Source organism: Garra rufa, chromosome 18 (assembly GCF_049309525.1).
Source record: "Garra rufa chromosome 18, GarRuf1.0, whole genome shotgun sequence".
NCBI lineage: Eukaryota > Metazoa > Chordata > Actinopteri > Cypriniformes > Cyprinidae > Garra > Garra rufa.
Window position 1 is genome coordinate 40,498,604 of NC_133378.1, and position 72,089 is coordinate 40,570,692.

Consider the following 72,089-nt stretch of genomic DNA (forward strand, 5'->3'; position numbering starts at 1 on the left):
GAAATAGAATGTTTAAATTGTAAACGTGTTAAATGAAATGAGAATATGTTTGTCCATGTTGGATATGGTTGTTTTCCTTAGAGAAATGTGTCAGATGAAGACAGGTGTGGCTGATGGAGGGAAATAAAAACCGAATGGAGAGGTTTGTCTTGTTTCCTTGTTACCTTCTAATGAAATTCTCAAATTGATTAATTGATTCGATTTCAATATCTTCCTCAGTTTTCAGACTGATTCAGATCAATAGGATCTGAATTTATATCTAGTGAATAACACGGTACCAAACTTGTTTAAGGCGAGACACTGCAGGTGAATAGGGTAAAAAATTAACTAATAGTTATCACCTTACTTACCCAGTTGACTGATTACCTTTGATAATTGCTAAAAAAAAATTGTGTATTAAAAGTTTTTATAAAATGTTAGGTCCTAATATGCAAATGTGCCTTTATTAAATATGCGCTAATTTGCATGCACATCTAGTATAAAAATCTAAACACTGGATGAAGTCAGTTTCAAAATTTTTGTTTAATTTTTTTTTTTTTTTTTTTTGACATATTAGAGTCAAATGTTTTTGTCTCATTTTTTCACTCCATTATTCAGAAAAAACTTAGAACATTTAGGAAAAACTATGTTTATTACCATTTTTGGGGAATAAAATGTTGTATAAAATCAAGCAAATCATATGACTCCCTCTGTAAAAACCTTCAGGATATAGACAGGAATAAAAATGTAAAGTTTGGTGGTGTGTGTAAGTGCTACTGAAGAAGAGATTTATGGCTCAGTGTAGGAAAAAAAATATTTTGACAAAAAGAGCCTTTAAAAATATACATTGATTAAAAAAATCTGAGATAAAGGAAAACCATTCAAATAAAAAAAATATGGGGGGGGGGGGGGGGGTTTGCATTGTAATTGAAATCTATTGACAAAAATAGATACAGTGCTATAAAAGAAACACTGAACACTGTTTTCTGGATGTTTTCTTAACCACTAGTCTGAAAAAGCAAAAAGCCTTAAATCTCGAACTTGATTGGTGCATGAAAAACAGCGTTTTTGCCCGCAGTCTTTCCCCTTAATTGATTTGATTCAAATATCTTTCTCAGTTTTCAGACTGGTTCAGGTCAGCATGATCTGAATTATATCCAGTGAATAACACAGTACCAAACTTGTTTAATAAATTAAAAATGGACAGACATATCTGTAAAATCAAACATTGGCAAATGCGCAAATATGTTTCAATCTGAATAAATATAATCTGATTTGAAAATGATTCTTTCTGTTGTGTTTGTATGTACATTTAACAGTTTTACCAGAGCAATTAAAAGGTTCCAAGGCACCATTGCTATTTTGACATCTAAAAATTGTTTCTTTATTTTCATCCAGTTTTTTATTCTGTCATATAGTCTCCTTTAGAGGAACACTTATTATATACAAATTAAAATTCACTGTAATTCTGTGTTTTTCTCAGGAGCTGGAAAAGGTTTGGTTGTGTGCGACTGATGGGAAGGATTCAGTCTGGAGTGTCAGAGAACAACACAGAGATCCAGAGACACACAGGACACTCAGGAGAGGATCCAGTGATCAAACCTCCACAAGTGTCTCTGGGTTCAGCGCTGGAGAACAGCAGTTGCTGCAGATGCCACTGAAGATGTGCTCAGATGATAAACTGAGGAGCAACAGAGCAATGATGATGATGTTTCTATTCCATCAGGTATTTTTTTTTTATTTATTTATTTTTTATGTTTTTACCTTTTCATGACATTTGTCTGCCGTGTCAGTACCTGATACTTGGAAGACACTTTCAAATCACTCAAGAGTTGCTTTAAAGTCACTTGCTTGTTTTGTTGTGCTATATCCAGGGATTGAAATGAACTTTTTCACTCAACAGCCAGTTTGGCTACTAATTTTTTTAACTACCTTTAATCCCCAAAAAAAGCTTGAGGCTGTCTACACCGGACGTGACAAAGCGACCGTTGCAAATCATTTGGTGTCAGTACTAAAGGTGTGTGACATTGACAAAAAATAATATCTCAATATTTTCTGGGATTGTATTGATAACAGTATTAAGATAATTAGACAATATTAAGCACAATATACACAACATACAAGAGCATGTAAAAGTTGCTTTTATTATGATAGCAACAGTAAACTCTGATGGACTGTGTTTCAGAAAAAAAAGAAACAACTTTTGTTGTTAAAATCAAAAGAAAATTAAATTGCTATAATGAGAAAACAAGGAATAAAAATAACAATAATCCATGGACTCTAAACCCTTTGTAGAGTCAGCATATGAAGTTAAAAATTAATGTCAGTATTTATAGAATTAAGTTTACATTTTTTAAATTAAATTCCCATTTAGGCTTTTCAGGTCCAGTGTTTTTATCACATTACCTGAATACATATGTGATTAAAATCTAAGTGGTTTTAAAAGCACTACCTAGGCAGTGTGGTGGACATAACTGGAGGGACGGATGCAGATATTAGAAGCAGAATTAACAAAGCAAGAGTGGTATTCAACATGCTCAGAAATATCTGGAGCTCAAAGAACATCTCTACAACCACTAAGATACGCATCTTCAACTCCAATGTGAAACAGGTGATGCTTTATGGGTCTGAAACATGGAGAACAACAAAACACACAACACACAGGCTGCAAACATTCACCAATACCTGTCACAGAAGAATACTAAACATCTGGTGGAAAGACAAAGTGAGCAATGTGGACTTGTGGAGAAGAACAAATCAGGATCCCATAGATGTACAAATACAGAAAAGAAAATGGAGTTGGGTTGGTCACACTCTTAGAAAACCTGCCACAGACATCACACGTCAAGCCCTGAGATGGAACCCTCAGGGGAAAAGGAAACGAGGTCGCCCCAGGAACAGCTGGAGAAGAAGTATAGAGGCAGAAATGTCTGAAAGTGGGCTGAACTGGGGAGAGATCGAACAGAAAGCCACCAACAGAGTGAAATGGAGGTTGTTCGTCAGCGGCCTATGCACCCAAGAGGAGCAAATGGCTTAAAGAAAGAAGAAGAAGAGGTTTTAAAAGCAACAGAAATCATATAGATAATCTTTTAGAATGTATTTTTTCGTATTCTGTAGGAATTGATTCTTTTTTTATTGACAGCTGAGATGATCAGTGGGTTTGAGTTTTTACCTTCATCATAAAGGCCTGGACTAAAGTATGGGTAAAGTTTGTCAGTGAAAGTCTGGCCAGTGAAAGAGTAGATATGCAATCTGTGGCCTACATCATAAAAAGAGACCAGACCCTCCTCATAATCCACAAACACCCCCACAGTCTTCGGTTTCCCTTTCTGAGGGAACATGACAACTGGATTATCAAAAACTGTATACTGATTCTCATTCTTCACAATCACAGTCCAGTATCCATCTTCAGGAGTCAGTGTGATCATCCCTGTCCTGTTAATGGATTTTCTGGCCACTCCTAAACTCCACTCAGTTTTTCCCTTCACCTGCACCTCATAGTAAAATCTCCCTGAACTGAATCCCTCCTTTGCCAGAACACACAAACCGGCATCAAATCTCTTTTCTGGCTCAATGTCTCCATGACTGACTTGCTTTCCATCATCAGACAGAATGAGACAGGGATGTGCTGTATCTGGATCCAGAGTCACATCCACTAGATAAGAGATTAGACATTATCAATCAGCTTCACAACAAACATCTTTATGTGTATATATATATAATAAGGAATATAAAGGGAATGGTGTCAGTCACTCTGTACTGTACCTGCAAACTTATGTACACATTTCAACACTGTGGACACAGATGACAATAAAATATGATGAATTATTATGAGTAAATATAATTAAGTCTATAAGACAGAAACAATCATATTGAGGGTTTTAATATAGGATATTCTTTGAAAAATAGATTTTCGTACGGTTACTGACAAAAAAATTAATTCTCTCATACCAGTTTGACTGAGTATTTTATTTAGTGTCTCATGAGCTTTCTTCACTAGAGTCAGAGCTCTATTCATAGGAAGCACATTCACATCAGAGTCGAGACTGATCTCAGTCCAGTTCTTGTGTGGATGACTGTATAGGGAAGAGAAAACCTACAGCAGGAGAGAAAAAAGTTTTACTTATTTTAATATGAATTTATTAATGTTTCATTCTGTTTTGTATTATTTCTGAGGACTGGGAAGAAAAATTGTCAATCAAACTTTACAGTGGTGTATCTATTTGCAAGAATACACTTGAGTCGGAGCATCAGTATTGAGCCACAGCTTTACTTTTTCCTGCTTTTGCAAACTGCGCCAGAACAACAAATATTACTCAGTACTCCAAGCTAAGGAGTCCCCATTGTTTCAAATACAAAAATTTAAAACTTAAATATATTACATTACCCCCCCCCCCCCCTTTTGAAACAAAGTACATTCACTGCCCTCCTAAAGAAAAGCTGCACATGGCAGCAAACATTACTGTCAAAACTAACAGCAGCTGTTACATGTTTTTTTTCTTTTCTTTGTATTAACACCAGAAAGAAAAAAATAAACCTTGTGTAATATATGACCATAGCAGTTTTATTTTAGGTGTGTTTGCACAGTTGTAATTTATTACCCATAATAAGTTGTAAGTATTGCAGGTCATAACATTTTGGTGGTTTTCTAATTCTGAATGAATGACGTAGACCCTGTGCCATGCTTGCTTACATCTCCTACACTGTCCTCTTGAGAAGTCTCGGAACTTGCTTGTTTCTTCTCTTCTGATGCACATTGTTTAACATAAGTCTCAGTCCCAGAGCAGTCTGTCTGTTCAACAGGATCATTCACTACAACCCGCAGTCTCAACTAATTGCCATGTCTCCTGAAAGTGACATCTGCGTCTGGTCCCTGAACATTGTAAGACACTGGACCTGTTTGCTTTTACTATCACTCCAGGAACCGGTTTGTTCTGTATACTGTGGTATTACAGAGGTACACTGCATCCATCTCAGAGAATGACCTCTCCACAGCACTATTGTCATAATGGAACTTTTGCAGGTATTGCTTCCTGCGAACAGCAACAGTGACATCTGGAGGAACAAAGTCTAGCCGGGTGCGTACTGTGTCTGTTAAGAAAAGGATCAGCTGGTGATTGGCCTGTGGTGCAGTTCAGACAAGTGCGAAACTGCATTAGGAAAAGAGAGATCTTATCCTCCAAGTCCATTGTCAAGTGTGCAAGTTTCTTAATTCCCTCTTTAAATCTCTGCACAAGCCTTTCTGCAAGGCCACTGGCAGCAGGATGACCTGGGGTGCTCGGTGAATGAAGAATGCCATTTTGCCGCATGAAGTTTTTAAACTCCTGTGACAATGTGCTCCGAGAGTCTGTATGCTGCAAACAGCCTCCTCAGCCTTGCAATGTTAGATTGTGAAGTACGGTTAGGCATTCTAAATACCTTCAACCACTTTGAATATGCATCCACAATTATCATAAGGGACCAGCAAAGTCTATGAGTAGTCTCTTCCAGCTTTGACCAGGGAATTCCCAAGGGTGTAAAACAGGGGTGTCAAACTCCAATCCTGGAGGGCCGCAGCCCTGCAGAGCTTAGATGGAATTAAACACACCTGATCCAACTAATCAAGTCCTTCAGGCTTAATTGAAAACTGCAAAGTATGTGTATTGGAGCAGGGTTGGAACAAAACTCTGCAGGGCTGCGGCCCTCCAGGAACTGAGTTTGAAACCCCTCGTGTAAAGGAACCTGACGTCATGCTGATCTATATACTAATGATACTAATCTGCTCAGGCTCTGCATCCATTTTAGGCCACCACACATATTTGCGGGCAAACGCCTTCATCTTTACCATCCTTTGATGGCCGACATGCAGCTCTTTCAGCACAATTTTTTCTCAGTTCATCAGGAATTATTACTCTGGTGCCCCAAAGTACACATCCTCTCTCTGCCGACAATTCCAATCTACGCAAGTGGTAGCCTTTCATCCACATCCATTGACCAACCTTCCATGACATACTTAAGCACCTTTGACAACACCTTGTCTCTGAGTGTTATATGAGACACCTGGTCTGCATTCAAGGGAGCTTGCCCGAAGTGCTCCGCTATTAGTGCATGGATATTCTTTGATAAGGCAGCCGTGCCCCCATTAGTAATTTCTGGTAGGGGAAAGCATGAAAGCCATCTGATTACTGTCTTTCTCTGAGGGACAGTACTCAATGTGGTAGTCATAAGCTAAAAGGATGATTGCCCATTTCTGAATTCCGTCTGCTGCCATGGTGGTTAGACTTTTATGCAATCAACAAAGGTTTTTGGTTAGTTACCGTCTTGAATTTCCTTCCCCAAAGGTACTGGTGGATTTTTTTCAGTATGGTGATGTGATCCGAAGGTGATGTTCATACGGTATAATAAATTCTAAATAGAAGAACAATGGGCACTTTACAGCACCAAAGAAGCAATTTGAGGACGCCCAAGAGATTTGCGTTGTGCGTTGTGATTGGCTAAATGTTACAAATAACAAATCAGAGAACACAGGCAGAAATATTGGCGCCAGGTCAAAAAAAAGTGTGGGGGACATAATCACCTGTTTCTAAAAGTGAGGGGAACGTGCCCCCCCCCCCCCCCCCCAGGTTGCTATGCCCTTGTAGACAGATAATCCTTGGTGCGTTTTTGACACCACTAAAAATGGCTGTCCCCTCAAAAAGTGCCCTATTTCACGAAATAGGGAGCAATTTCGGATACAACCCTAGTTGTCTTCGTATTCCTGTATTCCATCTTTGTGTCAACTCTCCCCACACACACTGTGACAGAAGGCTAACCCAAAACAAACTATGAAGGATGGAACATGCAATGCCACCTTCGCCGCCATAAACATGCCACCACCCAACCCGGAACAGCAAGGGGAACACCGCCTTCATCTTTCAAGGTGGTCAGCGTTTGGAGGACTACATAGAGTAGTTTCTTGATGCCTGCCATCTTGCCCACTGCGATGAGCTCTGCTTGATGAAGGGATTTCATTGTGGGCTGGATGACAACATTCACTTTGTCATGCTCCACAGAGATCCGTGCTGGACTATAAAGAGTTACATCAACTTCGACATATGGATGAAAGGATCCGCATTCACGGTCAACGAAGTGGATGTTGAGGATTACATCAGAGTCCAGCCCCAACACGCAAACATCTCTCGGTGTGGCCAAGAGCCCAGCCAGCCGTCATCCCTGCACAAAACAGATCATAAGCCTGAGCCCTCCGTAGACACGGAGGCAAGCAGATCGCATTTCAAAAGCCAGATAAGGAGACTGAGCTAGACAACACCACAGAGTCCTAGCCCGGCGTGAAGTATGACTAGGTGTGTGAGCCGGTTACATGAATTCGTGCCTGTGGGAATCTTAGTGAAGTACAAGGGCATGGATGATGGCCCCACCCACATTCCATACCGCTGAGGGAGAGCTGTCACAGGCCTCTGGAAATTGCTGGAATTATTCAATCTCTCTACCTTGGCCTGTCATCCCAAGGCTCCACCTTGGTCAGTTGTCGACCATCAGCCGGCTAAGGATTTCACTCCTCCGGCTTCACCTCATCCCTCGAATCCCTAGTTCCACCTTCTAGGCCTCAACCATTTACTCCATTCTCCATCCCTTCACTCCTGTCTTCTGTCTGCCCTACTCTTCTGCCATCCCTTCACCCACTCCTCAGACTCCATATGTTCACCATCCCTTCGCCCACTCCTGCCTCCTTTTTGGACTCTCTAATTGTGCAAGGTTGCGCCTTTACTACTTACACAATTATTGTAAGTATATATTATATTATTTACAATACACCGCATTGTTTTTAATGATATTTTTAGGGGTAAAAAACCCTCAGATGGGGTAGGTCCTGATTCCCGAATGAGGCAGATGTTGACAGACCTGTAGGAAGTGCAGGTGATCGTCAGTGTGTGAGAGCTGCTCCATCTCAGTGTTTCTCCTCTTCATATCAGAGATTTCCTGCTGCAGCTCTTTAATGAGATCTTCAGCCTGTTTCTCTGCTGCTTTCTGCTGTTCCTCCATCATCTTCAGCAGCTCTGACTGACATTTCTCAAATGAGTGGATCAGATCAGTGAGGAGCCTAATACTGGTGGATTTCTTTTTCTCTGTGTTCCTCTGATGAATGAGAACAATTATCAGGCTCATCTATTATATGTTTACATGTATATTTAAAGGGTGCACTAAAAATGCTCTCATCGTCTGCAGACATCATGTTATGTGAAATGTTTTATCCATTTATTTCTGAAACTTTATTAAGCAGATGGAAATGCACTTCTGAAAAAAATAAATTAAAAAATTAAGGGAACACTTTATCATCAAAGTATAACTGTTATTACAGGCAGCTAATATATATTCTACAGGAATTACAGGCAGCTAATATATATGCTATATTAATTATGTTTAATCAATAAATTATGTTTTACTGCCCGAGTGGTCCTGACTGAACTACAGTGGTCAACATTTGAAGTGAATCAAATCCGTTCATCAAAGTTGTCCTAAGACAAGAACGGGTATTGTTTTGGTTTTAGAGCAACTTTGATGAAAGTTTTGATCCACTTCAAATGTTGACTACTATATTTGAAAATCTGGAATCTGAGGGAAAAATCATAAAATTGAGAAAATTGCAAAATGAAGTTCTTGGCAATGCATATTACTAATCAAAAATAAGTTTTGATATATTTATGGTAGGATGTTTACAACATGTCTTCATTGAATATGATCTTTACTTAATTTTTGGGATAAAAGGAAAATGTATCATTTTGACCTATACAATGTATTGTTGCCTGTTGCTACAAATATACCCATACTACTTAGGACTGGTTTTGTGGTCCAGGGTCACAAATTACATTTTAGTTAAAATGGCATTTAGTCATCAGTTCTCTTCACATATGAGAGCAGTTTCCCACTGAGCAAATGCGACAGACGTGGAAGAGTCTGAAGATGGTGTGAAGAGAGCCTTATACTGCCTGCAACAGCATCCAGCATGACTGGTTTAGGTAGTGGGTTAATGATCGTCTAGGGAGGATTATTCCTGGAGGCTCAATTAGACCTCCACATGCTAGTTAATGGTACCCTCACTGCTGTTATGTACTGGGATGAAACCCTCAGGGCCGATGTCAGACCTTACGCTGGTACAGTGGGCCCTGGGCTCCTCTGACTGTAAGACGGTGCCCAGCCTCATGTGGCCAAAGTATATAGGCAGTTTTTGGACAACAAAGGCATTGATGCCATTGATTGGCCCTCATATTCCCCAGACCTGGATCCAGTTGAGATCCTTTGGGATAATATGTATCAGAGCATTTGAAACCACCAGGTAGCAGACAGAATGTCCAGGAGCTCACTGATGCCTTCATCCAGTTCTAAGACATCCCCCTGAATATCATCCACCATCTCATCAGGAGCATGCCTAGACATTGTCAGTAGTGAATACAGGCATGTGTGGGCCGTACACACAACTGACCTATGTCATGAGTGGCTTTGATGAAATAAATCAAGTTCGATCAGCCTGTATTACTTAGATTTTCAGTGCAGTTTTGAATCCAGCCCTCATTGGGTTGATGATTTTGATTTCCATTAACCATTGGCATATAATTTTGTTTTCAATGAATTACACAATGTGTATAAAATTATTATTTCATTCATTTGATCCAATGTGTCGTTTTAGTGTCCCCTTAATTTTTTTGAGCAGTGTATTAAAATGCACAATCAATTTTACCTTTTTTAACTTGCACTTACTTTTCTCAGTTCTACTGAATGCTGAATCTCTTCAATCTTGTTCATTCTGTCCTGGATCATCTGCTGCACATCTATCTTTGTCTTAACCAGCTTATTCTGCAAATACAGAAGAACACATTTATGATTGAATTTACCTTTCCATCTTCTGACAACTTTTTATTTTTATACTGATTTTGAAAACTATTTAAAGACCCCAGTGTTTTGTTTTATGACCTTCTGCTGACTCTCCTCCTCTATAGGAACAGTGTTGTGAGTCCTGTGGTCTCCTTCAGTGCAGGAAAGACACACACACGTCTGATCATCTCTGCAGAACAGCTCCAGAGGTCTCTGGTGTTTCTGGCATACAGATCTGGCCATTAAAAATGCGTCTATTTTCACGCGGCAGCCTGCAATTCGGCACGCGTGGGCACGCGTCCTGCCGCAGCGGCTTTTTTAGATTTTTTTACAACGTTGTTGCACTTCATATAATATCCACCAGGTGGCGCAAGGAACAACATTCTGTAGCCAAACACCATGTACAGCTCTAGGGGGCGTTGGTCACAAATACCAGTACAATAGTTCAATGGTTCCTCTTTCCTGAAATTATGGTTCAAACCAATAGCAAAAAGATAGCCTATTCATAAGCAGGTGCAGTTGTATTGTTATTTTGTTTTCTTTCTTTGTTTTCCTGACGAACATTTATTAGACTGCATCGGAAACAGAAATGTTAATTTCGGTTATTTTATTTCTCCAACCGACAACTGACGTAAACCGCTAAATTCGTTTTCAGGGATTAATTATACACAAGCAAGAAGCAGCATAAACATCAGAACCTCACGTGCAGAGCTTATGCACAGAGAAAAACCCAACAAACCTATATATAATAATAAATAAAATAGGCCCACATAAGAAATATATGTTTTTCTTTTCTGAATGAATAATAATTTAACAAATTAATAAGTAGCAAGCCTATATGCAGAATTTTAGGCAATTTCTGTGATGCGCCCTTAAACCAGCATCTTGTTTCCATTTTTTTTTTTTACAAATAGCCTACACGTTTTTTTTTTATTTATTTTTTTTTTTTATTGTGATTGTACACAAATAACAGAAATATGTAAAATATCATAGTTTTAAGCAATGCCGTACTCTTGAACGAGTATTGTAAGCTGTATCCACTTTATTAAGGGGAAAAAAAATCAAGTGATCCTGACGGCGCCGCGGGCAGTTAAATTACTCGACCTCTTTCACCTTCAGAATAAAATACATTATATATTTCAGCGTTTTAAAGCAACATCAAATTAAGATATGCATGTTTAAGAGGAAGTTCGTCTTTTTCTTTTTCTAAGATACACAATTTTAGATACACTGACAATTAATTTGAGTAGAGACAGATAGAAATGGGAAGGATAAATATAAACTACAGTATTTTTGCGATTTTGGCGCTTAGAAATTTATTCTAAGCGGGCCGCGGGCGAATAATATATAGTTAATATAGCGCGGAGCGGGTGGATGCGGAATAAAACCTCGTGGAAGCGGGACTGGAAAAGCACTTTGTTATATCCTATAGACTATTTAGATACTTCATCATCAAGCAAAAATTTATTCATAAGCAGGAGCAGTTTTATTATTATTTTCTTTTATTTTTTTCCTGTTGAACTTTTATTAGACTGCATTGAAAATAGAAATGTTAATTTCTGTTTTTTTTTTTTCCAAACGACAACCGACACGTTTAGTTATTATTAACGACACGATTGTGTTAAATTACATTTAAATTGAAACGTGGCTGTGACACATTAATAACAGTTAAATTCGTTTTGAGGGGTTAATTGTACACAAGCAAAAAGCAGCATAAACATCAGAACATCACGCGCAGATCTTATGCACAGAGAAAACCCAAAAAAGCTGTATGTAAAATAAATAAAAATGCCCATATGCGAAATATAAATTTCTTAATGAATAATAATTTAACAAAACGAAATAAAATAAAATTAATAAGTAGCAAGCCTATATGCAGACTTGTAGGCAATTTCTGTGACGCGCCCTTGAACCAGCATCTTGTTTACATTTTTTTTTTTTTTACAAATAGCATACACATCTGTTTTTTCGTTGTGATTGTACACAAATAACAGAAATATGTAAAATAGCATAGTTTTGAGCAATCCCTTACTCTTGAACGAGTATTGTAAGCTGTATCCACTTAATTAAAAGGGGAAAAAAACGTGATCCTGACGGCGCCGCAGGCAGTTAAATAACTGGACCACTTTCACCTTCAGAATAAAATACATTATATATTTCAGCGTTTTAAAGCAACATCAAATTAAGATATGCATGTTTAAGAGGTAGTTCCTCTTTTTCTTTTTCTAAGATACACAATTTTAGATACACTGACAATTAATTTGAGTAGAGAGGAATAGAAATGGAGAGGATAAATATAAACTACAGTTTTTATAGAGTTAAAAATTAATTAATTTATTTATTAGTATTATTACTATTATTATTTTGATTTGTTTTTGCGATTTTGGTGCTTAGAAATTTATTCTAAGCGGGCAGCGGGCGAATAATATAGTTAATATAGCGGGAGCGGGTGGATGCGGAATAAAACCTTGTGGAATCGGGACTGGAAAAGCACTTTATTGTTATATCCTGTAGACTTTACTTCATCATCAAGCATGGGCGTCGGAAGCAAAATAAATGTGGGTGGGTCCTCCCCCAGAAAAATAAATTCTTTAGTATATGCCATTTTCTGTAGTCTGGTGCCTTTTATTTAATGCTTTTACACAATGCAAATACTCCATATTTACAAATATTACAAAAGACGGCTATACTGCAACATTTTCCGTGGCGTAAGTGATAATACGAGTAACATATCGTTTTTGACGCGGGAGACCCGAGTTCGCATCCGCCTTTTGGTGAAATCATTTTCGAAATCGTCTCCCTTTTCACTTATATCATATCGGAAAGGCATTTGTTTATTTGTTAATTAATGAAATAATTGAAAAGTTGAAACGAAGTATCAACTAGGGTTAGGTCACCTACCGTAAGTGTATCTGAGCACTATACCTACTTTTAGGAGTGTTAATAATTAATTTTATTATTATTATTGTTATTATTATTATTATTATTATTATTATTATTATTATTATTATTGTCTTTAGATTTGTTCTTAGATTTTGATGCCGTACATTATTATGACGCACTGCCCATGCAGTTTTTTTTTTTCTTTTTTCTTAAAAACTAATTGAAGTGAAAGGGAAGAAACCCATGTAGATTTGGCCTAATGTCCATAAATACTATAGCCTAGTATTATATCCTAATATAGAAAATAATTTAGACAAATAAACAGAAGGCTCACTTTTCAAAGCAATAAAGCTTAGCCTATATGACTGACAATGAATACAACAATTGTTAAGTATCAAAAGTGCTCCAGTGAGTTATGCAATTTTTTTCCACCTTTTTTTCTTTTTCTTTTTTTTTAAGTGGAAAAGTAGTTCTTCTATTTCGGAGAAGTTCATTAAGTCTGTCTCTTAACAGCTTCCAGTCACGAACTGCGGGTACTCCGACCAACGATCAGTAAAAGTTTTTTTTTTTTTTTTTTTTTTTTTTTTTCATCTTTAAACAGCTCCGATTTACATCATTTTAGCCTGGAACTAGGCTTAAGTCTGTTCTGGGAAACCAAAGGGAAGTGTATTTTTTTTTTTTTTAATTTTTTTTTTATCAGTTTTCTGAAAAGTAGCCGTTAATGAGGCATCAGAGTTAAGCGGCATGCAGTATAAAGAGAGAAATGTTTATGAATGGCAGAGTGGGGGTGGGGTGGGGTGTTGAATGCTGTCTGTTGCCTTGTTGTAATCAACATTTGGAGACTTGGGGGTGCTGGGGGCGGATTCCGACTGCATTCAGTTGCATTTCGAATTCAGCATTCAAATGCATGCCAGGGAGAAGGGGAAAGCTTTCCTCACACGCTCCACTTTTTTCAAAACATTAGTGTCCAACCTGACACGCGGGTCAGTGGATAAACAACCCGAACCCGACCGTTTTCAAATAACCCACACGCAACTCGGACCGCAGAATAAAAAAAATAAATATTGTACCCGACCCGCCTCCTGACCCGTATGTTTAATACTAAAGTGATTAAGCTGTGGAGATGCAGTCTGAAATATCCCGACATCAGAAATCCATTGGTGTACAAGCTAAAAAATAAAATTAAAATAAAACAATGTGTCCTGTTGTAAAGTCGTTGCCGTATTGTTGTGTATGAAGTTCAGATGTTATTATTTTAAGAAATATATATGTTTTAGGATTCTCCTTATTTTTGTTTTAGACATCCATCAATTACGGTGAATAAAAAAATTCCGCGCTGGTGGAAACAAGACTTTCGCTTCTACTTTTGAGACCGGTGTTCTGACGTTTTTCTAAAAAAAAAAAAAAAATAAGAATTCAAAATTCAAAATTTATTGTCATAAAAACAGAAGGTGAATATAATTCAAAAATGTTAAGTATTTGCTGATTAAAGAAAACATGAAGGATGCCGCTTAATATTTGGCTTTTACGTGAACTTTAAAGCTTATCCCTCATTCCATTTGTTTTCTTTGTTTTGTAATCTTTATATTATTTTCGTGAAATGTATTTTTGCTCAACATGCATTTCTCGTGGCCACGAGTTTAATGAATAAACCAACCTGCGTGACATTAGTAACCCAGAATTATTTGAGATATTTCGTTTTGAGTTAAGAAATTGTTTGCCTATATTAATTGTTATAGAAATTAATACAATATTAAATAATTATACATGCGATGCTGTATATGCTAATGCTGTCTGTGCGCAATGTAGACAGCTTTCACAAGTGTTTACATGTATTACATGTTGGCCTACTTCAAATTAAATAGCCCTGCAAGAAACATTTCATGCATCCCACAATCTTGTCCATTGACTGACCTTCTTTTTTTCCCATTATATTTGTATTATTCGTTTGTATTCGTTATTTTTTCCTTCATTTTGATCTCGTTACATAACATTCTGAATGTAAATGATACTGTAAAGGTGCTATGACTGGTGTTTTTACTGGAATGCAGTTTAAAGGTTAAATTTAACATATATTGTATTTTTTTTAGTCTAACTAATAGACAAATAACTGAAGAGTGAATCATTCACATAGTTTCATTTGGAAATAATTTATCGTCACACAGTAAAATAGGCCTACATTCCTTCTCTTAACTAAAGAATTGAACATATAAAATATGAATTGAACATATTTTATTTTGTTTAGTCCAATTAACAGACTAGACTATATAAATATTAAACTGTTTTACTGAGAAATGAATCATTCACGTAGTTTCATTTGTAAATGAAAACATCATGTATCGTCACACACGGGGATAAATACAATCAAAAAGTCAAAACGTAATTGGCATAATTGTCAGGCGTTAAAAATAAATAGCCCTAACCAGGTATTGAAATAATAATAACCTATAATAAGAATAAATAATAAGTGATTTAGAGCTATCTACTTTTTTCTTTATTTGTGAATCGCTTAACCTAAATAACTTTATATATGCTATTTGGCATATATTTAGCAAATATTGTGAACTACAATTATGCCAATAAAGTTTTGACTTTATGATTGTATTAATGCCCGTGTGTGACCATACGATTTACAAATGGAACGTGAATGATTCACTCGACAATGAAACACTATATAGGTTATAATTAGACTAAAAATGAATATATGCCATATAGTATAATCAAAGCTTTCATGGCATGTCAGCATTTATCATTTAGATTCGGAATGTTAAGAGATCGAAATTAAGGGGGACATACTGAATATAAACGAATAATACATTTATTACAGAAAAAAAGGATCAATTAATGGATAAGACTTAAGGATGCATAAAATGTTTCTTGCAGGGCTATTTAATTTGAAGTACTTATATGTAATAAATTCTTGATAAACTTTTGAATGCTGTCTACATCGCGCACAGACATTCGCATATACAGCATTGCCTATTGTTAATATATAACTTAATATTGCATTAATTTCTATAACAATTAATAAAAACATTTCTTAACTCAAAATAAAAAATATTAATAAACCTATCTCTGATCCTGGGTTATGGTTACGCAGGTTTGTTTATGCATTAAACATAAGGATGTCGTTACCTCGACAAAATAATCTTGTGGCCACGACATAATATGACATTCCCAGGAATTAATATCTCGTGGCAATGACAAAAAGTAATATGACGTTCCTACGAATTCATTTGTGTGGCCACGACAAACATAAGTGAACCGAAGATGTCCCCTCCAGGTTACCATACCTTTTAGTTTGCAGCAATGTTTTCAGCCTGCTCCAGTCCAGTGCGTTACATGACTGCCCCCTACTGATCATGTCTTTCCTATGTCATTGTATTTTCCGTGTTCCTTTGGAATACACCGGCGTCACGCGAGACCACTTTACTTCCCGCGCGCATTTTAAATGGCCAGATCTGTATATAATCCAGATTTTCCACAGCGTTGATCAGTCTGTGTTTATTTAGACGTGGGACGCTGTAATGAGGCTCCAGGTGAGTCTCACAGTAAGAGCTGAGCAACTCAGATTTTCCTAGATTGAGCTTCTGTTGTTGTTGCACAACACTTTCAGCTTTGTATTCAGGAGTGCCAGTATAGTTTGTATTGACTTGGGCCCTCGGTAGAGATCGCCTTCGGGGAAGTGGGAGCGGGCGTTGGTTTGTCTCCCTCAGTAGAGATTGCGTTTGGGGGAGTGGGTGTTGGTTTGTCTCCCTCCGTAGAGATTGCGTTCGGGGGAGTGGGAGTGGGTGTTGGTTTGTCTCCCTCAGTAGAGATTGCGTTCGGGAGAGTGGGTGTTGGTTTGTCTCCCTCAGTAGAGATTGCGTTTGGGGGAGTGGGTGTTGGTTTGTCTCCCTCAGTAGAGATTGCGTTTGGGAGAGTGGGTGTTGGTTTGTCTCCCTCAGTAGAGATTGCGTTTGGGGGAGTGGGTGTTGGTTTGTCTCCCTCCGTAGAGATTGCGTTCGGGAGAGTGGGTGCGGGTGTTGGTTTGTCTCCCTCAGTAGAGATTGCGTTCGGGAGAGTGGGAGCGGGCGTTGGTTTGTCCCCTTCAGTAGAGATTGCGTTCGGGGGAGTGGGAGCGGGTGTTGATTTGTCCCCTTCAGTAGAGATTGCGTTCGGGAGAGTGGGTGTTGGTTTGTCTCCCTCAGTAGAGATTGTGTTTGGGGGAGTGGGTGTTGGTTTGTCTCCCTCCGTAGAGATTGCGTTCGGGAGAGTGGGTGCGGGTGTTGGTTTGTCTCCCTCAGTAGAGATTGCGTTCGGGAGAGTGGGAGCGGGCGTTGGTTTGTCCCCTTCAGTAGAGATTGCGTTCGGGGGAGTGGGTGCGGGTGATGGTTTGTCCCACTCAGTAGAGATTGTGTTTGGGGGAGTGGGTGTTGGTTTGTCTCCCTCCGTAGAGATTGCGTTCGGGAGAGTGGGTGCGGGTGTTGGTTTGTCTCCCTCAGTAGAGATTGCGTTCGGGAGAGTGGGAGCGGGCGTTGGTTTGTCCCCTTCAGTAGAGATTGCGTTCGGGGGAGTGGGTGCGGGTGATGGTTTGTCCCACTCAGTAGAGATTGTGTTTGGGGGAGTGGGTGTTGGTTTGTCTCCCTCCGTAGAGATTGCGTTCGGGAGAGTGGGTGCGGGTGTTGGTTTGTCTCCCTCAGTAGAGATTGCGTTCGGGAGAGTGGGAGCGGGCGTTGGTTTGTCCCCTTCAGTAGAGATTGCGTTCGGGGGAGTGGGTGCGGGTGATGGTTTGTCCCACTCAGTAGAGATTGATTTCTGGGGACCTCCTCTTTGAACATGGCCCTTTGAATCATCCTAACCTCCCCCCCCATTACGGTCCCCCTGGTTGTATTAATCTTGAGTTCAGGTCTTTTGCTAAATGTTTCTTTACAGAATGGACAGCAATAGGTCTGTGTGTTTGTCCAGCACTTGTTGAGGCAGGTTCTGCAGAAGTTGTGTCCACATGGAGTGGTGACTGGATCAGTGAACACATCCAGACAGATCGAGCACTTGAGCTCCTCATTTAGTGCACCACTGGAGGATGCCATGACTGAAAAGGTAAGTTATGACAATATATATTATCTACATTTCTGGATAATTCCAATAAGTCTACTATTTTCATGCACAGGGTGAAAGTTTAGTTGGTCAGCACGTAGCCCCTGCTGGTTGATTCTATGGCCAAACACTATCAAACAGTAATTCACAAGTAGCCCTGTATACTGAAAAATATATATTTTTCCATGCTACCTATAAAGTGTTATGTAATTATAGATGTATAGTGCTCACGAAAAAAGATGACAACATGTAGTTTGTGTATTTATAGTTGTCTTGCATAAGTCAAGCAACTGCCACTGAGATGAATGTGAATGCAACAAATAGCTTTTTTCAGGATTTATAGACTTTGTCTTTTGATAATGATTAACTTGTTAATCATTGTTAATCAGTGTTTTCCCCTGGATATTCTGTTTTATAGGCTACATGAGTAGGTACAAATTCATTAAAATGTTATATAAATAATTTGTAACTAAATGCTCTTGCATCAGTTATTCCAAATCTGTAACTGCAAGGCTACTCCACCACAGGCAGAGCAGCACATCAGAAGGTTATTCATAGAAAACATCACAGAATATATGTATCCCATACAGCAGGAGTGTCCAAACTACGGTCCACAAGGGATTTTTAAAAATTATACGAATTTGCAGAGGTGGGAAAACTATGGGCATTTTCATATGGCCCGTGAGGCAGTTGGTCCAAAATGGCTAGTTTGATGCAATATTAGTAAAATTCAATAGATGGCACTGCAGTATGTAGTGTGGTATATAACCCCAGATTTCGCACTGTTCTGACGCAGCCACACTAGTCATGCCACGGCGATATTACTGCGCCTGCTTCGGCCATGTTATGGCAGCAAACTTTTCCGCCGGTCTTAGTACACGATATAACTGCAGAAGAGTCAAGTTTTAAAAAGGACAAATACCGAAAATCGTTGGTCATTTTTGAACGCGATGCTATTGGTCTAATAGGATTCAATGATCTATGCTAAGCCTAAAAGTGAGGGAGAACGGCTAAATGGATTTCAAAATGGTAAAAATCATCTTATTAACTCTGGGGAAGTTGGAGAATGAGCCTATTTCCAAAAAAGTGGATGAATGAATGGAATTGCATTCGTGATTGCAAAGATGCTTCCAGAAACAAATTATTACACCTAAAGTGGGCAAATGAATAAAACTGTGAAAATACTTGTAAGATATTATGTTGAATAAGTGATTCTTACGTTTTATTAATTCTTATGATTCTTGACTTTTTTAAATCAGACAGTCTGATTCAGACCCTCTCTTCTGAAAAACTCCAACATGAACAACGATGTGCAAGTGCAACTTCTCAATTCAAACTAAACTGAAGCATCGGGAAACACTGAATACCTTATAAAGCGTAAACACAGCCTGTACTACACAAAGCACAGCAGAAAGACATTTTGGCAATCAACTTGTAATGTTTCTGCTGGCGTGTATGTTCAAATGAACCTTTTAAACAGTCTTCCTGCTGTGCATACAACATATCTTACGGTACCACCGTATGGACGATACTACTGTTAAAAAATGCAATTGCACCGCTGGTATTTTTTTACTTTAGTATCGCAGTGCTACCGTAGTACCGGTATATCGTGCAACCCTAGTAGGAGAACAAATGGCTTCTGACGGGCACTGTAATTTCGTGGGGACAAATTTCTTGTTTTATCTTGCAAATATATGCTTGCTTTCTTCTTCACATTTTTATGAAAATGGATGCAGTATTTATTTTCTAGATTATAACTTGTGTTTTTTATCATCTGAAACAAGTTGCAATTTCCAAGGCGACTTAAAGCAATCAAGCACAAATCACGCACATTAGACTTTGTGATGAATGAGGAAGGGCAAGTGAGTTGTGCATTTTCCTGTAACACTGCCGCTAGTTTCAGTTTCGATTTAAATATTTAGGCTGGGTGTTTATAAGAAATGTTCACAGTGAATGCCACTATAATTTGTGTTTCTTTTTTACTTATATTTATGTTCCTTTTTCTGTTCTGAACACTGCTAAATTTATGGATTTTTTTTTTTAGTGGAGTGAGGGGAATGTAGATACATCTGTGTAACGTGTGTAAATGTTTTGTTTATTTTACATTATTTCTAAATGAAATTATAAATGTGTCTTATACATCAATTGACTTCTACAATAATGAAACCTATCTGTGTGTCATAAAGTGCTCATAAAAAAATGGTATAAGAATTGAACTGCTATGAATGTACAAGTATACATACAGAACAGTAGTTAATCAAAGCTTAATTTGTCATAAACACATTATGTGGCCCCTCACTTAATGTGGAAAACTTGATGTGGCCCTCAAGTCAGAAAGTTTGCAACATATTTCAAATATATTTTGACCACAAAATTATATTTTTTTGCCATAAGGGGTCAATCATGTTTTTCAAATAAATACTGTAACCCAACAAATAAAGATCCTCTGAACATCAGATGTTGTTTTTATTATATAAAGCAGTTTTAACAGCCCTTGGTTATTTTGTCTGTAGTTCAAGTAGTCTACTTCCTGTTTCTGAAGTCTCTAAAGTTTATAATAACATTCTACATCAAACTTTTAATAAATTTAAATACTGCTTCTAATAATACAGCTTCCTAAATACTGAACAAATTTTTACATGTTTACATGTCACTTACCTGTGAGTGAATATCAGATGTGATCAGTAGTTTTAGAGTTTGAAGCTTCCAGTTCATCTGTTTTCACCTTCACTGAAATCATGTAGTCACCTGCAGTCTTACAATAGCCTCGCCCATAACACGACAGTGGAACAGTTCCAAATTCATTCCTGGTGGTGAGTGAAGAATGTGATACATTTTTAGGTCCTTTTTTGACAAGAGAAGTGGCAAATATCGAGTTATCAAAGTTTTAACGTACAAATAATAATCATTCTAGCAACTGCTTGGTATGGTAGTCTGCAAATTTGCAAAGGTTGGATGTAGCAAGTAATCATCCTTGTTATTGCTAACTTCAAAACAAACATTTTATGAATCCCAAATGCATATAATTAAACGGCTCATAGAAAGGTTAACACTAGTGAAAAAAGAAGAGTAAAAAAAGTTCTTAAGACAATGTGTCTTTTATGCAGTAAGAATAATAAAACTTTTTTGTTATTTAAATCAAAATGTTCTCACTGTATGAGTGTAAACGTCACGATCCAGAAGCTCAAAACTGCAGTTTAAATTTCAGCTGTCATTTTGGCGGTCAGTCTGAGGAAAGTCGGCAGTTTTTTTGAGCTAAGAAATGTGAGTATTGATTTTGTTTCATTTTCATGTTGATTTGAATAATACAATATCTTTCTTTTGTGTGATTTTTACCACAGGCACTACATATATATATTCCTACAATATAAAGTGTGCTTTTTGTTTTCTCTGGACAGTGTGAGAAAATGATGCGTGAGTCCCGATTCTCCAGAGATGTTTTTCCATACTGATGTCACAATTCACCTGTCACTTCTTGTCTTTTGCCTTGCACTGTTTGTCATTTGGTTTCTCCCTCTGTCTTCCCCCGTCTGTTTGTGATCAGTTGGTTTAGTCCTTGTTTAGTCATTATCTGTATCACCTGTCTTTGATTATTAGTCATCTGTGTCACCTGTGTTCTATCATTAGTTACCCTTTATAAGTCGTTTGCCCTTTTGTGTCATTGTGTCGTCTTAAAGTTAGGTTGTGGATGTTTATTTGGTTTCCCTGTCTGTCACTTGGAAATAAATACGTTCTTTGGATTTACTCCTGGCTCTTGGACTTTCACTATAGCTCTGTGTCACCCAGCAACCCTGACAGAAGACGACACCAAATTAAAGATGGCTGAGGACCGGTTATGGGGACTACGGCAGAGTGGTCGGACATTGGAGAGGTATGTGGAGGAGTTCATTGAGCTTTCCCATCAGGTGAGCTGGCCCGACGCCTGTATCAGCATTGTGTTTCTGTTGGGGCTGGACCAAGACATGATTCGCTGCGATCTTCCTACCTGTCAATTCCCTTTGATCGAGCTAGTCAATCTCATTCTGTTTTTAAATGGGTCTGATTTCGAAGTTGAAGAAATTGATCACATCAGTCCGATTAAGTCTTATCATCCAGCCCCCTCAGAAGCAAAACACATCGCGTCAGCTCACCCAACGCCAAGAACCTCCACATACCCCACCAATGGTCCCGGCCACCTGCCAACCCAGAGACACCCCAAGATGTCCAGCCTTCCTGATCCTCCGCTGGTCTTGTCCAGCCTTCCTGAGCCTCCGCTGGTTCCGCCCAGCATTCCTGATCCTCCACTGGTCCCGTCCAGCCTGCCTGAACCTCCGCTGGTCCCGCCCAGCCTTCCTGATCCTCCGCTGGTCCTGTCCAGCCCTCCTGGACCTCCGCTGGTTCCGCCCAGCCTTCCTGATCCTCCGCTGGTCTTGTCCAGCCCTCCTGAACCTCCGCTGGTTCCGCCCAGCCTTCCTGATCCTCCGCTGGTCTTGTCCAGCCCTCCTGAACCTCCGCTGGTTCCGCCCAGCCTTCCTGATCCTCCGCTGGTCCTGTCCAGCCTACCTGAGCCTCCGCTGGTTCCGCCCAGCCTTCCTGATCCTCCGCTGGTCCTGTCCAGCCTTCCTGATCCTCCGCTGGTCCTTTCCAGCCTTCCTGAAAACCCGCTGGTCCAGTCCAGCCTTCAAGAGCGCCCTCCAGTGACCGCGCCGCCACAGCGCCCTCCAGTGACAGCGCCGCCAGAGCGTCCTCCAGAGCCCGCTCCTCAAGAGCGCCGTCCAGAGCCCGCTCCTCAAGAGCGCCGTCCAGAGCCCGCTCCTCAAGAGCGCCGTCCAGAGCCTCAGCTGGTCCCGTCCGGCCGTCCAGAGCCTCAGCTGATCCCGTCCTGCCGTCCAGAGTCTCAGCTGATCCCGGCCAGCCTTCCAGAGCCTCCCCCCTATGAACTGCTGAATTTCCCAAAGAAAATTTTGGGGGGGGGGGCTATATACCCCGAGTCCACGTGGCCTGGCCGAGGACCGAGGCCAGGGCCACGGGGACTGCTCAGCCACGGCCACCTAAACTACCTGTCCGGCCATGGCCTCCTGACCCACCATGGCCACCTGAACTGCCTGTCTGGCCGTGGCCTCCTGACCCACCATGGCCACCCGAACTACCTGTCCGGCCGTGGCCGCCTGACCCGCCATGGCCGCTCGAACTGCCTGTCCGGCCGTGGCCGCCTGACCCACCATGGCCACCCGAACTGCCTGTCCGGCCGTGGCCGCCTGACCCGCCATGGCCGCTCGAACTGCCTGTCCGGCCGTGGCCGCCTGACCCGCCATGGCCGCTCGAACTGCCTGTCCGGCCGTGGCCGCCTGACCCGCCATGGCCGCTCGAACTGCCTGTCCGGCCGTGGCCGCCTGACCCGCCATGGCCACCCGAACTACCTGTCCGGCCGTGGCCGCCTGACCCGCCATGGCCGCTCGAACTGCCTGTCCGGCCGTGGCCGCCTGACCCGCCATGGCCGCTCGAACTACCTGTCCGGCCGTGGCCGCCTGACCCGCCATGGCCGCTCGAACTGCCTGTCCGGCCGTGGCCGCCTGACCCACCATGGCCGCTCGAACTGCCTGTCCGGCCATGGCCGCCTGACCCGCCATGGCTTCCTGTTCCGCCCTGGAGGCCTTCCCAACTCAGCAAGGTCCTGCTCCGTAACAGCCTCCAGGGCGCCCGCCCCCCCTCCCCGGTGTTTCCATCACGACGCGAGACGCGCCTACCGGGAGGGGGAGGTACTGTCACAATTCACCTGTCACTTCTTGTCTTTTGCCTTGCACTGTTTGTCATTTGGTTTCTCCCTCTGTCTTCCCCCGTCTGTTTGTGATCAGTTGGTTTAGTCCTTGTTTAGTCATTATCTGTATCACCTGTCTTTGATTATTAGTCATCTGTGTCACCTGTGTTCTATCATTAGTTACCCTTTATAAGTCGTTTGCCCTTTTGTGTCATTGTGTCGTCTTAAAGTTAGGTTGTGGATGTTTATTTGGTTTCCCTGTCTGTCACTTGGAAATAAATACGTTCTTTGGATTTACTCCTGGCTCTTGGACTTTCACTATAGCTCTGTGTCACCCAGCAACCCTGACAACTGACAGTTGGTGGCGGTAATTTACTATTTTGTAGTTTAAGATCCACTGTATATTAAACGAAGCAGCAACAGCATTTGAAAGGAGTTCATACAGTTCTCAGTTTAGAAGAAACCAAGTTTGAAAATGGTGTGTTTAGTTGCTGGATATTATAGGGACATGTCTACTAATATCTACACCCATGCTTTTAATTGACAAAAGCCAGTTTCTTAATAACATCATCCTCCAGGAAGTGGTGTCATTTTGGAGGGAAAACCACAGCACAGGCATCAGTAAGTCTTATCAATAGATATTTGTCTTAATTTGTGATTTAAGCACAAAAAATAGAGAGGCGTTATAAGAAAGTAATATTTAGGATAATGCCCTTTTGTGTGCTGTCAATCCCTTGCTGAGTAATGACTAACTTTTGAGCAACTTTTCTTGTCACATTCATGGCAAGTGGAAGTGCCTTGTCTTGAACAGAACATATTTCTGAACATTTCCTGTTTCCTGTTATTATTATAGGAATGTAAATCTTAATTACAGCACGTAATTTTATTTTAAGATTTGTACGTTCATCTGTCATTCTGACTGACAACTATGTCAAGTCATGTCACCTTTATTTATATAGCGCTTTTAATAATACAGATTGTGTCAAAGCAACTGCACAGTATTTAAACAGCACAATAGTGTGTAAGTAACGCATTATTGTAAACAATCAATTTAAAGGCAGTTCATCAATGAATTCAGTGATATCATCGTCAGTTCAGTTCAAATAGTATACGATATCGCTGGAAAGTGTCCCCAACTAAGCAAGCCAGAGGCGACAGCGGTAAGGAATCAAAACTCCACAGGTGACAGAGATGGAGAAAAAAACCTTGGGAGAAACCAGGCTCAGTCGGGGGACCAGTTCTCCTCTGGCCAGACCAAACCAGCAGTTTTATGTGAACCAAAACCAGGATTTTTCACAGATTATGTTATCTGTTATATATAAAAATGGACTTTTGGCAATTTAGTGAGTCAAAACAGAGGGAAAGGAACTTAGCTTGATGGAAATTAGTCAAATATCATACAGTAATTCACAAGTAGCCATGTATACTGACGAAATATTTCTTTCCATGCAACATATAAATTATGTAATTATAGATGTATAGTTCTCATGAAAAAAAGATGACAACATGTAGCTTGTGTATTTATTGGTGTCTCGCATAAGTCAAGCAACTGCCACTGAGATGAATGGGAATGCAATGGACTGCTGTTATTCAGGAATTATAGACTGTCTTATCTCTTGATAATGATTAACTTGAGAGCCCAAATGAGATACAAAAGGACAATGTTTTCCCTGGTTTTGTTATGAGCAGGGGCATAGCACCAAATTCTGGGCCCTGTACCCTCTCAATGTCAGTGGGCCCCCTACACATGCCATTGTACGATGCGGGTTAGCAAAATGAAAATTCAATTTTGAATGATTTTTTTTTATTATTATTATTTGAATATAAACAAGCACAAATAGTGTTTAAATCTATAATCAAATTAGATTATAATAATTCTGATTAGTTCAAATAAGTTCTTTCATTCACCACCTGAATTGATGCTTATGCCTGCTTGTGCTCAAATACCCACGGAGTCAGCTCTGCTGTCTTCAGTAGGCAATAGGACACACATTGAATCAAAAGGCTTACTTAAGGTAAACAACTCACAATTAGGAAGCAAGGGGGGAGCTTGCCCTTTTTAGCAATGATCTCACCTTGTCTTTCCTCATTTCTGCTCTCAGTCTCAGCCTCATCTCCAGAAGAGCAGCCAGGACTGGCCAGTGCTGCTACTGCTGCTGTGTTGGAACCACTGGTTGTTTCTGAAACTGGTTAATGTTGGCAACCTGACGTTAGCTGGCCTGGCCCATAATTTACTTACAGCAACAAGCAGCCTGGTTGACAAACTAAGCTAAAGATTAGCATACATACATTACAGGGCTCGAAATTAACTTTTTTACTTGGTAGCACTGGTCCTCCCAACTTCAAAAAGTTAGGAGCATCCCAAAAAATTTAGGAGCACCCAATTTCTTTTTAGTTATAAGCCAATCTTGATTCTTAATGGCCAATTTTGATTAGCACACGTACATTTCGGAGATGTCTATTTGACGTCTGCATTTACATCTGCAAGGCATCTACAAGATGTAGTTTGTTCATCTGCAACGTCTATTGGACGTTTCCTATCAGATGTGAAAGAGACGTCTATTAGACGTCTTTAAGATGTTTGCGATTCAGAATGTGTGTAAAACTGACATCATACAGACGTCTGCCAGACGTTTGTACACAGCAGGTGCTTTCCAGATCAAGAGATCTTTAACAGACATCTTTCAGACGTATACAGACACAAAATATCTAATACAATGGCATTTCAACCTTTATACCATTAAAAGGGATAAATCAAGTATATAATTTCTTATATTAGTATTACTTAATTGTTTAGATTTTAAAAAGGCACATTAACTTCTTTCACATTTACACATGGATCGATAATTACATTAATTTGACCATAAACAGCTGAAAAAATGTATTGGAAATAAAAAAACCAAGGGGCGCTTTAGGAGCGCTGAAATATTACGGTTTCCCTTTTAATGACTGTACACAAATCAGCATTAACGCAGTTTTATCAGGCATGAAATGAAAATGCCAACGAAACGTTTCTGAGGACAGTCGGTTCCCTTCAGATACATTCATATGAAGACATCCGTGCAGCAATTTGACTTTGAAATGTGCAGTGCACATATTTATTCCATGGGTGTGGTAGTGGAGGGAAAAGTGGACCTGACTACCAAGGGCCCTGTCTAGGGAGAGGGCCCTTTGACTACCTGATGGACTATCGTAAAGGAAAGGACATCTGCAGGTCCTTAAAACTCCTTAATTTATTTGAATCAAATGTAAGGCCATAAAAAGTTATAAATATGTAAAATAGTATAAGAAAAGTCTTGATTATAAGTTTAAGAGACGGAAAGACGATTGCGATAGGGCTGGATAAATCTTAAAAAGGTAATGATGTCATTGAATAAATATGTGCACTGCACATTTCAAAGTCAAAACGCTGCACGGATGTCTTCATATGAATGTATCTGAAGGGAACCGACCCAACCTTAATATCCCTGTACAATTTAATAGTAATGACTTTATGAATTTATTTACTGATAAAATAGTCAACATCAGAGATACAATAACAAATGTAGATACTACAGCAACTGATACCTCAGCGTCAATCATTGACTTCAGTGTCATTCATTGTCAGTCATTCATAGAAGAAAAACTGCAGTTTTTTACAATCATAGAACGGGAAGATAAATATTAAATAAACTTATCATTGCATCTAAACCAACAACATGCCTATTAGATCCTGTACCCACTCTATTACTAAAAGAGTTGTTACGTGTAGCAGAAGAACCGCTTCTCAATATTATTAACTCATTGTTATCTTTAGGTCACGTCCCAAAACCATTCAAACTGGCCGTTATTAAGCCTCTTAATAAGAAACCACCGCTAGACCCAAGTGAACTGGCAAATTACAGACCCATTTCCAATCTTCCATTTATGTCTACAATTTTTGAAAAAGTTCTGTCTGCTCAATCGTGCTCCTTCTTGCAAAAAAAAAAAAATCTCTTTGAAGAATTTCAGATCAAGGCTGCGTCTCATTGCTAGTTTTACTTGATCTTAGCACTGCGTTCGACACTATAAATCATGACATACTCACAGCTCGATTACAAAGCTATACAGGTATTCAAGGGCAGGCTTTAAGATGGTTCAGATCATATCTGTCCAATCGCTACCACTTTGTTTATTTAAATGGGAGTCATCGCAGCTATCTCCTATTTTCAATGTACATGTTACACCTTGGTAATATTATAAGGAAATAAGGGATTAGTTTCCATACCAATATTATTGCTTGAAACAAAATTACTTTCAAGGACACATTTAATACATGGGCCAAGTAAGAATAAGGCAGCCGCACACCAGATGAGAAGTGCATTGCCGTGTCTACAGCTCACAGGTATTGCAGTCCAAAACTGCAAAAAGTAGTATTTCAGGAATTAACAAAGTTGTGTTGATGAGTTTAAAATAATGGTGTTTGACAAAAAAGAGCAAACTGAAAAAAAAAAAAATGTATGGCTATTATAAGCTCTCTATAAAAACAATACAAAAAATATATATGCTGAAAGAAGCACAATACAAAATCTTCCAGTTTAGGATGCAGTCATTATGTACAATGACAATAATTTTGGACAAATAAAATGTGATTTTATGAAAAAAAATATGCAATTGGAGCGCTGAGCTCAGTTCATGAACCCTTTAATATACATAGATATATGGATCATAGATCCACAGTGGGCCTGACTTTTCATCTTTATCATTGTGGCCAAAGAATGGAAAGAGTTTATCAGTGAAAGTCTGGCCAGTGAAAGAGTAGATATGAGAGCTGGAGCCCACATCATAAAAAGAGACCAGACCCTGCTCATAATCCACAAACACACCTACTATCTGCGGGTGTAGTCTCAGAAAAACAGTGACTTGGGGATCTTCACAGGTAATATATCGATTGTTTCTCTGACTCAAAGTCCAGAATCCATTTTTAGGAGACAATGTGATCTTTCCCTTCCTGTTAATGGATTCTCTGGCCACTCCGAAATACCACTCTCTACATTCTGCAGTTCCCACTTCATAGTAAAATCTGCCTGAGTTGAATCCCTCCTTTCCCAGGACACAAGGAGATTGGTCAAATCTCTTTGGATCTCTTTGGTTTCGGTGCACTGTAAAAAAAAGAAAAAAAAAAGGAATAATCTTGTCGTTTTCATTTGAAAAAAAAAAAAACAGGGTGATAATTAAAACAGTGTATATATTATTAAAGGGGTCATCGGATGCAAAACTAATTTTTACATTAATGTGTGTTGGCGGTTTGTGTACATAACCACCCTACAATGATAAAAACACACCCAGTTTTAATCTTACTTAAAGTAATATCCCCTTTTTAAAATCAGCTTCTTGTAAGTGTGACAACACACAGACAGAGGACGCTCCCAGGATAGTTGATTGACATGGGCGTCTTACCTTAGACCCGCCCTCACCGAGCTGAAACAGTCTGACTCCAATTGGACTCCTTGTTATTTCTAACTTATAACAAAAAAACTGAACAATGTCTAAATGTGACAAGGTGTACAGTAAACAAACTAAAAAAAAAAAAAACACATAACTAAATTTTTCTAAGCTGTCGACCCCAAAAAAAAAAAAAACGAGCGTTTAAGGACACAAATAGTTGTAGATGTCAGGGGATTTCACGTTGGGCCATTCAGTTGGATCATTTCTCCAACAAAAGGAAAGTAAGGAAAAGAAACACTGACATAGACCAATTCAAATGTTTTTTCTCAGTATATCTCCTCCTTTCAGGGTGGTGAAATAATTCTTTGACATGGTTAAAAATAATGAATGTTTACTGTTGTCGTTAAATTTCCCTCCAGTGGGTGTAGTTCTCAGAAAGAGTTCACAGTTCTGTGTTTCCTTGGCATGTTCACTGTACACCTTGTCACATTGTTCTGATTTTGTTATAAGTCAGAAATGACAAGGAGGCAGCTTCCTGCAATACAAAGTCAATAGAGAGAGTTGGATTGTTTTCCCCCCAGTGGCCGTGGTTTTTAGATTATGACGCGTGTCACTCTGTCTCTATAGGACATGGTGCTTTGATCAATCAGCAGTAGCTTTGCAGTGCAGAGACAACTTTTTTCCTACTTGAGCTGCCTGGCTGTATACAGTCTTTTAATAGTACAAAATAAAAAGTCAAAGTCAAATACAAACAAGCCTTACTTAAAATTACAGACTTTTATCAACTTAAAATAAATGAGCACATTTCACAAATAATATTACATTTGTTGCATCATAGTCAAAACAATTTAGGAGATTTTACAGGGGTCATCGAATGCCCAATTAACACAAGTTGATATGATTCATTAGGGTCTTAATGAGAAGTCTGTAACATACTTTGGTCCAACAACAGAACACCTCAATCAAAGACATCCTTGTCTTTCCCTGCAGCGGAGACAGTTCACAGCTCACTCAGGGTGGGTCTAAAGTAAGACGGTTGTGTCAATCAACTATTGTGGGAGTGGCCTTGGTTGGTGTGACGTTACACAGACAAGATGCTGAGAATGGCTTGAAAGTTTTTTTTTTTTTTTTTTTTTTTAATACCACTGGGTAGATTTTTATCATTTAAGGATGGTTTTTAACTTTAATTGGATAGTCCTAAAATATATCTACAAATGCTTAGTTGAGAATGCCTACTAATAGTCTGCTGAATGTAAACTTTAGATTAGTTGACACACAGCAGATGCACAACTAATGTTTAGTTAACTATCAACAGATAACAAACTAGTGATTTTGGTAAAAATGAGATGGTTAAGTAATTATTCATTTGATGCATTTGAGGCTCTTAAGTAAGGATGATATAATATGCTGTTGATCATATGTTGACATGACTGTAGACTATCAACTGACAGAATAATTGTAATAAATTGGTAGACAATTTAGAAGATGGTAACACAATTTACAGAAAGTTAGCTGACTATTAGTTAATAACATGTTGAAAAAGACATACTGACAGTCAACATGCACTTTTTGTAAAATCTATAAATTAGAAACTAACATGCACTTTATAATCTACAGGAAGTTAGTTGAATGTATGTTGCTTGTCTGTTGAAACAATCAGGGTTCGAAATTAACACCCGCCAACCCGCCAAATGCGGGTTAAAAATCATTTTGGCGGGTACTGATAAAAACTTACCAGCCAGTTTGGCCGGTGATGCATGAGCCAAGCATGCAAATCATGTCAGAGACGCTCTGGGTCGTTTGTCCCCTCCGTCCTACATTTCGCATGAACACTAGCCTACACTACGGGTGATGTTTTAGATACCTATTGGCAGCAGCACGCAGATACTGTATGCTTCGGTTAGCGGGTCCAATCGACGACGAGAGCGCGAAAATACAAACAAGAAATAGGAAATATCGGACGAGCAAAGAGGACTGAGCTGGACAGCGAAATAAGCTCAAATCAAAATGCTGCGGTGGTTAGGACAGACGTCAGGATCAGGAAGAGGTGAGAAGAGGAAAGAGGCAGAAGATGAAAATTTTGACAGATCGTGCAAAACAAAGCCTGACTGACGTTTTCAACTAACCCGCCTGCAACTCGGACCGCAAAAGAAAAAAAGTAAATTGTACCCGACCAGCTTCCTGACCCGCATGTTTAATATTTGCGACTGACACCAGCGATTATATGCAGCTGCGGTGGAGATGCTTTCACTGTCAAACATCATTTGGCATTAAGTAATTTTGTCAAAAGAAATTTTCGTGATTACAAGAAAAATACAGATTGTTCTTGTTGTGATTTATTTTGTCTTTCCTTTATACAGATTTAAAAAGTTTCATTTTCGAAGTAGGCTACTCTAAATTATGTCAGTGATTCTCCGATGTTAATATGACCAAGAGTTATTTTATTTCGATCTACAGTGTAATAAAAGTTCAGAAAAAGATTAGCCTATAGCCCTAAATATATAGGCTATAGCTGTAACGTATCTGGTCTTCCCTGTCATCATGAACTCTTGCACCACACTTCATGGACTACAATCCCCATAAGCCACTGCACCAATCACTGCACACATCTGTTCCTCATTTCCCACTGATCTGATTGCTGCAAACACCTGTTTCACATTTACTGACTGCATTTAAGCCACTCTCACACACAGCCACCTTGCGAAGTCTAATTGTTCCAATGGTCATTATTCTAAGCGTGTTTCTCTGGATTGGATTGCCTGTGTATGACTCTGGACTGTGTACCCCGTTTTTGATTCCTGCTGCCTGCCATTTGCGACCACTGCTTGATTATTGAACTGTTTCCCGGATTACCTACGTTGTTCCTGTTTCCTGGCGTTTACTCCTGCTTGTTGACTATTCTAATAAAGCCTTGCAAATGGATCCGCACGTCTCTGACTCCTCCTTGTGACAGAAGACTTCGCCACACCCGGATCCAGCGGCTTTATTCAACCACCAGCATCACAACATGGACCCAGTCGACCAACTTCTGCTCCTCCGACAGGAAGATCTTCCCATTGAGGATTATTTACTACAGTTTCGTAGGTTATCACTTCAAGTACCTTTGTATGATGAAGTATGGCTGAGGGACTTATTCCGCTTTGGACTCAATGAACCCATTAAATCGCTGTTGCCTGGAGGGGAATTTAAGTGTTCGGTGGAGGACTTTATGAATTATGCGTTGGTGTTATGCGGCTCTCCGCTTACTGTGAGAGCTCTAGAAGAGCTACAGCACAAGAGGTCTGCTAGCCCAGAACCACAGCAGCCACACTTTACCACGGGGTGGAAAAGGCTAATTTCTAGCGTGGAGGACCCACCGCTGCTGTCGGTTCGAGCAGCTGGTCTCCCAACCAGCCCTCCAGTGACTGCGCCGCCAGAGCGCCCTCCAGTGACTGCGCCGCCAGAGCGCCCTCCAGTGACTGCGCCGCCAGAGCGCCCTCCAGTGACTGCGCCGCCAGAGCGTCCTCCAGTGACTGCGCCGCCAGAGCGCCCTCCAGTGACCGCTCGCTCAGAGCCTGCTCTTCCAGAGTCTCCGCTGGAGACGCCCAGCCCTCCTGAATCTCCGCTGGGGTCGTCCAGTTCTCCAGAGCCCGCTCCTCAAGAGCGTCGTCCAGAGCCCGCTTCACAAGAGCGTCGTCCAGAGCCCGCTTCACAAGAGCTCCGCTCCACTCCGCTGGTTCAGCCCTGCCTTCCAGACACTCCGCTGGTTCCGCCCAGCCTTCCAGACACTCCGCTGGTTCAGCCCTGCCTTCCAGAGACTCCGCTGGTTCTGCCAAGCCTTCCAGAGACTCCGCTGGTTCCGCCCAGCCTTCCAGAGACTCCGCTGGTTCCGCCCAGCCTTCCAGAGACTCCGCTGGTTCTGCCCAGCCTTCCAGAGACTCCGCTGGTTCAGCCCAGCCTTCCAGAGACTCCGCTGGTTCAGCCCTGCCTTCCAGAGACTCCGCTGGTTCCGCCCAGCCTTCCAGAGACTCCGCTGGTTCAGCCCCGCCTTCCAGAGACTCCGCTGGTTCCGCCCAACCTTCCAGACAATCCGCTGGTTCAGCCCTGCCTTCCAGAGCCTCCGCTGGTTCCGCCCAGCTTTCCAGAGACTCCGCTGGTTACATCCAGTCGTCCTGAGATTCCTGTCTGCCCGGTTCTGGTCACGGAGCTCAAGCATGGACTGTTCCCACCCACCCTCCCTGCTGCTCCAGTCCTGCCACCTCTGTCTCCTGATAGTCCCTCTACTCACCCCCATCCCACCTTCGTGGCAGAGGACTTGCCGTGGGACTGCCAGTCGCCATCGGTGTCCAGACTGAAGGACCCCTCACCATCACCTCCAGTCTCAGAGTCCTGGACTCCACCTCGGTCCTCCGACCCTGCGGCTCCACCCCGGCTCTGTGCTCCCTCGTCTCCGTTGTCGGCCGTCGGCCCAACAGCTCCTCCGGGCTCCATCGTCTCTCCGGCTCCGCCCCGGTCAGTCGTCACCCCACCTTCGCCTCTGGACTCTACTCCTCCGGCTGCGCCTCGTCACTCCGTCCTGCCGGCTCTGTGGACCTCCTCCCTCCCGTGGGCACAGCCTCGATCCTCTGTCACTCCGGCTCCGCTGCGTACCTCCGGACCTCCATCTCCGCCGGGGTCGCCAGAGCCTTGGGTTCCGCCTTGGCCCTCCGGATCCTCTGTGTCGCCCAGGACCATCGACTCTCCGGTTCCGCCTCGGGCTCCACCGGCTCTACCTCCGTCGGTCGGCCCCATGCAGGAGCCAACCCTTCCTCCTCCATGGCTTCTCCCTCCGTCGGCTTCGCCTCATTTCGTGGTTCCAGTACCACTACATGGACCTGGCCCTCCATCCCTCCCCCTGTTCCGCCTCCGCTCCACCACCCTCAAGATGGTTAAGGTGGTTAGAGCGTCTGGAAGCCGCTCCTTGCGGAGGGGCTATGTAACGTATCTGGTCTTCCCTGTCATCATGAACTCTTGCACCACACTTCATGGACTACAATCCCCATAAGCCACTGCACCAATCACTGCACACATCTGTTCCTCATTTCCCACTGATCTGATTGCTGCAAACACCTGTTTCACATTTACTGACTGCATTTAAGCCACTCTCACACACAGCCACCTTGCGAAGTCTAATTGTTCCAATGGTCATTATTCTAAGCGTGTTTCTCTGGATTGGATTGCCTGTGTATGACTCTGGACTGTGTACCCCGTTTTTGATTCCTGCTGCCTGCCATTTGCGACCACTGCTTGATTATTGAACTGTTTCCCGGATTACCTACGTTGTTCCTGTTTCCTGGCGTTTACTCCTGCTTGTTGACTATTCTAATAAAGCCTTGCAAATGGATCCGCACGTCTCTGACTCCTCCTTGTGACAATAGCAGTGGCGGCTCCTGACAAATATCTCTGGGGGGGCAACTGTTCCGATTTTGGCAAAGATAACCGCTTTAATGGGTAAAATTATGATAAAATTCAGATAGCCAACTTTACAGCATTACATTGCATTGTTTGATTTGGTTTCCCTGTTCCTAGATGGCAACATCAGGCATGAATTGTACAAACTGTACAGTATTTTGAATAGCTATATTAAATTTATCGCAATGGTCTCAAATACACTGAAACACTTCCACCATGGCCATCAAGAGACACATTGTCATCAACTAGTTTGCCCTCTAAGAGTAAAAAAAAAAAAAAAAAAAAAAAAAAGCCATACTGCTTTACAATTAAAGACTTTTTATTTCTCATATTAAAACTGTAATTAATCAAATCTTTCCAGAACATATTCAGTATAAATTTGGCTGCCAATATGCAATCAATACAACTATTTAAAATTCAACATTTGGAGAATACAACATAACATACAAGGCCATAACCAGGGTTTGAAAATTAGTGAGGTGTTAAGAATTGTGCTATAATAACACCCACAAATGCACTACATATAGCCTAAACTTCAAAATAGACAGACATGTAGATGATTGTGAAAGATTTTTTATTCAGTATAATGTTTTACATGGAAAGTTCGTTTTTTTTTTAGCTGAGGGAATTTTTATTTTATAACAAGTTATAAAAATAACGTTAGAATAATGACACTGACATAAAACTAACGTTCAACTTTCCACTTTATAAACGTCCCAAAGTGTCACACTAAATTGGACAAACGAGTCAAAAAACACGTATAATAGGTGGATCTGGCAACATACGGAGGCCGCTGCACCCGCGCTCTCACTCAACGCGTTCTCAAGCCCCTTTCACTGCGCTAGCTTCTCGCAGCAAACACTCATGTGATATGAGGTGGTTTAAACGGCTAAATAATCATTCGAAGAGCTTGACATTTTATTTTTGAATATAAAAAATGACCGAGGTCCGGACCTCGGTGACCTCATAGCTGGCTACGGCCGTGATAACATAAACAATTCACCATTTAATAACACACATCACTTGTATTGAAATTTTGCTCGCTTCTCTTTTAAGCAGGCAAAGTGATCAATTACCCTCTCATTAAAATCAGGCATGTTCCTGACAAGTTCCCTCTCCATTGAAAGCATGGCCGATGCATTCAGACGTCTCGCTACGCATGCGTGCTGTACATCTTCGAGCACGCATCAGTGCGTATTACGAAATCACGTTGGGGCGAGCCCTCCCGGTGCCCATTGAAATGCATTGTAGGGTTCAAAATTTGAAAAAAAAAATCTCACAATATAACTCTATGAGACCGGCTGGGGCGATTTTCAATCTGACTGAGATCGCCCCAAGGGGGCGGGGTTTTAGGTTGGAAAGTGACATTCAGGCTGTTGATTGTACCGTAATATGCAGACTAGGACTAGCAATATAAGAGTCTTTTTCTCCTCTCTTTTTTCGTGTGGCTCAAGGAGGGCGATACACTATCGCCCACCATGGGCCAGCCGCCCCTGGGCTATAGACTACAAGCTAATTCCCTTTTTCTTAACTTTTAACTTTTTCTAAAAATTATCGAGAATATTAAATCAACCTAATAGGCTAGGTTAACGAATTTTCTTAGACAAACATAAGGAATGCACTTCAAAACGAAATTTTCATATAGATATTCAGGAATCACGAATATGACAAAATAATATTATTTTATATATATGAATAGTTATATCAAATGAATAAGGAAATTATACTGCTTTGAACTTAAGTAATGTTTAATTTTGTTCCCTCTCTGGAAATGTAAAGAAAAAATACAGTTTTTACTTGGAATTCGTTTTTAATCCCTGGATTTAAACAAGCATATATGTGAGATAATTTATATATATTATTGCTTTAATAAACGTTTAAAAATAGTGCTAGAAATTTTATTTTTAATTTTAATAATTTTAATTAAGGAAAATAACCAGACCTAGGCATTTGAAAAATGTGTCTAATAATTCCAAAGAAAGAAGTATTGGACATAATCAAAATATTCTAGACATTTATTAGGAATACCATTTTCTTAACAATTAAGATGCTGCAATTGTTTATCCAGTCTAATCGAAGTGTGCGTCTCTGCCTCGACTTTCCCAACAAAAATCATACATGAACATAAAACTGACATTACTAAGCTATATGCGTTTAAAAGTAGCCTTTAAAAATGGTACAAAGGCATTGCTCAGTTCAACGTGTTGGAAATCGGGCATTTTGTCCCGCCTCAGCATTTATTCAACACTTAATAACGCTCAACATTCAAAAGGTAAATATTATTCAGCCAATAATGTGTAGGTCTATGTATTTCATAGAAAATTGTGTCTAGTACTATATAAATTACAAAGGTTTAATTGGCATTTAATTGGCCGTTATTTCAAACGACCCGACCGACCGCGACCCGAATATCATTAAAAATATTTTTGACTCAACCCACGCATCACTGATGGGGACCAGTAATTTTAAAATCGAGGCAGCAAAGCATTTCCATCCAACTTGGAAATGATGAAGATGTATAGTTAAGTTTATAACAGTTTATAACTGTAGTTTGTTGTGTGTATTGCACTTTCTGTGCGTTTTTCATGCACTGTTAATAAAATGACCAAATTTTCATTCAGAGGCATTCATAATCTCTTATTTTCACCACGCAAAAATTTGTCTAATGGAAATTCTGATTGGCTGGTACAGTAACTTCAAAAAGTTACCAGCCACTTTGGCTGGTGATCAAAAAAGTTAATTTCGAACCCTGGAAACAATGTTGTTGAATGTCAACTGATGCACTGTTGACATGCAACTAAATGAATACTGATAACTAGTAGAGTGTCAACAGATGGACCATCGAAATAAAGTGTTACCAAGGAGGGTTATGTTAACACACTGCCAACACACATTTAAGTTCAAACAACGTGTAAAAGTGAGTTTTGCATCCGATGACACCTTTGAATTACTTATTCAAATAGATTCCATTAAAAAAGCCTTAAAAACGTAAGTTAGTAAGTAGATGGCTCATACCATTCTTGATGTCAGCATATTGAACTCCTTGTCCATAGTCAGGCAGATCAAGATATGGACTAACTGTATTCTCATCAGGAATCACAACCACTAAGAAAGATCAGAGAATGTCAATGTCAAGATGAAAATACAAAAAAACTATGTTGTATGTTATGTATGATCAAATTAGGGCTGTCACTGTAGAAATGTAAAGCAGAGAAGCACATCCAGACATTACCTCCATACTGCCGAATCCTCTTCAACACTGGACACAAATAACAATAATGATTATGAATAAAATATATCTTTTTTTTTAAGCTAATTAATTTTTTTATTTATTTTTTTATTTTTTTTGCCTGATTGTTTTCACTTGTTGCTCATTACCCCTTCCTATATAGCCTAAGCCTTGTGTTTTCGCTGACATGTTGCAAATTCTTGTTTGTGTTACATTAGTGAGTGGTGAATAAGCACACCCCCGGAGCAGTGGGCAGCCATTTTTGCTGCTGTTCTGTGCCTTGCCCAAGGGTCTTGCCTCAGTCGTGTTATTGAGGGTGAGAGAGAGTGCTGGTCATTCACTCCCCCCACCTACAATCCCTGTCAGTACCCAGACTCAAACCCCACAACCTTTGGGTTATAAGTCGGACTCTCTAACCATTAGGCCATGATTGACCCATTTTTTAGGCCACTGTTTGCCCGTGCCACTGATAAATTAATTCACATATTAATCCAGGGGTTCTCATCTCGTGCCCATGAGATCAATTTTCTAACAGAGTTCAGCTCCAACCCTAATCAAACACACCTGAACATATTAATCAAGGTCTTTAGGATGACTAGAAAGTTACAGGCTTTGATCAAGGTTGGAGCTAAACTCTGCAGGAAAATGAATCCTACGGGGCCAGAGCTGAGAATCCCTGCAGTAAACAGTGCCATTAGAGGAGAAGTTCCAGAACAAATATTTACAGATAATGCACTCACCCCCTTTGTCATCCAAGATGTTCATGTCTTTCTTTTTTCCAGGTGTAAAGAATTATTTTTATTCTCCATATAGTGGACTTCTATGGTGCCTTTGAGTTTGAACGTCCAAAATGCAGTTCAAATAATCTTGGTTGAGGAAGAGGGGTCTTATCTAGCAAAATTATCATTTAGTTGTTGTTGGGGTTTTTTTATTACAATTTATATACTTTTTTTTTTTTTTTTTTTTTGGAGTGCAAAAACATACATGGTAAATGCAGAAACAAATACAACAACAACAGAAACAATACCAACAAAACAAAACAAAACAAAAACAAACAAAAAACTATACTAACAACAAAAAAACAACAACAATGATAATCAATGAAAAATGAGAACAAGACAATCTGAATAATGATAATGTATAAGTAGTAGTAGCAGTATAGGTAGTGTTAGCATGTTCAAAAATAATAGAAATGGCCATAAATCGGAGTAACAACAATAACACCAAAAGTAGTGATGATACGATTAATATTTTGTGATGACAGTAACAGTAATATCAATAATAACAGTGTAATACAAAAAAAAGTGTAATACAGCGTTTTCTCTTAAAAAATCCTGCTGTCATTGCCATGCAATGAATCTTAAGATTTGGCCACAAGTTTGGGCCACAAGGGATCAATCAGTTGTTGCCCAGGAAACAACATTTCAAGGCAACTTCAAAAGGCAGTTGTGGCCTAATAGTTAGAGAAATTTTGAAAACATTTTAAAAACATCCATTTCCTGCTAATCCGTCTTCTAACAGTCATATCTGTTGAGCATGTGAAAACAATAGCCCTTAAATGTTCGCTCAAATGTTAGTGTGAAATGGATGTTTTTAAAATTTCAGTACCAAATGGTAACTTTTGAAAACACTATTAGAGAGTCGGACTGTAACCCAAAGGTTGCAGGTTCGATTCTTGGTACCAGCAGGGATTGTAGATGGGGGGAGTGAATTATCAGCACTCTCTTCCACTTTCAATACCAAGACTGAAGTGAGACCCCAGGTGCGGCAGCAAAAATGGCTGCCCACTGCTCTGGGTGTTTACGGTGTGTGTGTGTGTGTGTGTGTGTGTGTGTGTGTGTGTGTGTGTGTGTGTGTGTGTGTGTGTGTGTGTGTGTGTGTGTGTGTGTTTGTTACTACTTACTGCTGTGTGTGTGTGTGTGTGTGTGTGTGTGTGTGTGTGTGTGTGTGTGTGTGTGTGTGTGTGTGTGTGTGTGTGTGTGTGTGTGTGTGTGTGTGTGTGTGTGAGTGTGTGTGTGTGTACCTGGTATTCATCACATTGTGGGGACCAAATGTCCCCACAAGGATAGGAATACCAGTAGATTTTGACCTTGTGGGGACATTTCTCAGGTCCCCATGAGGAAACAGGCTTATAAATCATGCACAATGAGTTTTTTGATAAAGTAAAAGTATGTACAATCTCCTGTGAGGGCTAGGTTTAGGTGTAGGGTAGGTGTAGGGCGATAGAAAATAAGGTTTGTACAGTATGAAAACCATTACGCCTATGGAATGTCCCCATAAAACATGTAAACCCAACATGTGTGTGTGTGTGTGTGTGTGTGTGTGTGTGTGTGTGTGTGTGTGTGTGTGTGTGTGTGTGTGTGTGTGTGTGTGTGTGTGTGTGTGTGTGTACTTGGATGGGTGAAATGCAGAACACAAATTCTGAGTTTGTGTCACCATACTTGGCCACACGTCACGTCCTTTCCTTTGTTGTATGGCAATGCCGCAATTGGTCTTTGAATGCAGCCTTTGAAGGATCCAGGCTTTCAATTGGGACACAGCTGATATTTGATATTGACTTACCAGTTTGTCTAAGTTTGTCATCTAATGTCTCCTTCAGTTGAATTAGAGTTTCATTGAGTGCATGCACATTCATTTCAGAAGCAATACTGATCTCAGTCCATTTCTTGAAGTTCACAGAGCTGCAAAGGGATGGATAAATCTACAGCAAAGAAATTAGAAATCTATCAGTTCTGGGAGTGTTAAATAATATTATAGTTAACGAGGCAGATGCAGATGTTGCCAGACCTGTATGAGGTGCAGATCATCAGTGTGTGAGAGCTGCTCCAGCTCAGTGTTTCTCTTCTTCAGATCAGTGATTTCCTGCTGCAGCTCTTTAATGAGATCTTCAGCCTGTTTCTCTGCTGCTTTCTGCTGTTCCTCCATCATCTTCAGCAGCTCAGACTGACATCTCTCAATGGTGCGGATCAGATCAGTGAAGAGCTCAACACTGGCTGATTTCTCTTTCTCTGTGTTTTTCTGATATATCAAAATCAAATTATTATTATTTTGAACATGTATAGTGCAGACAAAAAAAATTATGTGAGATTTATACTATATATCACAGATTTAAAAAAAGAAATAAAAACTGTAAAACAGCAAGTGGCATGTTTTTTTTTTTTGTTTTTTTTTTGTATTTTGTATGAAAAGGCAACTGACATTTCAAGTGAAGCCTGGAATACACTAAACAATTTTTGGTCCGATTTTAGGTGATTTAGTTTCTGAAAGTCAGTCTGCAGATTTGAGTTGACAGATTTCATTGAAAAAAATGGTGTAGTGAATGGTAGTCTCTAGCTTTAGATTTTGACTCCATCCAGTTGGAGGATATCAAACATGTTTGATATTTTCAGCTGGACACATTGTCATGCTTCATCTATCAACAAGACGCACGTTTGTGAATGAGTTTGTGGTGATCTTTAGGTGTGTAGTGTATGATGGACAGTTTTTCCTTTGTCAATATTTACAAAGTCGGTAAGTGTATGATGTCTAGTGTTTTAAAAAATCTGTTCATGTGTAGTGTATTCCAGGCTTAATGTATTGTAATTCATCATTTTTGGTTTTGGTTGTCTCCCCCTAAAAATATTATTACAAACCATGTTTGTATTGTAAATAATAGGGATGCACGATATGAAAACTTTTTACCGATAGCCGATAATTAAGTCCTTCTTGTGGCCGATGCCGATACTGATACCCAATACGTTCATATTTTTATATGATAATTTTGTGCACCCAGGAGAATACGAAATCTAAGATAAACTAATGAAATTTATATTATATATCTGGGTCTAACAATCATAGCAAACATCAGTCCTGACTCTTCAAAAATGTTTTTATTTTTTGTGTAAGGCACCACAATTCTATATTAAATAAAATGTTTTGACATTTTGTCAACCTGGAAAAAATGAAAAGTGCATCATGGAGTAAAGTCAGATGTGCAAATATCCGTGGTAAAGCTTACGTGTAGTCCATTCTTATTGATCATATGTGACCCTGGACCACAAAACCAGTCTTAAGTCACCGGGGTATGTTTGTAGAATAGCAAAAAATATATTGTATGGGTCAAAATTATTGATTTTTCTTTTATGCCAAAAATCATTAGGAAATTAAGTAAAGATCATGTTTCAGGAAGATTTTTTGTACTATAAATGTATCAAAATTTAATTTTTGATTAGTAATATACATTGTTAATTTGGACAACTTTAAAAGTGATTTTCTCAGTATTTAGATTTTTTTGCACCCTCAGATTCCAGATTTTCAAATAGACGTATCTCGGCCAAATATTGTCTTATCCTAACAAACCATACATCAATAGAAAGCTTATTTATTGAAATTTAACCTTATGATTGGTTTTGTGGTCCAGGGTCACGTATTGTGCAGCAGTCAATTCGGACAAGGCGGGGAATAAAACATCAGAATCGAGATAAAAAAACATCTCAACTGTTCAGAATGCCGCAAGCCCAACGCAGGTCATGTGACATGAACCAACCAATCAGCTTCATCCTTTCCCTTAATAACATTGAAAGCACTGCCAAGTTGGAGAAACAGCTTATCATAGGTGTACAGGACTAAACATTTTTTTTAATAAATTTGATAACAGAGCTACTGCAAGTGATTTTTAATACTGAAAATCCATTTATCCTTTGCTGAAACTTCCGCGTCTTTATGGAGAGCACATGTCATTGTTGCTTAGCAACGGCAGATGCCACAGGAGCTCAAGCTACAAGAGCAGTTTGGAAAGAAAGAGAACGCGGCGCGCCTAGTGTTTTCCACGCGTTTTTAGGCGCGACATGTGAACGGCCCCTAAAACAGATTCACCGCGATGACGACCTCTGAAGTGAGATGTAAGATTTGTTGTGTTAAAACTTGACGGCTTTTTCCTCCTCTCGGAACCCTTGCTAAACATGTGTTGCAAATAGCAATAGCATTGTCCTCCGTGAAAAACTTCCAGACCTGCGAAAGACTATGATGACGACACAGATGATGACGTATGAAACGCGACAAACTCCGAGAGTCACTGCAGTTTACATTTTACAGCTGCAGTCACTTGCACTCGGAAAGCAGACGGATCTCAGATAAACCAGACTGATTGATTGATTTACCAGCAAGAGTACTTTATCGGATCGGATTTCATTTATTTATCGGAGCAATAAAAATTATGTAATTTTTACCCATATCGGTCGATAATTGATCTGTCCGATAAATATCGTGCATCCCTAGTAAATAATATAATAATATATATGTAAAATAATTTTGTAAGTAGTAAAACAATACAAATGCAAATGGGGCAAAAAAAAATAAAAAATGTGTTTTAAGTTCAGAAACGTTTTTAGTCGCCTCTCCCTTGTCTCACAGTCCTTTGGTCGACTGCCTGCTTTCCCCCTTTACCTCACGTAGCTACAGTGCACACACAAGTTTGGTGGAGAGAACAAAGTTCTTCAGTACCGTTTGGTGAACCTATGAACTTAACTCATATTTAAAGGTGACACCAGATGCCCATTCCTGAAGTTAGTATGACACTTTAGGTTCTTCACTTAATGTCTGTAACATACTTATAATTCCTCAATGGTTGTGTAAAACAACGCCCTTTTTACCTTGTCAAAAACAGCTCTGTTCACAATGACCTGTTTTGGTGCATGGCTCTTTAAAAGCTAATGAGTTCTGCTCATTTTGCCCCTTTCTTCCATGGAAGAGGAAAGGCGGTTAGCAAATAATCATGAAAAAAAGAAAAAAACATTTGTGCTGCCTGCATTTTTTTCTGAATTATTATTGAATTATTACTTTCCACTCACCTTTCTCATTTCCACTGAGTGTTTGATGTCTTGAATCTTATTCATTCTGTCATGCACTGCATACAGCACATCTGCCTGTGTCTTAACCAGCTGATTCTACATACAAATAACAAAGTACAGTCACATTAATCACAAAACCTACTAGTCTTCTTACAAAAAATATATATATTTGGGAATAAATCATTTGTTAGTAACTCTTGCCTTCTTCTGCTGACTCTCCTCCTCTATAGGAACAGTGTTGTGAGTCTTGTGGTCTCCTTCAGTGCAGGACAGACACACACACGTCTGATCATCTCTGCAGAACAGCTCCAGAGGTCTCTGGTGTTTCTGGCATATATAATCCTCCAGATTTTCCACAGCGTTGATCAGTTTGTGTTTCTTTAGTCGTGGGACTCTGTGATGAGGCTCCAGGTGAGTCTCACAGTAAGAGCTTGGACACATCAGGCAGGACTTCACAGCTTTCTGCTTTCTTCCATCACAGATATCACAGAACACCTCAGATCTTCCTAGATTGAGCTTCTCCTTAAAGTGTTGCACAACCTCTTTGAGTGTTGTATTAATCTTGAGATCAGGTCTTCTGCTGAATTGTTCTTTACAGAGTGGACAGAAGCAGGTCTGTGTGTTTGTCCAGCACTTGTTGAGGCAGGTTCTGCAGAAGTTGTGTCCACATGGAGTGGTGACTGGATCAGTGAACACATCCAGACAGATGGAGCACTGGAGCTCCTCATTTAGTGGAACACTGGAGGATGCCATGACTGAAAAGATAAGTAATGACAATATGTCATCTACATTTCAGCACTAAACAGTTCTGATAGTATTAAGGTATTGTGTTTTTATTCAAAATGTTTCTTCTGCTCTTAAAGTTAAAAGTTAAAACTTGTAATTCTTGTATATTCTGTTTTCTCCCTGGACAGTGCAATCATTGTTTTCCCGACTTTGCCTACTCATTTTATTTTTGTCACATTCATTTGCATGTGTTTTTACTCAGTGCGACATAACTGACAATGTGTCAACTGAGTTTGAAAGTAAAAGTACACATATAAAATTAACAAAATGTACCTTCAAATTACAAAGATGGACATAAATCTTTATATAATAAACTACACATTAAATTACAGATAATTGCTTTTATTTTACACAAATTTGTATGTCATTTTAAAAACTAGAAGAATACTATAAATGATTTTCTGTAAAGAGAGAAAGAGAGAGAAAATATCATTTGTAATTTCTGACAAAATACTTGAAATAACAGCTGAGTTGTTGCTACGCAGATAAAAATGTCTGTAATTGTACAGAAGTTTTGCATACAAATAAAAAATTGCCCGAAACATATTTCTAATCCATGATATAAATGCCTGTAAACACTAGCTGTACTTTAATGTATGATTTTTTTATATATTATTTATACTATGTGTTAAATATTATTTATTATGTTCACTTACCTGTGAGTGAATATCAGCTGCGATCACAGGATTCAGAGTGTCAAAATATTCTATCTGAAGAGGCTTCTAGTACATCTGTCTAGTTTCATTTTTGCAGTAGCTCCACCCATAATCATAAATATGCAACAGTTTGTAATTCATCCCTGAGTGTGTAAAAAGTGTAAGAAACTTTTGGACCATCTATGTATTTTTATTTAGTAAGTTTTATTTAGTTAATCAGTCAACAGTTTTTTATTCTTTAAAATAGTGTTCCTCAGAGGAGCAGTTGTTACATAAATTGAAAGTCACTGTGATTCTGTGTTTTTCCCAAGAGCTGGAAAAGGTTTGGTTGTGTGTGACTGATGCAACAGATTCAGTCTGGAGTGTTAGAGATCAACTCTCTGAACAGAGATCCAGAGACACACAGGACTCAGCCTCACTTTACTGTTCCACTGATGCTACAGACGCCACTGAACATGTGCTCAGTCAAACTGCTGGACTGCAGGAAGATGATAAACATGAAGAGAGAAACCACAGCTAAGGAAGAATATAAGAGTGATGATGATGTAGTTTAGTCAATATTTTTCTATTTTCTATTTTCATGACATTTGTTTGCTATGCCAGTATCTGTTACAAAGATGGTAGATACTTTAGTTCTCTTCCATTTCAATTCTTATTTGTCACAACTATTCTCCAGGGATTGCAGACTTTTTAATTTTAGTGGAGTGCGGAAAGACACCGTGAAGGAGCATATTCCTGTCGACCTCAAACCGCGAGTGAGTGAAGTTTGACTTTTAAACCCATCACAGACTTGTCTCTGGTTATTGTGCCCCAAAATGTGTAGATTAGAAGCTGCAAACTGTTGTCAAACATCACTTGATGATGAGTCAAGAGTCAAGATCTCGTTCCAGAAGCCACTGTCTCAAGTGTTGAAGCATGCTTTATTGCATATAGAGGACTTCGGAATGCAGAGCTTTAGAAAGATCATGAATGGGTAAGACTTTCAGTATTTAACATCATTTATTTCAGGTGTAATGTGTTTATGTACTTTAGATTTGTGAAATGTAGCTACTACATTAAACTGTATTTAAAGAGTGAAAAGCTTCCAGTAAGTTTATATTCTGGTTCTTTCTGTCAGTGATGTGGAGAAGCTTGCAATGGTTACTCTAATGGAGAAGTTTGTTCCTACCGTCTTCGGCTCTCAGAAGCTCCTGGCATCGATGTACTGCAGTTAGCTCACGCAGGTGCACTGATTCACTAATATTGTGTTCAAACCAAAGTATAAGAATATTAAGTAGACTGAAGGGTCATGAACACTAAATAATTCAGTACTTTATATAAAACTGATGCAAGTCAACAGTGTGTACAAGCTGTGTACAAAATTGTAGTGTACAGACAATGTGTATTGTAGAGTTTGTCTTAATTCAGATGCTCTAGTTATTCCAAGGTAAAACAAGAACTAAAACATTTTACTTGTAATTCTGTGTTAACATGTAGAATGCGAATTTTGTATAAACTGTGGACATTTTGTATAGTTTGTATAATTCCACCATTTTATATTGAATCATATGTGGCCACAGCCGTATCTCCCTGTAGCCCAAGACTGATTGCCCACTGAAGCTATTTAGAGTTTGTTATGAAGATGTTCCAAATGCTGTGGAGATGGATTTCCACTCCCTCTTGAGGCGCTACTGGGGAGGTATTTCAGCTTTCATCACCACTATGCTGGTCATTTTAGTTTGCACTATACTGCCAAAAGTATTCGCTCACCCATCCAAATAATTGGAATCAGGTGTTCCAATCACTTCCATGGCCACAGGTGTGTACAATCAAGCACCTAGGCATGCAGACTGTTTTTACAAACATTTGTGAAAGAATGGCTCTCAGGAGCTCAGTGAATTCCAGCGTTGAACTGTGATAGGATGCCACCTGTGCAACAAGTCCAGTCGTGAAATTTCCTCGCTCCTAAATATTCCACAGGCAACTGTCAGCTGTATTATAAGAAGTGGAAGCGTTTGGGAACGACAGCAACTCAGCCACGAAGTGGTAGGCCACGTAAACTGACGGAGCGGGGTCAGCGGATACTAAGGAACATAGTGCGAAGAGGTTGCCAACTTTCTGCAGAGTCAATCGCTACAGACCTCCAAACTTCATTTGGCCTTCAGATTAGCTTCATGGAATTGGTTTCCATGGCCGAGCAGCTGCATCCAAGCCATACATCACCAAGAGCAATGCAAAGCGTCGGATGCTGTGGTGTAAAGCACGCTGCCACTGGACTCTAGAGAAGTGGAGACGCGTTCTCTGGAGTGACGAATCGCGCTTCTCCATCTGGCAATCTGATGGACGAGTCTGGGTTTAGCGGTTACCAGGAGAACGGTACTTGTCTGACTGCATTGTGTCAAGTGTAAAGTTTGGTGGAGGGGGGATTATGGTGTGGGGTTGTTTTTCAGGAGCTGGGCTTGGCCCCTTAGTTCCAGTGAAAGGAACTCAGAATGCTTGAATTTTGGACAATTTCATTCTCCCAACTTTGTGGGAACAGTTTGGAGCTGGCCCCTTCCTCTTCCAACATGACTGTGCACCGGTGCACAAAGCAAGGTCCATAAAGGCATGGATGACAGAGTCTGATGTGGATGAACTTGACTGGCCTGAACCTGAGTCCTGACCTCAACCCGATAGAACACGTTTGGGATGAATTAGAACGAAGATTGAGAGCCAGCTGCCTTCTCGTCCAACATCAGTATGACCTCACAAATGCACTTCTGGAAGAATGGTCAAAAATTTCTATAAAAATACTCCTAAACCTTGTGGACAGCGTTCCCAGAAGAGTTGGAGCTGTTATAGCAGCAAAGGGTGGACCGACGTCATATTGAACCCTATGGAATTCGAATGGGATGTCACTTAAGTTTATATGCAAGTCAAGGCAGGTGACTCTGTGTTTGCTGCATAAAAACATGGGTCGATAATTGCAATAATTTGTAGTAAACAGCTGAAAAAATGTATTGGAAATGAAAAATTAACTCACTGTCACGAGGGGGCGCTTTAGGAGCGCTAAAATATTACAGTTTCCATAGTAACAGCTGTATACACAGCAGTATTAAAGCAGTTTTATCAGACATGAAATGAAAATTCCAACGACACGTTTCTGAGGACAGTAACGGAGGAACGCCATCAAATGTAGCGAAGTAAAAGTAACGTTTTTTCACTATAAATGTACTTGAGTAAGAGTAAAAGTGCCTATCTTTAAATATACTCTAAAAGTACTAGTTACCCCAAAAATTTACTCAAGTAAATGTAACGAAGTAAATGTAATTCGTTACTACCCACCTGTGGTCTAAGACACCTATTGCTGTGATTTCACCAGTACACAGAAAATTTGAAAGTGTTAAATTCACACTCACAGTGTAAAAATTAACACTTTTTAGTGTTTATATAGGTCCACACTAAATAGAGTTAAACTAACACTTTGAATAGTGTTACTTTTTTAACACTTGCATAGAGTTAAAACAACACTGTAAGTGTTCACTATTAACACTAACTTGGTGTAAATAAGGTTGGGGGGACTAACAGTGTTGAAACTAAACTAGGGGCGTCAATAGCTTAACACCAAGGGAGTTACTTCCACACTAAGATAAAGTTTATACTAACCCTTATTTGTAATTAAATGTAATCTGCAACCAGATCACCTGAAAATACATGTGTGCATTCAATAACAGCCAAGACATTGTATCAGTTTGAACCTTTATTTTCAAAGACACATCTTAGAACACTTGAAAGAAAGATACAAACTCACCATCATAACACCAATGTAAACTCTACAGATGAAAAGACATGCAGAACTTCAAAATGTTGGTTGTTAGACATAACAAAACAAACAAAAATGTGATTAAAGAGAGGGAGAACAAAAGATTATTATGTGCTTTGATGAATGCATAAAACCCTGCACGAGTAACTTTTGATTGTGAAATGTGCTTTAAAGGGTTATTTCACCCAAAATGAAAATTCTGATATTTACTGACCCTCATGTAGCTCCATACTCAAAAGTCTTTTGTTTATCTTTGAAACAAGTGAATATACCTTAATAAGTAGCAGATGCATGTTCATATAAAAGCTCATGAGACTTCCGCTTACATTAGAACTAGCCTACTCACCAAATCTTTTTATTCACCCTCACATTTTTAAACCTGCATGATTTTCTATTTTCAGTGTAGCAAAAGATGAATGTTTTGTGCCATGTAAAAAAAAAAGTCAGAGGGAATCAAACAAGGTCTGTTAATATTTTTTTTCTGATGCATCAAACAATAAACATTAGATCTTACATCTTATACAGAATGAAAAATTGATTTAGGTCTAAAAACAATCACACAGCATTTACATTAAAGTGACCTATTCCTTTGGTATTGCTTTCTTATATACACGTTTTTACTGTTTTTATTTTAAAGATTCCATTCAAATGGATACCAACTGGTAAATAAAATGGTTTAACATTTAAAACATTTAAACATTTAAAACACAGTTCAAACACATTGGCCTCTTGTCTTTTTATAACTCGTTCAATTAATCTAAACTGATTTAACAATCTGGGTTTTAAAACATTATACTATATCCTCCTTAAAAGAGGCAACTCAGTTCATCTAACACACTGCGCTCTTCTTCTTTTTTTAACCCCCATCTCTATCTAGTTAAACAAGACCAAATCCACTATTTACAGAGTTCAGGCACATTAACATGTCTTCTCTGAATGCAGCGTAGTTCTTGTAGTGACAGGGAAGTTTCAATGTTTTGAAACAGGTGTATGCAACAGGGAGCGTGGCAGTCACTAACTGTAACTCCAGGTTTTCTTCTGGCACCTCCCATCCCACCCAGAACTTCATTAAGTGATTCAGCATGGTTGGTGATGCTATGAAAGAGTAATTAAAGTAGGGGAAAAACATTATAAACATTTAAACTAGTTGACTTTGTTACATAATTGCTATTAGACTTTTTCAATCTTTAACAGAAAGACCATTTGCAACGTGGGTAGCACAAATAAACCCATACCTTCTTCAATAAATCTTCGCATATAGCCTGTGATGACGCACATTTTTTCAACAGTAATGGAGCCGTTATCTGGTTTAGGCCATACAATTTTCTGAAGAATTTCCTATGGGGTTTAAATAAGAATGCTGATTAGGTAATGATCTTGCTTTACTTATGCATGCATGCTTTTTCTTCCAAAGACAAGGTCTGCTTATAATGTTGGCAGTTATCTGTTCTATTTGAACCATTACTTTTGGGGGCACACCTCTTTTAAAGCTTCTATGCTCTGAATAGCTGGCATTTTTACATAATAACTTATAACTTGTGTATTTAACTATGTGACATCCCAAATCTAAAAAAGTAGGCGATGAGTACTTTCAGCAGGAGGGCTTCAATAAATAAGGCTGTTCTCTGTTCTCTGAACTGAACTTTGAACTCTGAAACTGTTTGTTTTTTAAGTTTTCCTACAGTATTATGTCAAAACATGAATGCAAATTTTACATTTTAATATGCAATTCATGACCCCTTAAATAGTGCAAGTTTGTCATTATAAATTCTACTCCAAAATGACAATTTGTGTCATCTACAATTATATAATCAGTTACGCAGAAGATTTTTCCCTGTAGTTTTATTGTGAATGAAAAGCATAATACCAAGTTTCCAAAAATACCAGATAATACCAGAATTGAAAGAGTAGTTCACTTCCAGAACAAAATGTACAAATAATGTACTCACGCCCTTGTCATTCATGTCTTTCTTTCTTCAGTCACAGAGAAATAGTTTTTTGAGGAAAACATTTCAGGATTTCTCTCCATATTGTGGACTTCTATGATGCCCGTGAGTTTAAACTTCCAAAATGCAGTTTCAATGCAGCTGTAAACCATACCAGCCGAGGAAGAAGAGTCTTATCTAGCGAAATGATTGGTTATTTAAAAAAAAAAAAAAAAAAAATTACAATTTGTATACTATAGGTCTTCTAGGGTATGTGGGAAAAAATCCCATCTCATTTTCTCCTCCAACCTCAAAATTACCCTTCATCACTAGTTTTGTAAAAAATCAGTTTGTAAACACTGGGTCAGTACCCAATTTTTAACATACCCTAAATAACCTGAATGTTTTTCTCAAAAAACTGAATTTCTTTACGACTGAGGAAAGACAGACATGATTGGATGACAAGAGGGTGAGTACAGTACATTATCTGTTGTTTTTTGTTCTGGATGTGAACTACTCCTTTAATACCAGATTTTAAATACAAGTATACTTACCTGTGATGTAATGTCCCTAACTGACTCCTTTGGGAAAACAATGCGGTGACTGTCATGTCTCTGGGAGAGAAGTGGCCAGATGCCTGTGTCTTTGATGCCTTTTCTCAAATCTTTAATCTGGCGTTTAACACGTCCAAGTACCTAAAAACATAGACAGACTCTGAGGTTGGCTTGAAAAAGCCTGGTCTCAAAAAATTATTATATATACATGCGCGCACACACACACACACACAAGGATAACTGACAAGGCTTCACAGGCGGATAGATAAATAGAAAGACAGGTGCTAGGGTGTTTTGCGAGTTTTTTGTGCTTTGTCTTTTTCAGCATGTTACTAGATGATTTTGATTTGGTCAATGGAGGCTAAATTGTTTTCAATGACTCTGGTCACAATATTATTTTAAAACAAAACAACAAAACTTACAGCATGTGACAACAGCTGTTGAAACAGCCAGTCTCGATTATGCAATGATGGAACAGGGAGATCCCAGAAAAGGCAAAGTTCTTTCAATCGAGTCCTTTCCTCTTCAGTGAGTTGTGTTTTCTTAAGCTGCAAGATGAAATTGAAAAATGTGGAAAGTGACAAAAAGAAAACAAACAATCTTGTGGTAGAGTAACATTGCAAGTACTCACCAGACCAATGGTTTCCCTGTAATCTAGGTCTGGGCAATCCTGCAGTGTCAGAGCTGAAGCCGCACTGTCAGCATTGCCTTCAGTTAGAAGGATGACCACAGGTGAACTCAGTCCAGAAAGACAAGGACCTCCGTGCAAAAATGAATGACCAATCATTCGGCCAGCCATTCGGAACAGGTTGCTGTCCCGTAGTACGGCAGATGCAGAAGGGCCACGGTGGTTTTTCTCACCCTCAAAAAGAACTGTGGTGGAAGAACCTTAAAAAAAAACATTATTAACTGAAAGATAATCATAATAGTAGTTGTTTAAAAGCCATAACATTCTCTGCATTTGGCATACTTTTTACTGAATTAATTCCACCACCGGACTAATCAAAGTTAAATGGATAGTTCACCCAAAAATGAAAATGTGATGTTTTTCTGCTGCTGGTTTTGTCTATGATTTTTACTTTTAAAGATTTGGTAACCATTGACTGCCATTGTATGACAAAAAATGAAAATTGGGTTTATCTGCTTACCCCCAGGGCATCCAAGATGTAGGTGACTTTGTTTCTTCAGTAGAACACAAACGAAGATTTTTAACTCAAACCGTTGCAGTCTGTGAGTCATATAATGGCAGTCCATGGGCACCAAATCTTTAAGAGTAAAACAACATACACATACAAAACCAAATTAAATCCTGCGGATCGTGACGATACATTGAGGTCTTAAGATGGTGGATCAGAGGTAAATAATATAAATACTGTTCAGTTTCTTGCACAGACCGATCATTATGTGTCTTAGGACCTCAATGTATCATCACGAGCTGCAGGGTTTAATTTGGTTTTGTCTGTGTATGTTTTTTTTTTTTTTTTTTTTTACTCTTAAAGAAAGTAAACATCTTGGTTTACCTGAGGGTGAGCAGATAATCATTTGAAAACATAACAAAAATTTCAGTTTTGGGTGAGCTATCCCTTTAAGGAAAAGAACAGTTTCAGTTGCTTTTACGGTCTCTTTTTTCTAAGGGAAGAACATAGGATGGCATAGTTGTTATTTTAATATTGAAAGATTATCTCCAATACATTATTCATCAGATGCATTATCAATAGCTTCTTAAGATGCAAAACTGTTCTGTATGTGTCTGTAAAGGGGTGACCCAAATGATCAGTTCACACTGAAATTGTTTGCAGAAGCAGACTAGCACTATTAAGTGTCTGCTCAGACTTGTATATTGCAGGTTTTACATATTCAAGGTTCTAATAGTATCTGTTGTTCTATTAAGATCAAAGGTCTACTCCACAGAAAGAACGCTGGGTTGAGATGGAGAGATGGACTCAAACCAGTCTGTCCAACACCAACAATCATCCATCATCTAATCAGCCAATCATGACTCAGAAGTGCTGTGCATAAAATAATGCAGAAACAGGTAAGGAGCTTCAGTTGATAACCATCAACCAACAGAATGAGATAAAAATTGTTTGTGTATATATATATATATATATATATATATATATATATATATATATATATAGCTAGCAGCTAGCTTTGTGAGGGCCGGTTTGAGTTTTAGACCATCGGAGTGAGACATTTTCACCTCACTTTTTGAGACCCATTTAAAGGCCTGTTTGAGGCTCAGGACTTCGTTTTAGGGATCAGGTTATTATTGGGTAAAGGTTAGGTTTAGGGTAATGTTAGGGCAAGGCACTTGGTTTAGGTTAAGGAGCAAGAGATTGCATCATGTCAATGTATGTCCTCACAAAGAGAGCTCTACAGAGTTGTGTGTGTATGTGGAAAAGAACAGCAATCAATTGCAAAAATTACCCAAATTTAAAGTAAAGCCAGTCGTTAGTTTTTGCATCACCATTGACAAAACATGACGGTTGACTCCTTTACCAACAGCTGCATCTCCTAAAAAAAAATCAACAAAACAAAAACAAAAGAACAGTAAGCTGATGTACATTACAGAAATTGTACAAACAATATTTGCTTCAAATAATATTTTTAATAATTACAGCAAGTAATACCTATCAAGCTACATTTCAATGGAGCTGACCAGTTAGCACTGTCCATTTTATAAAATGAAATCAGTGTGCTGTCCTGCTCATCTACAGTAGCCAATTGGTTGATGCGTAGTGACAGAGATCGACAGTGTTCATTTTGGGAGAGCAATTCCTCACAGAACATTCGACATGCTTTCTGTGGGTCAATTTCATATTTCCATGCTGAAAAAGAAATTCACAGTTTATACAAAGGACACTTTACAAGCACAGTTGAATGACAAATCTAAAGTTCAAAACAAAGCCACAACACAGAAAAGGTTTGAATCTTTGCATATGCAGTATCTCACAAAAGTGAGTACACCCCTCACATTTCAGCAACAATTTTAGTAGATCTTCAAGGGACAATCCTATAGCAATGAAACTTGGATGTATTTTAGAGTAGTCAGTGTGCAGCTTGTTTAGCAGTATAGATTTACTGTCCTCTGAAAATAACTCAACATACAGCAATTATTGTCAAAATAGCTGGCGACAAAAGTGAGTTCACCCTAAGTGATAACAGCAGTATGTTGTTTAACCATGCAAAGCCACATGTCCTATTTATCATGTTTATGTTTTTGTCTGCTTGACAGTACCATACAAACGTGCACTGTAACCGATTTTTGTAATTTGAACAGTATTTTACTGTAATATCTACAGTAAGATACTGTAAAATGTATACACAGTATTTTACTGTAAACTGCAAAGGATTATGGGAAAATATATGATCACTACTGTAATTCTCCACTACTGTAAATCCGTTTACAGTAGTGAACTTGCCCGCGAAAAATTGACCAATGGCAAGGGAGATTTTTTTTCTCCTGTTGAGAGGAAGTGGCGGTAAAAAGGACAAAAGAGAAATGTTGCATCAATAACTCGACAAAAAGGTTAGTATATTATTTCTGTTTTATGAAAAACTGAACAATTTTAATTTGTTTTCACTTGTTAACAGCAAACTAACAATATTCATCGTGTTTTTCATGTCGGTAGCCTTTTTTTTTCTGACTGGCGGCCGGGGCGCCGCCATAACGGTGAAAACATGGACTGGTGAGTAAATTAAGGTGACCTATATTAGTCGAAATAAACTTTATTTAAACTGAGAAACACGTTTGTATATTCGGCTGCCCTTTAATGCAAGTTAGTTCGTCTGACGAGCCCTTACTCAAGCTTAACAGCAAACTGAGGTGAAATACTGAGGTAAAGTGCGTTAAGCAACACCACTGTTTCTGTGGAGATTTTAAACTGTATTTTCAAGCCCTTCTTTTGCTTGTCATTTTCAAGTTTCTGGTCTGGATGTCGTCTGTAACGTCGGAGCGCGGAGATGTATTTTGGATCTTCTTCTGTGAATGACTGCTATAGTATCGACGATAATGAACTGGTAAGCTAATAATGTCAGTAAGCCGAAGTTGACAAACTTAACGTTAGTCACAGAGCAGCATAATATCTTTTAAACGCTGCCTCTTTATTGCTGGCAAGGTAATTCTCTTCAAATGATGTTTAAGTAAGAAATGTGTGTATGAATGTCGTATGTAACTTTATAGACGGCCCCTTCAGTGACAGACGTGACATAAACAGCGCGCTAACATGAAACACTGAGGTAAAACTGAACACCGCGGTTAACTGCATCTTTTGTGTTTTATTTTCAAGTTTGTGGTCTTGTGGTCATGTCGTCTGCATCGGAGGTGTATTAGAGTCTTTTCTGGTGATTGCCGTCGTCGCGGTGCAAACAACAGGTGAGATATTGCTTTCATCAACTTAACTAATGTTAACGTTACTAAATTAGCCAAATTAGCCACAGGCTGCTGTTCTCCACTGACTCGCAGAATAGGTTAACTTTTTAAAGAGAGTAACGGGCTAGCAATATATTAATATAACAAGTTTTGCTAATAAATATTATAAATGTTTATTTTATTAAAAATGTAGATTTTATTACTGTACAGTAGTTGTCTTTTCTGATCATAAACTATAGTAACACTAAAAGGGTGTTGTGACACTGTCTGTTACAGGAGATTTCTCCAAGCACTAACTGGATGCTGACCATTAGGGGCAGAATCATCATACAGCCAGCTGTCCATTTTACAGACATGCAGAATCAGGTAACCCAAAACATTTTTGTTTTACATTGCATTTACATTCATGCATTTTTCAGATGCTTTTATCCTAAGCAAGTTATATTGTATTTAAAGTACACATTTGAAAGGTATTTATTTCCTGGGAATGTTTTTTATTACCATGTCTTGTCACATCAAGATTGTACGGAGCCCCTTACGTCACCTGTAGAAGAAAAATAATTAATCCGTGGGGACGGTTTTGCAATTCGTTCCCTCAGTTTATAAACCGTACTCACGAATTCTTAAACTGTTCCCTCGGTTTAACAATTCGTGCCCACGGATTAACAAACCGTGCCCACTTATTTCCAATCCGTGCGCTCAGATTTTGTAAACTGTACCCTCGGATTTTGAATCCGTACCCACAAATTCATAATCCGTGCGCACGCTTTCGCAATCCGTTCCCACAGTTTGTAAACTGCTCTCATGGATTTGTGGCCCCGACCCCAAATTCAACCAGGACACCTGTTTAAGTGCTGGATGCATTGTTTTGCATTTATTAATGCAGTTTTGGAGAGGAGAAGGTAATAAGCAATACAAAACAAAAAAATGTACAGGTTATGTTGCCATTCCTTTGCTCTCAAACTAAATGCAATGTAATAATAGGCCTTATTTAATAATAACATTAATAGTGCAGCATGCATCTAACTCTGGGTGAAAAGCTTATCATAAAATCGCCAAAATGAGTCTACATGTTAAGAATGAATAGTACACAAACACATTTGTGCAACCATTTATTTAGCCTATAAATAATAAAATAATAATATTTTAAGTATTATGACGTAAACAGATTATACTACTGTTTCAGCTATTAAAATAGTTCAGTTTTGCATGTAATGACAAAGTGATTGTATTTCGTTTCGTTTTTTTATTAAGAAAAACGTTTGGAGTATTTTTTGTTCGTTCAATATAAGTTTTTGTTTTTTAAAGTAACGATCATGCTGCACTATTAATGTTATTATTAAATATTATTAAATAAGGCCTATTATTACATTGCATTTAGTTTGAGAGCAAAAGAATGGCAACATCACCTGTACATTATCTGTTTTGTATTGTTTTTTTACCTTCTCCTCTCCAAAACTCTTTTTTTTTTTTTTTTAATTCAGGTAATTTTATATTTTGAAAAATATTATTAAATAAAACAAAGCCGTTTGAACAGCGCTCTTCACTTATTATTTTATTTTGGTACCATGACCGCACTTACAAAACAGGCTTCTTTTTAGCGTTTATTTTACATTAATAACCAATAGGATAAAACACATTGTGTTTTAGCAGCTAATCTATTGGTGATTAATATAAAATAAAGCTAAAAACTCTGTTTTGTCAGTGTTGCATAGTCTCATATAGCCTACTGAGAAATAAAGTTTAATAAATGCAATACAATGCATCCCTTAAACAGGTGTCCTGGTTGAATTTGGGGGCGGGGCCACAAATCCGTGAGAGCAGTTTACAAACTGTGGGAACGGATTGCGAAAGCGTGCGCACGGATTATGAATTTGTGGGTACGGATTCAAAATCCGAGGGTACGGTTTACAAAATCTGAGCGCACGGATTGGAAATTCGTGGGCACGGTTTGTTAAACCGAGGGAACAGTTTAAGAATTTGTGAGTACGGTTTATAAACTGAGGGAACGAATTGCAAAACCGTCCCCACGGATTAATTATTTTTCTTCTACAGGTGACGTAAGGGGCTCCGTAAGATTGAGTTTGCATGCACATTAAAATTATTTCTATTAAACCAGCATTTAAACAGCAAAATGCAGCTGCTTCAGGTATCTTTAACTTACTGTAACCTTTAAATTCATAATAGCAATCTTACCGTCTGTCAATTTAGATTATTGTTACTGTAAAGCAACAATTAGAGATTTTTAATCATAGTAGGCTTATTATATGGACAGATTTTTTAGGAAACACACGTTTAGAATGTTTATATGAACAGATTGGTTAGCATTTAGCATGGTCTGTGGCAGACTTTTGAGTGTCAGGGCAACAAAATTCAATAAACAAGAATGTAATATTAAGTGATAGCCTGGCAAGCCAGACCCACATAAATGTAGAGTCTGGGCACTCTCCATAGACAGGGCTCAACCGGAGGGGTGGGATAAACGGTTGTCTTTCAAACTCCTCTCCACGCAATAGGATAGCGCTGCAACCAATCAGAGACTTAGTCGGTCAGGTGACGTAGTCAGAGCGACGAAGATTTTTAACAAAAATCAGTGCACTGTGCAGTCTGTCAGCTAAATAATAGACATAGATGGGCACTAAACCTTTAAAAGTAAAAAAAACATGCACAGACAAATCCAAATTACACCCTGCGGCTCGTGACGATACATTGATGTCCTAAGACACGAAACGGTCGGTTTTTGCAAGAAATGAGCAGTATTTATATAATTTTCTTTTTACCTTTGATACAAACCCACGTCCATCTGTCATGAGCACGAGTTTAGCATATCTATGATTCGACTCGTCACATGTGAACGCGCTTTGATGTAGTATACGCAAACACCGAAAGGGGAAATATGTAAAATAAAAAAAATAAAAAAAAGTCCAGGATGAGTTTGCGCAAGCAAGCGTAATCTTTTTCAGCTTTAAATGGGTCTGAACAACCAGGACAAGCGCAAGTAATTACCATTTTGAATAGCCGCTATATCCACAATATCTTGTGCTGTGTAAACAGTGTCCTATACACGCCAAAGATCGCTTCCGGTGTTTGCGTATTCTACACCACAGCGCGTTCAGATGTAACGAGCTCCTGCTCAGGACACATGGACACTGTGGCTGTGTATCAAAAGTAAAAAAAAATATATAAATACTGTTCAGTTTTCCACGCTTAATTCACGGAACCAGGAATTCATGTCTGACTGAACTTATGGTCGCAGGCAAGTCGTCATCATGTTAAGCCCGCCCACCGACTCGTGATTGGCCCGGTACATCTTGGATTTTTCGGAAATTTAAGTGAATTGAGAGTAACTAGACTGACCTTAGAAGCAAATGTAATTTGCTGCCGCTAGGGGCGCGTCTAGATTCTAGGCTATTTAAGTGATTTAAATCATGAAGAAAGTATTGTCTTTTTGCTCCATTTAGTAAAAACGGTTCTTAACAAAGCCATGTTGTGCATCTCTGCACACAGCAGTGTTTCATTACTGAATGAATTTACCTTTTTTAAACACCTAGAATCAGTGACTTACTGACCCATTCATAAAATTCTTTATAAAAAATTTCAAGAAAAAGTTTCTTCAGTTTTTTTTCTTACTACTGCGTTCGTATGTAGTATATCATTTTTTTTTTTAAATGCATACAGCACCAAGTTTGAAAGTTGAGGCAAATTCTTTAAACACTGTTTTTCTTGTGCTTGCAGGTTCGTTCAGACAGTCAACCTTTGTGGCAGCAAATGCATTGACAGTCACAGATCAGATGGACTTCTGGAAAGAGGGTGCAAACAACAAGCATCAGCCTGAATCCCATTCTGCCGTTTCTCATCAGAGAGCTTGTCAACTTTGACTCAAAACTACTAAAATTTAACACAACACAAACACATTTTTACTGTATGATTTTATTGTATTTACACTACCAGACAAAGCTTTTGAACAGTAAGATTTTAAATGTTTTTAAAGAAGGTCTCTTCTGCTCACTAAGCCTGCATTCATTTGATCCAAAGTACAGCAAACACAGTCCACTTTTGAACCATTTTTATTATTTAAAATAACTGTTTTCTTTTTGAATATATTTTAAAATGTAATTTATTGCTGTGATCAAACCTTAATTTTTAGCATCATTACTGCAGTCACATGATCCTTTAGAAATCATTCTAATAATTTGATTTTCTGCTCAAAAACTATTATTATGATGTTGCTGAAATTATTATAATGCTAAAATACATTTTTTTTTCAGGTTTCTTTGATGAATAGAAAGTTCAGATAAACAGCATTTATCTGAAACAGAAATAGTTTGTAACATTATGAATGTCTTTATCACTTTTTATCAATTTAAATCATCCTTGCTAAATAATATCTTTCTATTCATCAAAGAATCCTGAAAAATCTAAAAATTAAATAATGTTTATCAGCATACTAGAATGATTTCTGAAGGATCATGTGATACTGAAGACGAGTAATGATGCTGAAAATTCAGCTTTGATCAAAGGAATAAATTAAATTTGGATCAAATTAATGCAGGCTTGGTAAGCAGAAGAGAATTCTTTAAAAAAATCTTAGTGTTCAAAAACTTATGACTGGTAGTGTACTTACTTATTTTTGCTTTTCAGTATGTGTATGTTTGCCATGATACAAAGTCTCTGTACTTTTAAAAAGAAAATGTTCAACAATTAAAAAGAATATTATCAGAACTAATGCTTATGAGTTATTGTGATTTTTATGGGGTTGGGGTGGTAAAAATCTTGAATTACAGTGCTGTAGGTTAATTGGATTGTTTTTACAGGTAAAAAATGTTTAAAATAAATGAAAATAAACTCTATAGTACTGATACTGTAATTGAAAATACAGTAAAAATACTGTAATTGAAGATACAGTAAAAACACTGTAAATGAAATTACAGTAAAAATAGTGTAAATGAAATTACAGTAAAAATACTGTAAATGAAATTACAGTAAAGACCTTTTAGTACTGTATATGCACTTACAGTATTAATACTGTAAACATTTTTACAGTAACTTACTGGCATCCAGCTGCCAGTAAGTTACTGTAAAATTTACAGCAAACTTTTTACAGTGTGTGTATCTTATATTAGAGCAGTTAAAATGAGGTGCTTTAACTACAATTCTCTCATACTGACCACTAAGTGTTTAACATGGCATCTCATGGCTAAGAACTCTCTGAGGATTTGAGAATTAGAATTGTTGCTCTCCACAAAGATGGCCAAGGCTATTAGAGGTTCAGAAACACCCTGAAACCGAGTTACACTACAGTGGTCAGGGTCATACAGAGGTTTTCCAAGATGGATTCCATTCAGAACAGGCCTTGTAAGGGTCGGTCAACGAAGTTGAGCACTCGTTCTGTGTGTCAGGTGCACCTGGCTACAAAAGACAGATGCATGAGTGCTGCCAGCATTGCTTTAATGGTTGCAGAAGTAGGTGGTCAACTTGTCAGTGCTCAGACCATACGCCACACACTGCAACAAGTCAGTTTGCAGGCGTCATCCCAGAAGGAAGCCCACAAACAGTTTGCTGAAGACAACCAATCCAAGAGCATGAATTACTGGAACCATGTCCTGTGGTCTGATGAGATTATAAGATAAACTTGTTTGGCTCAGATGGTGTCCAGCATGTGTGGCGATGACCAAGAAAATTGTGTCTAGCCTACAGTCCAGCATGGTGGAGGTAGCATCATGGTCTGGGGCTGCATGAGTGCTGCTGGTTCTGGGGAGCTGCAGTTCATTGAGGGAAACATGGATTCCATTATGTACTGTACATTCTCAAGCAGAACATGATGCCTTCCCTCCAGAAACTAGGCCCGAACGGCAGTTTTCCAAAATGATGATAACCACCAAGTTGACAACTGCCTTGTTGAGGAAGGTGAAGGTGATGGGGTGGCCAAGTATGTCTTCAGACCTGAACCTATTAAACACCTGTGGGGCATCATTAGGTGGAAGGTGGAGAAGCACCATGTGTCTAACATCCAGCAGCTCCACGATGTCATTGAAGAGAAGTGGAAGATGATCTCAGCAACAACCTGTGCAGCTCTGGTCAATTCCATGCCCAGGATGATTAAGGCAGTGCCAGATAACAATGGTGCTAACACAAAATATTGACTCTTTGGCCAAGTTCACTTAGGGTGTACTCAGTTTTGTTGCCAGCTATTTTAACAACAATGGCTGTATGTCGAGTTATTTTCAGAGGACAGTAAATCTATACTGCTATACAAGCTGCATATTGACTACTCTAAAATATATCCAAGCTTCATTTCTATAGTATTGTCCCTTGAGAAGATATACTAAAATGGTTGCTGAAATGTGAGGGGTGTACTTACTTTTGTGAGATACTGTAGATGCACTTGTTTGACAGCAGTACAACAGCGCTACTCAAGAAGAATGTGTCGTGCATAACCTGCGGATAGCGATGTGAATGTAAATGTTGGTGCAACTGAGGGTCCTGGCAATTCTTCTCTTGTTGAAGTGCTCAGAGAATCTCTGCCACTGAAAGTCCACCCTCTAAAATAGGCATGGCACATAACACTTTTCAGTTTTGTTTATCCAACCAGCTTAGAAATTATCTTGCACATTAAAATAGAAAGAAACATTGATTCTAAACAGATAAAATAAAGCATTTACAGTTGAAGACATTTGGGTGTTTTCACAGACAAGTTTTAAATCATAGTCCCAGACTAAAATGCATGTTTGAGCTGTTTCAATTGAATGCAACTTGCACTGACATACCTTAAAATGTCAATGCCATTGATTTTTTTCTGAAGATTCACATCAATAATGTTTTTTTTATAGTGTATTTTCTTTACAGTAAATTTATATTTCTGTAATTTGTAAATACTTTATTTATTTTTTTAATTCTGCTTCTGCAATAATCTGCTGATTGTTTTCTTTAAAAAGAGGTAGTAACTAATTTTTTAACCATTTACTAAGGATCTGTTTGATTATTTTATAATATGCTATTTTTAAGATAATTTATGACAGATTGGTAAATCGTTAGCATAGTACTTACAAAAAAATGAAAATATCACTTATTAATAATTTATAAACACAGTCATATTTTGTAAATAATTAGTTCATCATTAACTAATTACTTGTAAATTAACTTGTAATTGACTTGTAAATGAATTAACAAAACGTACACAAATTGTTAGCATATCACTTATTAATCATTTGTGAATGTTTTGTAAATTATTATTTCATCATTAACTAATCACTTATAAAAGACTTACAACTGAACGTTATTATAAAGTGGTACCCCATTGTTAACACTTTTAACTAACAAGGTCTTTAACAATATGGATCATTTGCCTCTTTGCCTAGCAACACATTTTATAGTTATATAGTTTTGGATTTGGTAGATTTGTTTCTCTCAAGCAAGTGTTGTTTCCCTTCAACTCAGACTGAAAAGTCAAAAGTTATTAAATGCCCAAGAGAAGGATGCAATACAAGAATTTGCAAAGTTAAGGCATGATCAGCGAAATGCTCGTTGGGTCTCCATGGTCAGAAAAAAAATGGTGGTAAAGAAAAGAGACATTTTAACTGCAAAATAATTAAAAATTAAGTTGAAGAATTAGGTGTGAAACCATCAGGAACCATTTAGTCTCCAGAACCACCATTTTCCAGAACTGCAACCTACTCAAAGTCTTCAGAAGTGCAATTTGTCAGGTTCCAGGAATAACATGCTGAAGTATTGTGAAATACATGAAGACTGTTTTTTTCACAGATAAGCTGAGAATGGCTCTTGAAGGACCAACACCACATCTTCTTGTACCACTGTTTGAAGAATTTATCTTCCAGAATCTGGAGTAGTCTCCTATACCGAAAAGTCTGTCTTACAGAGATGGGCTAAAATGAACCCTTAACTTTTTGCCAGATTCTGGAAGATAAATTCTTGAGAAAGTGGTACAAGAGGATGTGATGCTGGTCCTTCAAGAGTCACTCACAACATATCTGTCTATAAAGCCTGTAGAAAACAGTCCTCATATATTTCACAACACTTTTTATTATTTTTAGGATTAATTAGGACACATTGCACTTCTAGAGACTCCAGGTAGGTTGCAGTTCAGGAAAAAGGTGGCGCTGAAGACTAAATGGTTCCTGATGGTTTCAAACCAGTTAAAATGTGTCTTTTCTTCTCCCCGTTTTTTTTTTTTTTTTTTTTTTTTTTTTGTGCAAACTCAATAAGCATTTCCCTGTCCAACTGGCCATGCCTTAACATTGCAAATTGTAGTATTGCATCCTTTTCACTGGCTTTAAAAATGTTTGACTTTTCAGTCTGAGTTAAAACTCTTTTTTGGCTCATTTTATATGTAAAAGAAATGTGCCTAATACTTTTGCAGACCTGAATATAAGGTGTTTTTTCTCTTCCAGCCTTTATGGGAAATTATATATAATGTATAAATGATTAAATACAAAATTAATAGCAGTTATTAAGATGGATGTGGTTTGTAATTGTTAAAATGTGCTTGGAAAAAAAAAGATATGATCAGAATATCAACATGCATAATAATTTTGCACACAGTGGAGATGTCTGTAAATTATGAGAGAAATATCAATTTTGGGTGGACTTATCCTTAAAGTAACGTCTAAAGGACACAACATATTGTAGTATAACCTTACCCTTCACCACATGTGCTTGCATGATAAAGTAAGACATCAGTTGGGAGCGAAATCTGGCAAATGGGACAAATCTGTAAAAATAAAATGTATGGAAAACCATATATGTTACTCCTTGGTTTCCAGCAAAAAAAAAATCAATTTGTTAAATACTATGTATTTTCTACCTTAGCTAAAGGTGTTAAAACATTCAGATCAGTCTTATCAAATTTCAGAACAGTGGGTGCACATTTTATTAATCAAAAATGCATATCTGCATTTATCAAGGAATGAATTTTGATCAATATACCTGTGATGGTTCTTCTAAATATGTGTACAGTGAGCTTGGCTGGTCAGTGGCTTCCCTAACATTTTCATCTTCAGTCACATCAGTCTCAGACTCCTAATGAAATAATGGAAATGAATTGGCAATGCAAATATTAAGAAAGCATTATGATTCAAAAAAGAAAAGAAAAGAAAAACAATTCAATTAAAACCTACAGTCTGAGATTCGTTGCATTCTTGAATGTGTAAGGGCAGCAATGGCAGTGGTATTTTCCTGCCACATTTCATACAGTTTGACTGTGGCATCTTTGCAAACTCCACAGAATCAAAGGGTAATGGTTCAGTGGAAAGCTGCTCTTGTAGTGGAACTACAAAAAGCATGTTCTTCCCGGTATTCGACTCCGCTTTCAGGAGCTGAGTTGAATATCCATCAGAGTCTGTGGGAATTATAGACAGCTTACGTCGTTGCTTACCACCACCTAAAAGTAAAATCAGAAAAGAACAGAAAAGAATCAAACTCAGGACTAACGCTGTCTTTATGTGCTTTACGTGTTGTAACTATAAGTTAAAATTTGGATATGAATGATCTCTTAAGTTGTATTTAACACATGGGAAGCACAGTGCTAATTTTGATGTGCAAGTTCCCAAGTTGTGCAGGCCATAAACTTTAAACATGGCAGAGGGGAGAACAATCACTGCTGTGACTGCTTTATTGGTTTTCCCACAATAGCTGCATCATTTTGTAATGCATTCTGTATTTACATTTATGAAAAGCCATTTTAAGTGTACTTAATGTTTTATGCACAGCAAAAATAGTCTGTATTTGATAGAAATTCCAGAATCAGCAAAGCAACACTTGAAAGTGACACGTTTGTAATTACAACCTCAGATGTGCAAAGTAGAACACTTCTGATAGCACAAGAAGGCAGTTGTTTTATTCATACTTGACATGCAAAATATAAATACCTGTGGACTTGTAAAACATCCAGCCCCCCTGAAGAGTTTTTAATTTAGGAAATTCTTCCTCAAGCAGAGTGACAATCTTAAACAAGCATAAAACACCACATTCATCATTCACTTTTTTTAAGTCATGGGAGAAAAAAAACTTGCATCATGATAATGTTTCCAATTACCTCACTGTGTTTAAAACTGCCTGAAATGGTTAACAACCTTTTTCCAAGCCCAGCATGTAGAAGTTTTAGGTCTTCATCTCCTTTTGGAGCAAACAGGGTTGGTTCGGAGAGCACATAAATGAGAAAATCTGTCTTTTTCACATTGCCAGGTTTGGCCAGAGGGGAACGTTTTTTGTCCCTAGGCTGGTCATTTTCAGTCCCAAACATACTTGGGAATTGCCTACGGTACGAGTGACAAAAAGACACATTTTTAGGTGTTTAAAAGGGTTGCTACCATGTTTTAAAATATTTTAATAATGCTAAATATAAAAAAAATTAAACACATTACCTTTTTAATGCCTGTCTCACCCTGTTTTCAGGTTCTGTCAGAGTAGGCAAAGGATTAAGTCCATTTGATGAAGATGGATTCAGGCCCCTGGCTAACACATCAATGAGAGCTATTGCTGCTGATTCCACATCTGATGATGAGGCCTGTCAAACAAACATTTAACTTTAAAAATCTTACATAAATTAATCACAAATCAATACTATTGCATTCTAATATATATTATAATTTAGATATAAGTTATGCTTGCTTTACTTTAAAAACTGTTGGCTTGCAGCTTTCTGCTGCTACCCATTCAGCCTAATGAAGAAGTTAAAGAGAAATTTCAAATATGTATTGTATAAAACAAAAAAGTGTGTGTAGAACTACACCTGAACATCTGCATGTCTTCAGCAAACTTTACTTAAGCAGAATGCGCAAATACAGAATTGAAAAGCACTTCCATCCTTGGATCAGACAAATATAAACATATTTTGACAGGAATATAGTAAAATGCTTTACTCGAACCAGCTGCCATGTAATACTGGTGTCATTTTATTTGATCAATTTACTCATATGTCAACTGGTGAAACAGTTTCTTTTAAAAAATATTGATAATTTCACTCTAGAGAGGATAATTGAGAGTTGAGATTTTAAACAACACAATTCTCCCACAATTCTAACTAGACAACTAAACAATATGGCTTTTTAATATTTCAGTTAATTTGACTATTGAATTGTTTTAAAAAAATTATTTCAGTGAATGATTAAAATGATTTTTAAAAGTCATCGGATGCCCATTTTTCACAACTTGATATGATTCTTTAGGGTCTTAATGAGAAGTCTATAACATACTTTGGTTAAAAATTCTCAATGGTAGTGTAAAAAGCACTCTTTTTACCTTGTTAAAATCAGCCCTTTTTAGAGCGACCCATTCTGTTGCATGTTCCTTTAAATGCTAATGAGCTCTGCTTGCCTCGCCCCTCTCTGCCATAATGTTTAGTTTAGCCACATTTATCTGCAAAACTTGCTAACTAGCACATGATTAAGAAAGGCCATTTGCAAAGATGCATTAAAAACCCTTATGTTCACTTCTGCTGTGGGTGAAGCTGCATCACCAATGATACGCACGAACATAGATGCATATGTAGATCGGGATCGGCTCTTTCCTTTTCTTCTTTTTTAAAAACGAAAGTAACGTTTTCCTCTGCATCTTCAGCGGCTCAGATGTCGGGAGTAAATGACTACTGCTATGTTCATTATTACATCCAAAAACAGAACACCTCAGTTGCTCAATCTGAGACATTCTTGTCTTTCCCTGAACCTGAGTCACACAATGGCGGTCGGAGTGGGACTGTTTGAGCTCGGTGAGGGAAGGTAAGATGCTCATGTCAATCAACTATCTTGGGAGTGGCCTCTGTCTGTGTACCGTCACACTCACAAGAAGCTGAGAATGACCTGATTTTAAAAAGGGGATATTACTTTTAAAGATTAAAAAATACTGGATTTTTATCATTGTAGGGTGGTTGTGTACACAAACATGTACACACATTAACATGTAAAAGTGAGTTTTACATCCAATGACCCCTTTAAGACTTTACTAGTTTCATTACTGGGTAAATCAACAGTTTTGATCAAACCTCTTTAGTGAATGACTCTGACAAGTACATTTTTAGCAGTCACTTGTCACCACCTGTAACAATATAATTGATACAACCTTTATTAGAAGCTAAAGTTACTTTCAAAATGTTTCAAAATTTCAATAATGCTATTGTAGACATTAGTGTTTACATCAAAAAATACAAACTTTTATCGCAGTTCCTCTGCGATGATTGAAATTATTGTAAGAAAATAGAAATAAATATAGCTGCAAGCAGCAATTACGGGGCCAAGCACTCAAAGGGGAAAATAAGGAGCTAAGGATGGCAGGAACAGCAGACCAACTGCAACAATAAGTAAAAGGAAGCAATTTTAAGAGGATTTAAGTCAAAATTACAGAAAAATGATGTAGAACGCCTACTGATATGATTTAATGCTTATTACGTTTGATCAAAAATTCTGTGCAAATATCTTGAAGCTTTGCAGAGATACAGCTTCAGATATGCTTTGGCATCTTTCCAGCAAATTCGTTGATGCGTTAAATGAAAACGGTTTCGAATATCGACACGAAATCCGTAACTTTTTGTCAGCATGGTCTGAAGATGATCTGAGTCAAATTTGGGGAAAATCTGACGGTCTAGGAGGAGTTTGAAAAAGTAGGTTTTCTACATTAATCAAAATGGCGAACAGGAAGTTAGGCCAATTTTGGCATAATTGGTATCAATGTTCTCGGCCTGACCCAAGGAATATTTTGAGATCACTTTTATTACAATTAACCATTTTTTTTTCAGAAGTTATTAGCATTTTTCGAAATTTCGTTATAACTTTTGACCACAAGGTGGCGCTGGCCCCAAAATTTTTATGTACATTCAGGGCATGGTGCCGAACATTTTTATAATTATTGTCGAAACGATATGCTAATCCATTCTCAAGCTAAATTCAAAATGGCTGACATGGGAAAATTGGACATGGTTCGACTCGGCATGCTCCTCCTAATCTAACGGGACAAGTTTCGACGTTTTTGGCCAAATCACTAAGAAGGTATAAGCAAAAATAGCCAATTTCCATATCTCCTGACCACTAGGTGGCACTGTGATGAAACACTGCAGGTAGCCTCAGGTCATGCTTGTTATAACACACACCAAGTTTGGTTTCAATATTCCAAAGTGTTACGGAGATATGGCCTCACTTCCATTTTTGCACGTTTTTCGTAGAATTAATTAGCGCATCATTCAAGAACGGTTTGTCTAATCAACCTAAATTCCATAACTTTTTGCCAGCATGGTCTGAAGATGATCTGAGACAATTTTGGTGAAAATCAGACAAACCGTCTAGGACGAGTTCGAAAAAGTAGGTCATACAAACAATTAATTATAGAAAAAAAACTAAACCTTACGATTTTTGAAGTTACGGTTCAAAAGTTATCATCAAAAATAAAGTGAAAGTTTGGACAAGTGGTGGCGCTAGAGAGTTTGAGTTAGAGACTCCAAACTTGCTATGGTTAAAGTTGAGACGGTCCTCTATTAGTGTGCCAAATTACACAACTTTCCCGCAAGCAGTTCTATGGGCTGCCATAGACTTGCGGCGGAAGAATAATAATAATAATAATAGGAAGAATTCTGACGGATACAATAGGTGACATCGCACCTTCGGTGCTTGGCCCCTAATGATGTGCAACTCAAAAGACAGTTTGTGAAGCAGTTTAGTGAGTGAAGGTGCTTTAACATGTTAACAGAAAAAAAACTAAACTGTATTTTTTGGTGTTTCTAGTGTTTTGTTTGTGTGTCTTGCCTTCTTCTGTTGACTCTCCTCCTCTGTAGGAACAGTGTTGTGAGTCCTGTGGTCTCCTTCAGCGCAGGACAGACACAAACACATCTGATCATCTCTGCAGAACAGCTCCAGAGGTCTCTGGTGTTTCTGGCATATATACTCCTCCAGATTTTCCACAGCGTTGATCAGTTTGTGGTTCTTCAGTCGTGGGACTCTGTGATGAGGCTCTAGGTGAGTCTCACAGTAAGAGCTTTGACACGTCAGACAGGACTTCACAGCTTTCTGCTTTCTTTCATCACAGAACACCTCAGATCTTTCTAGACTGAGCTTCTCAAAGTGTTGCACAAAACTCTCATTGTGTTCCGTGGCGCCGCTATGGTTTCTGGCCCCCCCGGAAAAAATATTAACTTGGGACTTCTGTAGAGTTTGCTTTCGAGGGAGTGGAAATGGGGGTTGGTTTGTCCCCCTCAGTAGAGATTGCATTCCAGAGCCACTCTCTCCTAACATGGCCCTTTGAATCATCCTAACAGGATTACTGGTTGTGTTAATCTCAAGGTCAGGTCTTTTGCTGAATGTTTCTTTACAGGACGGACAGCAGTAGATCTGTGTGTTTGTCCAGTGCTTGTTCAGGCAGGTTCTGCAGAAGTTGTGTCCACATGGAGTGGTGACTGGATCAGTGAACACATCCAGACAGATGGAGCACTGGAGCTCCTCATTTAGTGGAACACTGGAGGATGCCATGACTGAAAACATAAGTTATGAAAATATATCATCTACGCTGCGTAAAGTTTGTGTGAGTAAGTTTGTGTGCAAGAATTGATGTTAAAAATTATTCAACATTTTGAACCATTGTTTAAGTCAAAGTAGCAATAAAGCAATGCATGACAGCAGTTTCCGGCAGGAAGTTAAGACATTGTTGATGAATGTCTCTACCACTAAAACCTCACTCAGCTATAAGCTCTGCCCCAACTTCCTGTCTGAGACTGCTAGGCTGGTGTTTCAGACAGTTCTGTGGCACTGCAGTAGATATTATTGGGTAGTAGAAGAAACTAAATAATCGAAATATCTTTAATAAGAAGCCACAAAAGTAACAGGTTTTTACAACAATATTTTAATGCTATTGTCATTGTTTTGGTTAGTTCGGACTGAGTTGTTTTCATAGTTTCTGATTTAAGTTGTCATTTTGTTCAGGTATGTCTCGTTAATTATCTGCATTTTGGTCTGTGTACTTAAGTTCCTATCTGTTCAGTTTGTGTGGTTGTTTATTGATGTTCTGGTGTTTGTCTACGAGGATGTGGTTGCTGTGGATCCTTATCTGTGGATTGCTATTAAAAGTGCTGTTGGAATTTTCTTCTTCATCTTCACCTTTATCAGTCCCGCACAACCATGACAACTATTATTAGTGTGTGTGTGTGTGTGTGTGTGTGTGTGTGTGTGTGTGTGTGTGTGTGTGTGTGTGTACCTGGTATTTATCACGTTATGGGGAAATGTCCCTACAAGGAAAGTAATACCAGTAATTTTTTACCTTGTGGGGGCATTTCTTATGTCCCCATGAGGAAACAGGCTTATAAATCATGCACAATGAGTTTTTTTGAGGAAGTAAAAGTGTGCACAATCTCCTGTGAGGGCTAGGTTTTGGTGTAGGGCCATAGAAAATACGGATTGTACAGTATGAAAACCATTACGCCTATGGAATGTCCCCATAAAACATGTAAACACACACACACACATTGTATACATACACACACATTGTTTATGAAAGACAACATAGAAAAAAGTTTAAGTGTAATATTTCAAACAAATAATCCATTAAATACCTGTAAACATCAGGTGTCATTTTTATTTACTGAAGTTATGATTTCACTAAACTTTTTTTTTTATTCTGTCTCCAGTTCGAGTAACCGTTTCCTGTTTCTACAGTCTTTGACAGCGCACATCAACCATCAATCACACTTTTTTTGACATGCTTTCTGATACAGTTTGATGCTATTAAACTACTGAACAAGTTCTTTAATTTCCATCACTTACCTGTGAGTGAATATCAGGTCTGTTAATGTCAGTTTCTGAATAGAAGTTTAGAATAAAAGCTTCCTGTTCCTATCATTTCACTTTCACCGCAGTTTTTCAATCACTTGCCAGATGTCATATAATAGCTCCACCTATAAACTTGAATACGGAACAGTTTCTTATTCATCCCTGCTGACTGTGTAATTTTAAACAGTGTAAGAAACTTCACGAAGTTGATTCATTTTGATGACAGTACTGACAAATATGAAGTTAATTCAAATTTTGACCTCAGTTTTCACCTGCATGGTTTTTCTTCCGGATCTGAATAACATAGAACCAAACTTATTTTATAAATACAACAGCAATTTTTAAATTTCTATTTTGTCAATCTAAAAATGTCCTTCCTTAATTTTTATACAGTCTGCCAACAGTTTATATCTTTTTTGAAGAGGAGCAGTTGTTACTGTATAAAAATTGAGAGTCACTGTGATTCTGTGTTTTTCTCAGGAGCAGGGAAAGGCTTGGTTGTGTGTAACTGATGGGACAGATTCAGTCTGGAGCATCGGAGATCAACTCTCTGAACAGAGACCCAGAGAGACACAGGACTCAGAGCTCAGCCTCACTTTACTCTGTTGTACTCTGTACTCTGAGGGCAGGTAAGTATGCATGTGAGCAGGGTAAAATAATGGGGGGTTTGATTTTTTTTTTTTTTTTTTTACAACACAGTATAATCAAAATATACACTGTGAAGTTCAAAGACACATTATTGAGCATACTGATCTAACCACAGAGACTTGAACAGTAACACACTTTTGTGCCATTGCTGACAACAGATCCGGTTCAAATATTGAAACATATTTCCAG

The 72,089-nt window shown here is 38.6% G+C and overlaps 2 protein-coding genes across 2 annotated transcripts; both read right to left on the reverse strand.

Annotated features, from left to right (window-relative positions):
- Nucleotides 1-3,068: 3,068 nt before the first annotated feature.
- On the reverse strand, nucleotides 3,069-18,020 carry LOC141290676 (uncharacterized). The gene is made up of 9 exons (XM_073822777.1): nucleotides 17,568-18,020; nucleotides 16,387-17,490; nucleotides 16,178-16,301; nucleotides 9,928-10,058; nucleotides 9,715-9,810; nucleotides 7,861-8,094; nucleotides 3,931-4,075; nucleotides 3,745-3,771; nucleotides 3,069-3,634 (listed from the first exon to the last, which is right to left on the reverse strand). Exons 1-9 carry the CDS (start codon nucleotides 17,778-17,780, stop codon nucleotides 3,069-3,071), a joined length of 2,640 nt encoding a protein of 879 aa, XP_073678878.1. The 5' UTR covers nucleotides 17,781-18,020.
- A 10,166-nt stretch (nucleotides 18,021-28,186) lies between these two features.
- On the reverse strand, nucleotides 28,187-44,170 carry LOC141290677 (E3 ubiquitin-protein ligase TRIM39-like). The gene is made up of 7 exons (XM_073822778.1): nucleotides 43,619-44,170; nucleotides 43,418-43,513; nucleotides 40,377-40,607; nucleotides 40,152-40,290; nucleotides 37,593-37,619; nucleotides 37,376-37,465; nucleotides 28,187-28,626 (listed from the first exon to the last, which is right to left on the reverse strand). Exons 1-7 carry the CDS (start codon nucleotides 44,168-44,170, stop codon nucleotides 28,187-28,189), a joined length of 1,575 nt encoding a protein of 524 aa, XP_073678879.1.
- Between the last annotated feature and the right edge of the window lie 27,919 nt (nucleotides 44,171-72,089).

Coding starts and splice junctions, on each gene's coding strand:
- LOC141290676 (XM_073822777.1), bottom strand. CDS start 17,780: ATGGCATCCTCCAGTGGTGCACTAAATGAGGAGCTCAAGTGCTCGATC. Junction 8,095..9,714: donor ATTCAGTAGAACTGAGAAAA/GTAAGTGCAAGT, acceptor CTCATTCATCAG/AGGAACACAGAGAAAAAGAA. Junction 3,772..3,930: donor TAAAATACTCAGTCAAACTG/GTATGAGAGAAT, acceptor CTGTGTCCACAG/TGTTGAAATGTGTACATAAG.
- LOC141290677 (XM_073822778.1), bottom strand. CDS start 44,170: ATGGCATCCTCCAGTGTTCCACTAAATGAGGAGCTCCAGTGCTCCATC. Junction 43,514..43,618: donor AGGAGAGTCAGCAGAAGAAG/GCAAGAGTTACT, acceptor ATTTGTATGTAG/AATCAGCTGGTTAAGACACA. Junction 40,608..43,417: donor ACTCAGTGGAAATGAGAAAG/GTGAGTGGAAAG, acceptor TTGATATATCAG/AAAAACACAGAGAAAGAGAA.